Source organism: Urocitellus parryii, chromosome Y, assembly GCF_045843805.1.
Source record: "Urocitellus parryii isolate mUroPar1 chromosome Y, mUroPar1.hap1, whole genome shotgun sequence".
In the NCBI taxonomy this organism is placed as follows: domain Eukaryota; kingdom Metazoa; phylum Chordata; class Mammalia; order Rodentia; family Sciuridae; genus Urocitellus; species Urocitellus parryii.
In genome coordinates this window covers 61,666,277-61,738,365 of record NC_135548.1, presented here as the reverse complement: position 1 = coordinate 61,738,365, position 72,089 = coordinate 61,666,277, and positions in this window count along the sequence as shown.

The following is a 72,089-nucleotide window of genomic DNA, read 5'->3' as shown; positions in this document are numbered from 1 at the left end:
ACTGTGTGTGTGTGTGTGTGTGTGTGTGTGTGTGTGTGTGTGTTTGTACTGATGGGAACTGTCCCATTGTGCTTTGACTCTAGTGTATTGGCACAAGTCATTTTTCTGTTTGTCACCATTTCCATTTTGAACCCACCATTCTTGGTCCCAACCCAGGGTGAAAATGATCAGAACACGGAGGAGCCCTTCAGGGTTCAGAGCCTTGAACCTTACAGGCAGGACCAGCTTAGGAATGAGCTCCTGCCTGTCATTTGTGGGAGGAACCTACATTTCAGCAGCAACATGGGGTTAATCTCCTGGGATTTCATCCCCACCCAGCAGGTGCTGGATCTCTTGTTCCCAAAACAGCCACCTTCTTCAGTCTTTACTCCTGGTGCCACTCCACATCCTCCAAGGGGACAAGAACCTCAGGTTCTGGATGGATGTTGTAGAATGCCCACAGAGCCAACTGCCGGGCTGGGTGGGGTGCAGTTGCTGGGCTTTGCTGATGTTGTCATCCCCCACAGTTCTTGGAACCTTCTGTGGCAGTGGCATCCAGGACCCCAGCAGCTGTGAGTAGCAGCTCCTCACTGCTTCACTCCAGCGAGCAGGTGGAAGACAGCCGCGTTGTTCACGTCCTCCTAGAGGGACAGAGCCTGAGGGAGACAAAGCGCATCCCGGTAAGCCCGACAGCAGGGCTGCCTCCTGGGTGTCCACACAGTGGAAGGCAGGAGACACAGCCAACCCCAGGGCTATGGTGGGAAATAAAGAAGAGAGAGGTCCGTCTTAAGGGCTTGACCTGAGGAGGGAGAGCATCAGCATGCCCAGCTTCAGTGGTGAGTGGGCCTGTGTATTGTGGGTTTTGCAGGCCAGAAGTGCAGACGGAAGTGCTGTGGACAGATGAAGGCAGAGATATGTCCAGGGTGCAGGCTGCAGTGCCTAGAACTTGGTATTCTCAATGAGTGAAGTTGGAGCAGAGGAGGTGGCAGTGACTTGTCACATGTGTAGGAGGGGATGTGTTCCTGGTGGCAGGGAAGAGAACCTCCTTAGCATGACTAGGTGTAGGAATTTGGGGTCGGGATCACCTGGGGGGTCATGCCAAAGCTTCGGAATGTTAGGCTTTGCATGTATGTAAATACGGAGCTAAAGGGGTTCTTGGCAGAATTTCTATGGATGTGCAGTAGACACGCTAATGCTGCAGGTGTCCAGCTGCAGAGGAGACATGTTCAGTGACTGCCAGTGCTGAGTCAAGTACATCATGACAACCAGACCCGCACCGAGCTTCCAGAGGCCAGGGCCTCTCAACGCTATCATGAAGCACTCAAGTGCACACTCTTGTATCTGAGTCTGTTTTGTGTCGTGGCAGTCAGGACCCAAATTTTCAGTGCATCTGCCTCTTCCACCCACAAAGGCAGCCTGCATCCCAGATCACACTTGGTGCGCAGATCCCTGGCCCATTGCTCTCATCTCAGTGAGATGAGAGTGTGTCTGTGCATAGGCAGTTTGGTCCTTTGACATGAGTGGAATGTGGCTCCCCAGGGGGAGGGGAGATGGCAGGTACAGGCAGATATTTGTACCAGGATTGTTCTAGTAGCACATTGCAAGAACCCAGGTGGTATATGGAGGACACACTCAGGTAGCAGGATAACAAGATTGTGCCCTTGTATATGTAGCTGAGATTTCTCCTGAATGTTTGACCACAGTCTTCTGGGTAGCTCTTCTAAAAGCCATTCTCTGATGACATTTGTCCCACCCTGATCCAGGTGACCTTTCAGGAGACGGTGACAAGCCTCATCCGCAGGGCCTTGGCCCAAAATTTGTTGCAGCATGAGGATGTGGACAACTTTGAGCTGCTGTATATGATGTCTGAGGATGAGAGTAAGTAGGACAATCAGACAGTGGGGAGACATGATCCACAGTGGGCTCAGGATAACTGACAGCCAAGAGAAAGTGGGCCTTGGCCCCAAAATACCAAAGTGTGATGGGCCTGGCGGAGACTCTCAGGGGTTGTGGGTGTTTTGTGGTATAATCCTTGAGTGCCACCTAACAATTCTCTCCACTTCGCTCTGCAGAAATCAAGGTCTCTGACCACTCACTCGTGTGTCTGTCCATGAATCTGGGAATACAATCTTTCATGGTGAGGAAACGCCCCCAGGTCAAGGGAAAGGAGGTAAACACCTACCTTATTCAAGCTGTGCATGTGCTGCCATTCCACTCCGACCTGAGGAAATAAGAAGCCTCAGCACCTGGACATATTTGCTGGAAGCCCATAGAGCCAACTGACAGTCTGGGGTGGCTTTCTGTTTCTGGGTTTGCTGATGTTCCATCCCCCACAGTTCTCAGAATCAACCTGCAAGTCCTCCAGGCCGCTTTCCCACAAGCAGGTGGGAGACACCTGCTTAATTCGTGTCCACTTAGAAACACAAAGTCCAGAGATGGCCAAGAGTGTTCTGGTAAGCCTGGGAGCAGGGGTGTCCCGTGGTGCTTACACCTGGGTGGGGAGCAGACACTGGTCCAATACCATGGACTACTCATGCCCTCTTGAATTTGGAGCTTCTGGATGATCAGGAGGATAGATGGGAATCAAGAAGGGAGAGGTCAGTGTGAAGGGCTGGAGCTGAGATGAGCGAGTGCAGCAGCTTGTCCACTGCCATGTCTGAGGGAGTCTGTGTGTCAGGTGGCAGCATGCAGTCCAGAAGGGCAGGGACAGGTATGGGTGACAGATGAGAATAGGACAGGAACTAGGTTGCAGGTTCCCTTGTATGGGATGCTGACGTCTATGGAGGAGGACAGCAGTGTGAGGTTCTCCATGTTCCTTGAACAAGGAGCTGAGAGAGTCTCTCTGCAGAGTCGATATGGATGTGGAGCAAGCACACTAAATGTCCAGGTAACCCAATGACCACCCTTGCCGGATGAGGTGCCCTCCTACATCCCAGCCAGCACTGAGCCTCTGGAGGCCAGGAGCTCTCGTGGCTATCTTTCAGCTCTCCTGTGTGTGGTCATGTTCCTGGGTCTGTTTTTGGCCCTGGCAATCCAGACCAAAGCCTCTAGGTTTTGTGCCTAGGCCATTCCCAATGCCGCCTGCATCCTCGGGCAGACCTGGGATCTTGGAGGCTATTGTCCCATTCCTCCCAACTTGTGGGATGAGATTGCATCTGTATGCAGGTAGTGGGGTCCTTTCACTCCGAGAGGAGTGCAGCTCCACAAAGAGCAATGGCAGGCCCAGGAAGTCCTATGTACAAGGATTGGGCTAGTAGCCTGTGGGAAGAGCCCACACGATGAGCAGGAGGTCAGCCTCGGGTAGTAGGGTCATGGATGTTGCCCTTGTATTTAGAGTGGAGGTGCCTCCAGAATGCCCCTGCCCACTGTCCTTGAGTAGTCACTTCAAGGCCCATTTCCTGAAGGCCTGTCTCCCATGCTGCTCCAGGTGACCTGCCACGATAGGGCTCCTGTCGTCATCCGCAGCGCCCTCGACCTACACTTCCTTACTGAGGAGAATCCAGAGGATTATGAGCTGGGCCAAATCATCTCTCGCCGTCAGAGTAAGTGAGACAATCAGATAGCAGAGAGCAAGGGTCAGGATGTGGACTCAGGTCAACTCTTAGCAACAAAGAGTAGTCTCTGACCCCCAAGAACACTCCAACAGGTGTGTTGGGTTCGTGCACAAAGCCAACTGCACTTCTGCTGGTGGAAGGTCTTGAGGTCCAATGGTATACCCCGGTGGATATTGTGGCTCCCCACCAGGTGCCCTCCCCTGGACATGAACAGGCATCCAAAGCTGACATCTTTGAGGAGTGAGGAGGAAAGCCTCTCTCCAGGAGCAGTATGTTTTCATGGTCTGGGATAGGAGTGGTTTCAAAGGAACATGGGAATGCATGGGCTAAAGAGGGAACTGGCATTTTGTGGACTGAAGCAGTACTATTGAAAGCCTTCTGTGTGACCAAAAAACCACTGCCTGGGCAGAGCATTGCCAGGATTCTAGCAAGCAGTAACAGGATGAAATTGGGAAGAAAACACAGCCTGGGAGACAGCCTGAATCATCTGTTTTTGCATAAATTCCATGGTCTTACGCACCTGAGTCCACTAGGCAAGGAGTGATCACAATAGCCAGGTTGTGATCCCTAACTAAAGTCAGATGAGGGCTTCCTGAGCACGTAGCCACAGAGCTCATCTGATAATAATGCCAGCGCTTTTTCGTTGGTTGGTTGGTTGGTTTTTGTGAGCCAAACACCACAGCAGCCATTATCCCAGCCTATGTACCCTGAAGACCACCATCCCTATGAGTTCTAGGATCACTTGTCTCCTATCTTAACCTACTGTTAGGTTAGTAGAGTCTATGGAAGAGGAAGTCTGTCTGGGGCCTTGGTAGCCTAAGAAATTCATAGCAGAGATCTCCACATCCAACCCAGAAGGGATGGAGAACAGGCTCTAGGTTAGAGGAGGGCGACAGGAAACACATGTTCAGAGGAAGGAGAAGCGGCTGTTGTATTCCCCCACTCGGGGTCATGGCACCACTGGGCCATACACCATGTTGGAGGGAAGCAGTCCCTTTGCTGGTCTTTGGAACCATTGTTCTCAGTAGGGCAGTATTTGGAATGTGGCCTCCATTCTCAGAAGCCTGGTTCACATGGAGGCGGGCTCCACCAACGCAGAAGCATGGCTCTAACGTGGTATCCGTGCTGGTCAGCCTGTCCTCACTGTGGCCATACTTGAGGAAAATAACTCAGAGGAGGAATCCTAGGCCTTTTTTCTCTGGGTTTCATAGCTTTCTCTTTGGTTGTGCACTGAGGCTGTCCATAAAGCTCTAGTGTGTGGCAGTGGAGAGCTCCTCAGCCCTTGCCACAAAGGCATAGACTGGGAGAGAGAGAACGAGGCTGGCAGAGAGGGAGAGAGAGAAAGATGGAGAGGGAGGACCTCTCCTTGGAGAATGAGGATTCAGTGGAGCCAACAGGAACAAGGTACGGTTGCCCAGGGCACAACCCTATTTAGGTCTTACTCCAACCATGCTCAACCTTTCTTCCAGTCCCTCCCACCCCCCAGTAGTGTATTCATCTTGAATGAGAATTTCATATTGACATCTGAGCACTCACCATCCAGTGCTTCCCTCCAAACCCACCTATGAAGATGGCTCATGTGGGGACTGAATCTTCGGCACAGGAGCCTTTTGTGGGAGATTTCAGATGCAAACCCTAGTGGTGTGCTTTGGCAGATGCAAGAGGACCTGAGATATTCTGGAGTCCAAAGCCTTCGGTAGGAACAGACATTAGGTCTGTTGAAGTGCTCTGCCTAGTTCTTCCTCAGGGAGGACTGTGGAGGCTGTCTTTGTAGGTATTGGTGCTGAATTGGAGAGCTCTCAGGTGTGTAGCTCTGGCCTTTTCTGGCACAGGCTCTCAGATGTTGGCATGTCCTAGGGAGCACCTCCTGAGTGCCACCTTCTTTTTGTACACCCCTCTCTCCCCAGAGCTGAGGATTCCAGCAGAGGCCAACGTATTTTATGCCAAGAATCCTCACAAAAAATCCAACTTTGTGCTGAGGAAAAGGAGCCTCTCCCAAAAGAATGATGGGTGGATCGAGCCTCAACCTCCCTCTCGTCCTGCAAAGAAGGCTCCTGCCCTCCTGAGGATGCTTGCAAAACCATTCTGTTTCTGTGTGCCTGGGCGGGGCTGAGGCAGCCCAGGAATATTTACATTGATTACTATTTTCTTCAAAGTTTGAATCTATAGTTTGCCATTGTCCTTGACCTTGTTTAGTAACACAGTTGTTACTCTATCCTGTATTTGTTGTTTCCATTAATATATTATTATTATTTTAAAATATATATGTTTTTGTTACCTGATCTACTGTGATGATTTGAGTATACTAAATGTAGCAGTGATTCCTAAAGGACACATCCAAACCAACAGGAAGGAATGTTTCATTCTATCAGCAAGAACTTTGGTTTTTAGGAGTTTGGCAGATGGCATTATCTGAGTCAGTTTTCCAATGGGGGCAATGAAGTATCAGCTATGATGGTACAAACACAAACAAAGACACACAAACACACACAAGAGCACACACACTCACTGAGAGATAGATAGACAGATGGAGTTGGTCTCTGCTGAAATACTTTGGAGACATGGTTCTGATTTCTCCCCTTTTGGAGTATTTTCAATTGCACAAGGTGTCTTGCAAATGAACCCATGTCTGAGGAAGACATGCATGTGTACTTCACATGCCACTTTTCACATAGCAGGAAGGTCATGTAATATTTTTCATGCAGCTGTCTTTTGACTGTGAACCATCCCATGAGGTCAGCTGTGGAATTTTCAACTTGTAGCATCACAATGGGGATCCACTCTTTGGATTTGGGGATATTTCCGATTTTCTTGATTCAGATTGGAATGATATATATATTAGTTTTTGATGAAAATTCTGCATTTGATGGTAATGAATGTCGTGCATCTAGGAATCTGTAGAGTGCAGACAATGAATGGATGCCTACTGTTGTCTGGACTGGTCTGAAAAGTCCTGTAGCATCTGAGCATGTGTGAGGGCTGTACAGGTCTTGCCAAAAGTCCAGGTCAGATGATCCTGCACAAAGCTGAACTCCTAGTGGTCTCCACAACAGTGTAAGGGCCAAGGAGAAACACACTTCCACACAGAAGTTGGGAAGCTACCTTATGAAGGTGATCATAGATACGGGATTATTAATATATCCAGGTTGGCATCTATTATTTTTTTAGCTTTTGACTTTCGCAGCTGTGGGCATCTTGACAACCATCAACTCCCTGTAAGCACAGACAACTCTATAAGAACCTGAGGATAAATTTCCCTGTGCATGTCCCCTTGTGAAACTGCTTAAGCACCGCCTGGTTTACACACAGGTGGAATTTCTAGGTCAAAGTGTGCATGTTTACTTCTTTGACTAAGCACTGCCAGGTGGCTCTTCTGCATAGCTCTACCTGTGGCCAGGATTGTATTATCTAGCTTTCTAACTTTTGCAGGTTGAGTAGATACATAGTGGGAGCACACTGTTTTTGTTGGTATTTTTCTTGGTATCTATTCTGATGCTTTTCACTGGGGGATTTTTTCCTGTGAAAATGGGCTTCCTCTACTTGACCTTATTTTCTTCTTTTTAAAATTTTTTCAATGTGACTTTTTAATTTTAGTTTTATTAAAGACATTGCCCCTTGCTTGCATAGTCTATATCTAAAGCACTAGTCCTTGCTCCAAGGCCCAGCTTGCTCTCAGCTGCCCCAGGAGGGGAACAGTCTTTGGCGGTAGACAAGAGACACCCCTGCAGGGGGCACAAGTGCTTTGGCCCTCTGGTGTCTTGCCAGCAGTGCTTCCCATGCTCACAGAGGGTTTCAGACACTGAGTCAATGGTCCAGGTGGTCTTTTGTTCAGTCTGATCTCAAATTGAGCTCCTCTGAGAGGTCATATTGAAGTCCTTGTGTGTACCTGATCCATCATTTTAAACAATATTCCAAGTTCACTTTTTGTGTGTACGTGGGTTCTGGGGATTGAACCCAGGGCCTTGAGCCTGTGAGGCAAGTGACCTACCTGAGCTACACCCTCAGAGACCCCTGTAAAAGTATTTCCCCTTTGCCTCGGGGTCTAAGTTGCCAAGGCTGACCTCAAACGTTCCTCTTGCCTCAGCCTCCCTGGTGGCTGGCATGACAGGCATGCACCTGGGACTGTCACACTCGAGCCTGTGATGGGAACTCATGTGCATCTGTCCAGGGCTGAGCATGGTTAGGCAGAGCTGTGCTCCAGGCTCCCTGCAGGGCTGTGGAGGCTTCTGCTGCCCAGCAGCCCTGGTGCCATGGCCAGGGCTCCTCCCAGCCGAGGGCAGGCAGCTGCCCATTGCTGTAGGCTGACCTTATTTTCTTCTTATGGCACTCGTCCGTTCTCTGGAGTATGTTGTATGGTTTGTCCATTAGGAGTCTAACAGGTCCTCTAGAACCTTCAAACAATTAGTAAAATTCCTGAACAGTAAGTGAGCGCGCGCAGAAATTGGGCTAATATTTTGGGAAGAACAATGTTGGATGATACATTCATGGCTTGAATATATCATCCAACATGAAGTTATATTTTATTACTTACAAAATAATAAAATAATGAAGCAATACCATGGGCTGAGCTAAAGTAGATCCTTAGGATCTTAGGCATTCTGTAATAAATCTGTGTCACTTGAAGTATAGAGTTGATCGACTCTGAGTAATGAAACAGAAGTAAAGGTATCAAAGCCAATGATCATCTGTTTCCAATTTTCTGTGATTTGGTTCAAGTGGTAAAGTGGTGATATTTATTAATAATGGATCGAATAGGTTCATAATTGTTTTAGAGTACAATTAGATGCCTTCAAACTTTAGGCTACATGGGCACATTTGAGAACGGTTCCAGCCATTCTCTCATCTTTTGGGTCATTCCCCTCCTATGTCCTGTGAGACATTTTCTATGTGAGGCTTTAAGAAGAAGAAGAGAATATTCTGTAAAGAAAACCTTGTGATCTGTGCAGTATGAAGTTGAATGGATTCATTCAGAAATCAGAAATTCTATTGAAAGATATTTATTTGCATGAGCCAAATAAAACCTATTTTTAGGCATCCTGGTGAAGACAAGGTTTTATCTTTATGTCTCATTTTCTATGTTTTGTTGTTGTTGTTGTTGTTAGAATGAAATTCATATGTTGCCAGACCATTCTATCAGATGTGTAACTAGATGCCATTTAAATTACCCACTTTTACATGGTAGACAGTTTTTAATGAACACTGCCTGTCTGCACCTTTTTTAAAAACAGGACTGGGATCAGAAGCCCAAATACCAATGGTTAGCTGGAGCATATTTTTCATTTGGCCTATCTGTCAGTATTCCCTGAGGTCATCTGTGCAATCAGCTTCGTTACTCCTGCTCCCTCACTGGATTTCATAGAAACCATATGCTATGTATGAATCAGGGACACCAATCCCACAACATAGCATTCTTGGAATATCCAAAGTCCCACTTTTCACTTCGCCATGCCTGAGATCAGCAGTAATATTTATCAGCAAATGTGAGATTTTCAAAGATCCAATTCTATGTGCTCCTTTCTCATAGAGCCTTAGGCAGGGATATAGCATACATAAATATTAAGTAAAGTCCATAGTTTTTAAAATGTCATCCATTGAATAGTTGACACATGTCTGAAATACTTTTTATTTTGGAGGAGGTATTATTTAATAGGGAATTCCAACAGCTACCTAATAGTGAAATGAGAAGTCTTGCATCCATTTTATTTTGTTTCTGATGATTTTTATGAGTAAGGGTAAGATACTTCCTTGTTCTGATGCAGATGTTGCCCACTTTTGTGAATGGATGCGGGGTGTCACCTACTACTTGCATATCTGCATATTGGGCTTGACACTGCTATCGTACTTGGTAGTTGGCAAAAAGTCAATACTGAAGTTAAGCTCTTGTGTTCTAGCAGCAGAGCTGAAGATCCTTGATGTGCCACCTTCTGCAATCCATGCTGCTCTCTTCATGTTCCTTATTGACTTCCTGGTGAGGAGCATCATGGTCTCCTGGTCTTGAGAATGGCCAAGCATTGCTCTGTGAATGTGGAAGATGGGCATGTGGAAGGCTCCAGGGAGGAGGGATCATTGAACATGTACTCGAATCCATGTGCCTGTTGAATGACCTGTTTTTTTTATTTTTGGGTTTTAAGGGAGACACTGCCCTAAAACACTTCTGTGCAGCTGGGGATGCAGGCTTCTGCTTCACCTTGCAGGAAGCATTAACGAATCCTTTCCAGAAGACACGAGAAGAGAGAAGTGAGCCTCTGGTATCATGCAGGTTCCTTGCATTGCCCATGGGCTAGAAGAGAGAAGAGTTGCTTCATGAGATTTGATCCCCTTTTTCCTGAAAAGTTCCACACAGAGGTGAGTCCCCAGCATGTTTAGAAATCATTTCAGACACCTTTCTGGACGGAATTGAATCAGAGCCCCTGATGATGTGGAAGAGCTAAAGATGGGTTTGCTATGAATTTTCTATTTCATTCATCAGGGCCTGAGTCAAGTCAGTCATTGTGCTGTCAACACATGAGCTGCTGGTCAAATGTGAGGAAGTGGTCTTGCTTTATGAAAACACCACCCTGATTCAGTGAGCCAGAGGCAGCCTGCAGTCCCTGTTTTCCTGTAAAGGCAGATTGCTGTGGATGGCCTCTGGCCTCGTCATGCAGCCCTGCTCAGAGTAGGGGATTGAGGGACCAGGCAGATCCCTAGTTCCTTTTGACCTTTATTGCCATTGGGCCACCCCAGGGTCCTTGGACTCTACCTGGTCTTCTGGCCTGGGTCAGGGGATGTGAGGTTTGGAATCCCCCTCTGTGGCAGGATCCCAGCCCCCCAGCCACTTGAGGTCAGCACATCCTTCCCTAATTGTGTTAGAGTTGGAGACTTCTCCCACCCATCCTCATCCATGCTCATCCCACATTTTGTAGCTTGGCACCTGAGGACCTTTAGTCATTGACTTAGTTGTTAGTGATGATGGTTACTAAGACTAAGTGACTCTTTCAAGTCACATCACTTGCATGGTAGGGCTAGAGCATGGATCTTCCTAATTGATTTCATGGGACTCTCTCATGGAAACTGTGACTGCTTCCTAAACACACACTCTACATTTGGAGTGTCAAAATTCTTGCCACTGCCTCCTTGGCAAGTGTATCTTGTCTTCTACGTGGGAATTTCACAAATATTTTCCTTTGGTTTGTGGAGGTCATGCAGAAGGGATTTCATTTGAAATAGCCCAAACAAGAAATACCAGTTGTCTTTTTCGCACATGGATGTGTGTAGTGAACACCCCTTTCTGTGTGCTTGCATGAGTTACTCCTTTGAATTTGTTGAAGAATGGTTGGCTGGGGAGCAAGTTAACGAGAGATGGATATCAATGGTTGTCAAGTATTCTGACGTGAAGAATGTATTGAGGATGTGAAGGCTTTTCTAGCCAGTTCCTATGGCTCAGTCAGGGATCAGTCAGAGGATTCTGTCTGGTAGACTCTTTGGCACAGATGTCAAAGTGGCCTGGTCTTACCCTGTCCAGGACTGAATGCTGAGCTTGAGTGGGAGCTTCTTGTCATTTCAAGCATTTCCATGAGTCTGTCCTCTGTTCTCTTGTATCCAAGTGGTTTCTAATAGGAAAGCAGAACAAAAATTGAAAGTATGGTGATTGATTATTTTTACCAATGTTATTTCAATCCACTTTGTTTAATACGAAATTACCTTTATGCTAGTAAGATTTCATATGTGAGGAAATAATGAAAATATTGGGGTTAGGGGATGAGAATATGCAAATCAAACATTTTTGAGCACCAAGACCCGTTTTTTTTTTTTTTTTTTTTTTTTTTTTTTTTTTTTTTTTTTTTTTTAACTTAAATAATATTAAGTGCCAGAGGACCACCGCTGCCATTCAGCCTCAACAACCTCCAGGTCCAGCCTCCAGGTGGCCCATTTCACCAGGGTGTGTGGGACCACACTGTCCTGGGATGAGAGAACAGTACCCACGGATGTTGACATCTCACAGAGTAGATATTGCCAGTGACAGTAGGGAGCTATTGGCACATGAGGAAGGGAAGAGCTCTCAGGATGGGAAGAGGGGGCCGCTTCGAGACTCATTGGGTATGGCACGAGGCTGCTGGGTGTGGTGTTGGCCTGGGCCCACTGAGTGGGGCAGATCCGTGGTCTGTGTTTCTGTACCCTCCTCTGTAGCCTGTGTTGGCAGCAGATCAGGGAATTGCGATCAGAAGTGCTCCCAGTAACACAGGCACCAGCCCCCAGAGTGTGTGCCTATCCGTTTCCCCACCTGGCATGACTTAGTGCCTGTCTTGCCTCAGGGCTGAGACCCTACAATCTCTGATGAGGGTGTCTGTGGTCCAGATCCAACCTGCATGGCCAACATGCTCAGACCTTCAGCTGGGTCCTAGGCTGCTGCAACCAAACTCTGTTAACTGGGTGGCCGACAACAGAGGAAGTGTCTTCCGTTGAGCTCCAGAGGCTCAACACAGTAGGTGTTGGGCTGTCCCAGTGCCATAACCCCTCCCAGGTTTCAAGGGGACTGTCTCCCCAACTCTCCCAGCCCTTGCCCACTCTCCTATTGCTGCCCACGATCTGTGGTTCCCATATGGGCATCCCGCCCTGGCTCCAACCTCACATATCCGGTATCCCCCAGTCTCCCTGGTATCTGGGTCCAGACTCTCCTCTTCCTACAAGAATATCAGATATTGGATTTGGTCCCAGTTGATGCTGTGTTCCATCATGTGAGCTCTTAGCTTCATCACTGTGCAAAGACTCTTTTCCCACACAAGTTCGCACGACTTTTGGCTGGCTAAGAATTTTCAGGCAACACTTTTCTAATGAGTACACTTTCCTTCCTTCCGATCTCCCACCAGTGAGCATTCCTCGCACCCTTGTCCTAGTTCCTTTATGGCAGTTTCCCTCCTTATGGCTGAGAGGACCTAGTGACCCCTGAATTCACACGTTCTCCTTAATCACCAACACACTGCAGAATTCTCCAGGGGGCCATATATGCTCCTGGAAGTTGGTGTTGGAAATAGTTCTCCATCCATTAATCACTCCCTCACTCACTAATGTCCTTGTGTCCTTGAGAAAGGCTCTCCCTTTCCTGGTTTTCCTGAATAGAAATCCTCTTGCCTCTTGGGTGAATAGGGTTATGGGTTGTGCAGAGGGTGTTGGTCCACTGAGCATCTTAGAGACTGTCCTTTATGGAGCCTAATGATCCTCACTGGGGAATGAGGCCAGGGTCCTAACTGTGGTTAGTTAGAGAGGGAAAGAAGGACGAGGGAAACTCAGATGTCCCTTCATGGCCCCTGGAGTTAGGGACTTACCCCTTTGCACCTGGGATCAGGAGACCTCATTTCCTCGAGGACACGCACACTCAGACGTTAATCTTGAGTGTGGGTTCCTTTCTGGGGTCCAGGGCTGTTGTTAGCCACCAGGAATGACAGTGCTCTCCATGCTGAGTGGAGCCATTTTTGCCAGGAAAGAGAGCCCATGGTCACGCCTTGTGCAAAGCATCCCACGCCAGGGGATCCCATGCCTACATTCCTGTCCTGAAAGGAAGCCACTCAGAGGCAAGGTGGGTCCAACCACCTCCCATGTGTTCACTCATCACTGTGTTCCAGCAGTCACCCCAGTGAACAGTCCTGATGGGATTGGATGTGGCTCAGAATGTCACCCTCATGAGCTCTACCCTGCCACAGCTGCAGTTCTGCAGTGGGAGAAACTCAAAACCTCAAAACACATGCACATGAAAGAAAAGAGCAAGAGCCAGAGCCCAAACAGGCCAGGTGTGGCAAAGACAGCTGGAGTGCCTAGGTTGGGACTCAGAATTATGTCAGTGGGGTGGCATTGCTGCTGGCACCAGCATGATAACCGAGAGCCAGCCCTGCTCATTTTGGGGAGCAGTGTGTTGGGGAAGGCAGCAGAAATTGAGAGGCAGGATTGAGTTTGGCCCTAGGAGGAGGTTGGGTAAGAGGCCAGTGTGGGTTGGAGAGCCTGGGCAGATAGACAGAGGCCAGGGCACACCCCAAAGCCTGGAGACTGCACTTGATGTCCAGGGTTGTGAAACACCACTTCCCCTCTTACTCACAACTGAGAGCAAGGGGCATTGATGAGTTCAGTTTGTGTGCGGCTGCATCCAAGGTGGCTCGGCTAGGAACCTCTGTTTCCTTGACTCAGGAGGCTGGGAGTCCAGGCTCCACTGAGGCTCGGCTGGGAGGATCGGAGTCTGAGTTTATGCCTGTGTTCCCTGTAGGATCCATGTTGGCTGAGCCTCAGTGTTTTTGTAATGAGAGGATGGGTGACCGTCATGTCTTTATCACAGGACACACTTGCTAAATGGATTTGTTTGCTCTGAGGAGGAAAGAGAGAGGGGGGAGTGGTGCTGGAGACAGGGATGCAGACAGGGGTCATGGACTTGGCATAACTCAGTCTTGGAGGTGATATCCCATCACCTGTACCCACTTCAATTCCCATGAATCCAGAGGCTGAGCCCCCTTGAGGTGAGGGGTGAACCGGTTCTGGGCAGCAGGATGCTGTGGTACCTCGGAGTCTCTGTGAGACCCCAACACTAGACACACTTGGCCCTTTTGAAATCTTAGGAGAAGCCTTGGGAAGTTGTATGGCAGAGGGGAGCAGCCTCTGCATCTCAGTCCCCTCCAACTTGCCATGGTGTAGAGAGGGAACTGCAGCCACGATGGGACGGACATTGGCCATGTCCCTGTGTGGGACACAGGCCTGATTGAGTTAGGGTGCATTCTTTGTCTCTCCCTTTCTTGTGATTATCCCATCTCTACATTTGTGCTTTAGCCACCTGTGAGTCCCATCTCTGGTTTCAGAGAGAACAGAGGGTGTTATGGGCCAATAGACACAATAAACCCTAGAGATTAGATGCTACCCTACTTTCCAGAAAAGACTGGGCACACCATGAGTTGCACAATGATGGGACCAGGGTCCAAAAGCTGCTGAGAGGGAAGGACTGGTTGTGAATGCATTTTTGAAGGCTCCAAGCTGGAACTCTAGTGGCACCAAGCAGGGCAGATGCTGGTGGGGATGTTTGAGTAGTTGTTGGTGAACACCTGCGCACCTGAGATGGGTAGGCATGGAGGAGAAATCGGCAGCCCATAGGGCTGTTGAAAGTGGTCTTATGTGAAAAGAGGCTCAGGTATGGGCACAGGAAATGACATCATTGCCTTGACAATGGATCAAACAGAACATGGAACCCTGGTATCCAGGCACCCACTTCACTGACCAAGCCATCCGAGCTCACTTGGTTGGAGCCACTGGAGGGAGAAGGATGTTCTCCTGTGGTTGCAGACAATGCCGAGCCTCAGGCTCCCAGGAATCTCAGGGGGGCCAACTAGCCCTTTTGTGGATACACTGGGTGAGGCTTCATCTTAGACGCCAGAGCCTCTGGCGATTGTCGCAGAGGAGCTCAAGAGTAACAGTGAGTAGCACAGGGCAGGTGAGCCCAGCAGGCCCTCTAGTCTGATCCCTGATGAATGGCCCAGGACTCCTATTCTGACTCTGTGTGTGTGTGTGTGTGTGTGTGTGTGTGTGTGTGTGTGTGTGTGTGTTTGTACTGATGGGAACTGTCCCATTGTGCTTTGACTCTAGTGTATTGGCACAAGTCATTTTTCTGTTTGTCACCATTTCCATTTTGAACCCACCATTCTTGGTCCCAACCCAGGGTGAAAATGATCAGAACACGGAGGAGCCCTTCAGGGTTCAGAGCCTTGAACCTTACAGGCAGGACCAGCTTAGGAATGAGCTCCTGCCTGTCATTTGTGGGAGGAACCTACATTTCAGCAGCAACATGGGGTTAATCTCCTGGGATTTCATCCCCACCCAGCAGGTGCTGGATCTCTTGTTCCCAAAACAGCCACCTTCTTCAGTCTTTACTCCTGGTGCCACTCCACATCCTCCAAGGGGACAAGAACCTCAGGTTCTGGATGGATGTTGTAGAATGCCCACAGAGCCAACTGCCAGGCTGGGTGGGGTGCAGTTGCTGGGCTTTGCTGATGTTGTCATCCCCCACAGTTCTTGGAACCTTCTGTGGCAGTGGCATCCAGGACCCCAGCAGCTGTGAGTAGCAGCTCCTCACTGCTTCACTCCAGCGAGCAGGTGGAAGACAGCCGCGTTGTTCACGTCCTCCTAGAGGGACAGAGCCTGAGGGAGACAAAGCGCATCCCGGTAAGCCCGACAGCAGGGCTGCCTCCTGGGTGTCCACACAGTGGAAGGCAGGAGACACAGCCAACCCCAGGGCTATGGTGGGAAATAAAGAAGAGAGAGGTCCGTCTTAAGGGCTTGACCTGAGGAGGGAGAGCATCAGCATGCCCAGCTTCAGTGGTGAGTGGGCCTGTGTATTGTGGGTTTTGCAGGCCAGAAGTGCAGACGGAAGTGCTGTGGACAGATGAAGGCAGAGATATGTCCAGGGTGCAGGCTGCAGTGCCTAGAACTTGGTATTCTCAATGAGTGAAGTTGGAGCAGAGGAGGTGGCAGTGACTTGTCACATGTGTAGGAGGGGATGTGTTCCTGGTGGCAGGGAAGAGAACCTCCTTAGCATGACTAGGTGTAGGAATTTGGGGTCGGGATCACCTGGGGGGTCATGCCAAAGCTTCGGAATGTTAGGCTTTGCATGTATGTAAATACGGAGCTAAAGGGGTTCTTGGCAGAATTTCTATGGATGTGCAGTAGACACGCTAATGCTGCAGGTGTCCAGCTGCAGAGGAGACATGTTCAGTGACTGCCAGTGCTGAGTCAAGTACATCATTACAACCAGACCCGCACCGAGCTTCCAGAGGCCAGGGCCTCTCAAAGCTATCATGAAGCACTCAAGTGCACACTCTTGTATCTGAGTCTGTTTTGTGTCGTGGCAGTCAGGACCCAAGATTTCAGTGCATCTGCCTCTTGCACCCACAAAGGCAGCCTGCATCCCAGATCACACTTGGTGCGCAGATCCCTGGCCCATTGCTCTCATCTCAGTGAGATGAGAGTGTGTCTGTGCATAGGCAGTTTGGTCCTTTGACATGAGTGGAATGTGGCTCCCCAGGGGGAGGGGAGATGGCAGGTACAGGCAGATATTTGTACCAGGATTGTTCTAGTAGCACATTGCAAGAACCCAGGTGGTATATGGAGGACACACTCAGGTAGCAGGATAACAAGATTGTGCCCTTGTATATGTAGCTGAGATTTCTCCTGAATGTTTGACCACAGTCTTCTGGGTAGCTCTTCTAAAAGCCATTCTCTGATGACATTTGTCCCACCCTGATCCAGGTGACCTTTCAGGAGACGGTGACAAGCCTCATCCGCAGGGCCTTGGACCAAAATTTGTTGCAGCATGAGGATGTGGACAACTTTGAGCTGCTGTATATGATGTCTGAGGATGAGAGTAAGTAGGACAATCAGACAGTGGGGAGACATGATCCACAGTGGGCTCAGGATAACTGACAGCCAAGAGAAAGTGGGCCTTGGCCCCAAAATACCAAAGTGTGATGGGCCTGGCGGAGACTCTCAGGGGTTGTGGGTGTTTTGTGGTATAATCCTTGAGTGCCACCTAACAATTCTCTCCACTTCGCTCTGCAGAAATCAAGGTCTCTGACCACTCACTCGTGTGTCTGTCCATGAATCTGGGAATACAATATTTCATGGTGAGGAAACGCCCCCAGGTCAAGGGAAAGGAGGTAAACACCTACCTTATTCAAGCTGTGCATGTGCTGCCATTCCACTCCGACCTGAGGAAATAAGAAGCCTCAGCACCTGGACATATTTGCTGGAAGCCCATAGAGCCAACTGACAGTCTGGGGTGGCTTTCTGTTTCTGGGTTTGCTGATGTTCCATCCCCCACAGTTCTCAGAATCAACCTGCAAGTCCTCCAGGCCGCTTTCCCACAAGCAGGTGGGAGACACCTGCTTAATTCGTGTCCACTTAGAAACACAAAGTCCAGAGATGGCCAAGAGTGTTCTGGTAAGCCTGGGAGCAGGGGTGTCCCGTGGTGCTTACACCTGGGTGGGGAGCAGACACTGGTCCAATACCATGGACTACTCATGCCCTCTTGAATTTGGAGCTTCTGGATGATCAGGAGGATAGATGGGAATCAAGAAGGGAGAGGTCAGTGTGAAGGGCTGGAGCTGAGATGAGTGAGTGCAGCAGCTTGTCCACTGCCATGTCTGAGGGAGTCTGTGTGTCAGGTGGCAGCATGCAGTCCAGAAGGGCAGGGACAGGTATGGGTGACAGATGAGAATAGGACAGGAACTAGGTTGCAGGTTCCCTTGTATGGGATGCTGACGTCTATGGAGGAGGACAGCAGTGTGAGGTTCTCCATGTTCCTTGAACAAGGAGCTGAGAGAGTCTCTCTGCAGAGTCGATATGGATGTGGAGCAAGCACACTAAATGTCCAGGTAACCCAATGACCACCCTTGCCGGATGAGGTGCCCTCCTACATCCCAGCCAGCACTGAGCCTCTGGAGGCCAGGAGCTCTCGTGGCTATCTTTCAGCTCTCCTGTGTGTGGTCATGTTCCTGGGTCTGTTTTTGGCCCTGGCAATCCAGACCAAAGCCTCTAGGTTTTGTGCCTAGGCCATTCCCAATGCCGCCTGCATCCTCGGGCAGACCTGGGATCTTGGAGGCTATTGTCCCATTCCTCCCAACTTGTGGGATGAGATTGCATCTGTATGCAGGTAGTGGGGTCCTTTCACTCCGAGAGGAGTGCAGCTCCACAAAGAGCAATGGCAGGCCCAGGAAGTCCTATGTACAAGGATTGGGCTAGTAGCCTGTGGGAAGAGCCCACACGATGAGCAGGAGGTCAGCCTCGGGTAGTAGGGTCATGGATGTTGCCCTTGTATTTAGAGTGGAGGTGCCTCCAGAATGCCCCTGCCCACTGTCCTTGAGTAGTCACTTCAAGGCCCATTTCCTGAAGGCCTGTCTCCCATGCTGCTCCAGGTGACCTGCCACGATAGGGCTCCTGTCGTCATCCGCAGCGCCCTCGACCTACACTTCCTTACTGAGGAGAATCCAGAGGATTATGAGCTGGGCCAAATCATCTCTCGCCGTCAGAGTAAGTGAGACAATCAGATAGCAGAGAGCAAGGGTCAGGATGTGGACTCAGGTCAACTCTTAGCAACAAAGAGTAGTCTCTGACCCCCAAGAACACTCCAACAGGTGTGTTGGGTTCGTGCACAAAGCCAACTGCACTTCTGCTGGTGGAAGGTCTTGAGGTCCAATGGTATACCCCGGTGGATATTGCGGCTCCCCACCAGGTGCCCTCCCCTGGACATGAACAGGCATCCAAAGCTGACATCTTTGAGGAGTGAGGAGGAAAGCCTCTCTCCAGGAGCAGTATGTTTTCATGGTCTGGGATAGGAGTGGTTTCAAAGGAACATGGGAATGCATGGGCTAAATAGGGAACTGGCATTTTGTGGACTGAAGCAGTACTATTGAAAGCCTTCTGTGTGACCAAAAAACCACTGCCTGGGCAGAGCATTGCCAGGATTCTAGCAAGCAGTAACAGGATGAAATTGGGAAGAAAACACAGCCTGGGAGACAGCCTGAATCATCTGTTTTTGCATAAATTCCATGGTCTTACGCACCTGAGTCCACTAGGCAAGGAGTGATCACAATAGCCAGGTTGTGATCCCTAACTAAAGTCAGATGAGGGCTTCCTGAGCACGTAGCCACAGAGCTCATCTGATAATAATGCCAGCGCTTTTTCGTTGGTTGGTTGGTTGGTTTTTGTGAGCCAAACACCACAGCAGCCATTATCCCAGCCTATGTACCCTGAAGACCACCATCCCTATGAGTTCTAGGATCACTTGTCTCCTATCTTAACCTACTGTTAGGTTAGTAGAGTCTATGGAAGAGGAAGTCTGTCTGGGGCCTTGGTAGCCTAAGAAATTCATAGCAGAGATCTCCACATCCAACCCAGAAGGGATGGAGAACAGGCTCTAGGTTAGAGGAGGGCGACAGGAAACACATGTTCAGAGGAAGGAGAAGCGGCTGTTGTATTCCCCCACTCGGGGTCATGGCACCACTGGGCCATACACCATGTTGGAGGGAAGCAGTCCCTTTGCTGGTCTTTGGAACCATTGTTCTCAGTAGGGCAGTATTTGGAATGTGGCCTCCATTCTCAGAAGCCTGGTTCACATGGAGGCGGGCTCCACCAACGCAGAAGCATGGCTCTAATGTGGTATCCGTGCTGGTCAGCCTGTCCTCACTGTGGCCATACTTGAGGAAAATAACTCAGAGGAGGAATCCTAGGCCTTTTTTCTCTGGGTTTCATAGCTTTCTCTTTGGTTGTGCACTGAGGCTGTCCATAAAGCTCTAGTATGTGGCAGTGGAGAGCTCCTCAGCCCTTGCCACAAAGGCATAGACTGGGAGAGAGAGAACGAGGCTGGCAGAGAGGGAGAGAGAGAAAGATGGAGAGGGAGGACCTCTCCTTGGAGAATGAGGATTCAGTGGAGCCAACAGGAACAAGGTACTGTTGCCCAGGGCACAACCCTGTTTAGGTCTTACTCCAACCATGCTCAACCTTTCTTCCAGTCCCTCCCACCCCCCAGTAGTGTATTCATCTTGAATGAGAATTTCATGTTGACATCAGAGCACTCACCATCCAATGCTTCCCTCCAAACCCACCTATGAAGATGGCTCATGTGGAGACTGAATCTTCGGCACAGGAGCCTTTTGTGGGAGATTTCAGATGCAAACCCTAGTGGTGTGCGTTGGCAGATGCAAGAGGACCTGAGATATTCTGGAGTCCAAAGCCTTCGGTAGGAACAGACATTAGGTCTGTTGAAGTGCTCTGCCTAGTTCTTCCTCAGGGAGGACTGTGGAGGCTGTCTTTGTTGGTATTGGTGCTGAATTGGAGAGCTCTCAGGTGTGTGGCTCTGGCCTTTTCTGGCACAGGCTCTCAGATGTTGGCGTGTCCTAGGGAGCACCTCCTGAGTGCCACCTTCTTTTTGTACACCCCTCTCTCCCCAGAGCTGAGGATTCCAGCAGAGGCCAACGTATTTTATGCCAAGAATCCTCACAAAAAATCCAACTTTGTGCTGAGGAAAAGGAGCCTCTCCCAAAAGAATGATGGGTGGATCGAGCCTCAACCTCCCTCTCGTCCTGCAAAGAAGGCTCCTGCCCTCCTGAGGATGCTTGCAAAACCATTCTGTTGCTGTGTGCCTGGGCGGGGCTGAGGCAGCCCAGGAATATTTACATTGATTACTATTTTCTTCAAAGTTTGAATCTATAGTTTGCCATTGTCCTTGACCTTGTTTAGTAACACAGTTGTTACTCTATCCTGTATTTGTTGTTTCCATTAATATATTATTATTATTTTAAAATATATATGTTTTTGTTACCTGATCTACTGTGATGATTTGAGTATACTAAATGTAGCAGTGATTCCTAAAGGACACATCCAAACCAACAGGAAGGAATGTTTCATTCTATCAGCAAGAACTTTGGTTTTTAGGAGTTTGGCAGATGGCATTATCTGAGTCAGTTTTCCAATGGGGGCAATGAAGTATCAGCTGTGATGGTACAAACACAAACAAAGACACACAAACACACACAAGAGCACACACACTCACTGAGAGATAGATAGACAGATGGAGTTGGTCTGTGCTGAAATACTTTGGAGACATGGTTCTGATTTCTTCCCTTTTGGAGTATTTTCAATTGCACAAGGTGTCTTGCAAATGAACCCATGTCTGAGGAAGACATGCATGTGTACTTCACATGCCACTTTTCACATAGCAGGAAGGTCATGTAATATTTTTCATGCAGCTGTCTTTTGACTGTGAACCATCCCATGAGGTCAGCTGTGGAATTTTCAACTTGTAGCATCACAATGGGGATCCACTCTTTGGATTTGGGGATATTTCCGATTTTCTTGATTCAGATTGGAATGATATATATATTAGTTTTTGATGAAAATTCTGCATTTGATGGTAATGAATGTCGTGCATCTAGGAATCTGTAGAGTGCAGACAATGAATGGATGCCTACTGTTGTCTGGACTGGTCTGAAAAGTCCTGTAGCATCTGAGCATGTGTGAGGGCTGTACAGGTCTTGCCAAAAGTCCAGGTCAGATGATCCTGCACAAAGCTGAACTCCTAGTGGTCTCCACAACAGTGTAAGGGCCAAGGAGAAACACACTTCCACACAGAAGTTGGGAAGCTACCTTATGAAGGTGATCATAGATACGGGAATATTAATATATCCAGGTTGGCGTCTATTATTTTTTTAGCTTTTGACTTTCGCAGCTGTGGGCATCTTGACAACCATCAACTCCCTGTAAGCACAGACAACTCTATAAGAACCTGAGGATAAATTTCCCTGTGCATGTCCCCTTGTGAAACTGCTTAAGCACCGCCTGGTTTACACACAGGTGGAATTTCTAGGTCAAAGTGTGCATGTTTACTTCTTTGACTAAGCACTGCCAGGTGGCTCTTCTGCATAGCTCTACCTGTGGCCAGGATTGTATTATCTAGCTTTCTAACTTTTGCAGGTTGAGTAGATACATAGTGGGAGCACACTGTTTTTGTTGGTATTTTTCTTGGTATCTATTCTGATGCTTTTCACTGGGGGATTTTTTCCTGTGAAAATGGGCTTCCTCTACTTGACCTTATTTTCTTCTTTTTAAATTTTTTTCAATGTGACTTTTTAATTTTAGTTTTATTAAAGACATTGCCCCTTGCTTGCATAGTCTATATCTAAAGCACTAGTCCTTGCTCCAAGGCCCAGCTTGCTCTCAGCTGCCCCAGGAGGGGAACAGTCTTTGGCGGTAGACAAGAGACACCCCTGCAGGGGGCACAAGTGCTTTGGCCCTCTGGTGTCTTGCCAGCAGTGCTTCCCATGCTCACAGAGGGTTGCAGACACTGAGTCAATGGTCCAGGTGGTCTTTTGTTCAGTCTGATCTCAAATTGAGCTCCTCTGAGAGGTCATATTGAAGTCCTTGTGTGTACCTGACCCATCATTTTAAACAATATTCCAAGTTCACTTTTTGTGTGTACGTGGGTTCTGGGGATTGAACCCAGGGCCTTGAGCCTGTGAGGCAAGTGACCTACCTGAGCTACACCCTCAGAGACCCCTGTAAAAGTATTTCCCGTTTGCCTCGGGGTCTAAGTTGCCAAGGCTGACCTCAAACGTTCCTCTTGCCTCAGCCTCCCTGGTGGCTGGCATGACAGGCATGAACCTGGGACTGTCACACTCGAGCCTGTGATGGGAACTCATGTGCATCTGTGCAGGGCTGAGCATGGTTAGGCAGAGCTGTGCTCCAGGCTCCCTGCAGGGCTGTGGAGGCTTCTGCTGCCCAGCAGCCCTGGTGCCATGGCCAGGGCTCCTCCCAGCCGAGGGCAGGCAGCTGCCCATTGCTGTAGGCTGACCTTATTTTCTTCTTATGGCACTCGTCCGTTCTCTGGAGTATGTTGTATGGTTTGTCCATTAGGAGTCTAACAGGTCCTCTAGAACCTTCAAACAATTAGTAAAATTCCTGAACAGTAAGTGAGCACGCGCAGAAATTGGGCTAATATTTTGGGAAGAACAATGTTGGATGATATATTCATGGCTTGAATATATCATCCAACATGAAGTTATATTTTATTACTTACAAAATAATAAAATAATGAAGCAATACCATGGGCTGAGCTAAAATAGATCCTTAGGATCTTAGGCATTCTGTAATAAATCTGTGTCACCTGAAGTATAGAGTTGATCGACTCTGAGTAATGAAACAGAAGTAAAGGTATCAAAGCCAATGATCATCTGTTTCCAATTTTCTGTGATTTGGTTCAAGTGGTAAAGTGGTGATATTTATTAATAATGGATCGAATAGGTTCATAATTGTTTTAGAGTACAATTAGATGCCTTCAAACTTTAGGCTACATGGGCACATTTGAGAATGGTTCCAACCATTCTCACATCCTTTGGGTCATTCCCCTCCTATGTCCTATGAGACATTTTCTATTAGAGGCTTTAAGAAGAAGAAGAGAATATTCTGTAAAGAAAACCTTGTGATCTGTGCAGTATGAAGTTGAATGGATTCATTCAGAAATCAGAAATTCTATTGAAAGATATTTATTTGCATGAGCCAAATAAAACCTATTTTTAGGCATCCTGGTGAAGACAAGGTTTTATCTTTATGTCTCATTTTCTATGTTTTGTTGTTGTTGTTGTTGTTAGAATGAAATTCATATGTTGCCCGACCATTCTATCAGATGTGTAACTAGATGCCATTTAAATTACCCACTTTTACATGGTAGACAGTTTTTAATGAACACTGCCTGTCTGCACCTTTTTTAAAAACAGGACTGGGATCAGAAGCCCAAATACCAATGGTTAGCTGGAGCATATTTTTCATTTGGCCTATCTGTCAGTATTCCCTGAGGTCATCTGTGCAATCAGCTTCGTTACTCCTGCTCCCTCACTGGATTTCATAGAAACCATATGCTATGTATGAATCAGGGACACCAATCCCACAACATAGCATTCTTGGAATATCCAAAGTCCCACTTTTCACTTCGCCATGCCTGAGATCAGCAGTAATATTTATCAGCAAATGTGAGATTTTCAAAGATCCAATTCTATGTGCTCCTTTCTCATAGAGCCTTAGGCAGGGATATAGCATACATAAATATTAAGTAAAGTCCATAGTTTTTAAAATGTCATCCATTGAATAGTTGACACATGTCTGAGATACTTTTTATTTTGGAGGAGGTATTATTTAATAGGGAATTCCAACAGCTACCTAATAGTGAAATGAGAAGTCTTGCATCCATTTTATTTTGTTTCTGATGATTTTTATGAGTAAGGGTAAGATACTTCCTTGTTCTGATGCAGATGTTGCCCACTTTTGTGAATGGATGCGGGGTGTCACCTACTACTTGCATATCTGCATATTGGGCTTGACACTGCTATCGTACTTGGTAGTTGGCAAAAAGTCAATACTGAAGTTAAGCTCTTGTGTTCTAGCAGCAGAGCTGAAGATCCTTGATGTGCCACCTTCTGCAATCCATGCTGCTCTCTTCATGTTCCTTATTGACTTCCTGGTGAGGAGCATCATGGTCTCCTGGTCTTGAGAATGGCCAAGCATTGCTCTGTGAATGTGGAAGATGGGCATGTGGAAGGCTCCAGGGAGGAGGGATCATTGAACATGTACTCGAATCCATGTGCCTGTTGAATGACCTGTTTTTTTATTTTTGGGTTTTAAGGGAGACACTGCCCTAAAACACTTCTGTGCAGCTGGGGATGCAGGCTTCTGCTTCACCTTGCAGGAAGCATTAACGAATCCTTTCCAGAAGACATGAGAAGAGAGAAGTGAGCCTCTGGTATCATGCAGGTTCCTTGCATTGCCCATGGGCTAGAAGAGAGAAGAGTTGCTTCATGAGATTTGATCCCCTTTTTCCTGAAAAGTTCCACACAGAGGTGAGTCCCCAGCATGTTTAGAAATCATTTCAGACACCTTTCTGGACGGAATTGAATCAGAGCCCCTGATGATGTGGAAGAGCTAAAGATGGGTTTGCTATGAATTTTCTATTTCATTCATCAGGGCCTGAGTCAAGTCAGTCATTGTGCTGTCAACACATGAGCTGCTGGTCAAATGTGAGGAAGTGGTCTTGCTTTATGAAAACACCACCCTGATTCAGTGAGCCAGAGGCAGCCTGCAGTCCCTGTTTTCCTGTAAAGGCAGATTGCTGTGGATGGCCTCTGGCCTCGTCATGCAGCCCTGCTCAGAGTAGGGGATTGAGGGACCAGGCAGATCCCTAGTTCCTTTTGACCTTTATTGCCATTGGGCCACCCCAGGGTCCTTGGACTCTACCTGGTCTTCTGGCCTGGGTCAGGGGATGTGAGGTTTGGAATCCCCCTCTGTGGCAGGATCCCAGCCCCCCAGCCACTTGAGGTCAGCACATCCTTCCCTAATTGTGTTAGAGTTGGAGACTTCTCCCACCCATCCTCATCCATGCTCATCCCACATTTTGTAGCTTGGCACCTGAGGACCTTTATTCATTGACTTAGTTGTTAGTGATGATGGTTACTAAGACTAAGTGACTCTTTCAAGTCACATCACTTGCATGGTAGGGCTAGAGCATGGATCTTCCTAATTGATTTCATGGGACTCTCTCATGGAAACTGTGACTGCTTCCTAAACACACACTCTACATTTGGAGTGTCAAAATTCTTGCCACTGCCTCCTTGGCAAGTGTATCTTGTCTTCTACGTGGGAATTTCACAAATATTTTCCTTTGGTTTGTGGAGGTCATGCAGAAGGGATTTCATTTGAAATAGCCCAAACAAGAAATACCAGTTGTCTTTTTCGCACATGGATGTGTGTAGTGAACACCCCTTTCTGTGTGCTTGCATGAGTTACTCCTTTGAATTTGTTGAAGAATGGTTGGCTGGGGAGCAAGTTAACGAGAGATGGATATCAATGGTTGTCAAGTATTCTGACGTGAAGAATGTATTGAGGATGTGAAGGCTTTTCTAGCCAGTTCCTATGGCTCAGTCAGGGATCAGTCAGAGGATTCTGTCTGGTAGACTCTTTGGCACAGATGTCAAAGTGGCCTGGTCTTACCCTGTCCAGGACTGAATGCTGAGCTTGAGTGGGAGCTTCTTGTCATTTCAAGCATTCCCATGAGTCTGTCCTCTGTTCTCTTGTATTAAAGTGGTTTCTAATGGGAAAGCAGAACAAAAATTGAAAGTATGGTGATTGATTATTTTTACCAATGTTATTTCAATCCACTTTGTTTAATACGAAATTACCTTTATGCTAGTAAGATTTCATATGTGAGGAAATAATGAAAATATTGGGGTTAGGGGATGAGAATATGCAAATCAAACATTTTTGAGCACCAAGACCCGTTTTTTGTTTTTGTTTTTGTTTTTTTTTTTAACTTAAATAATATTAAGTGCCAGAGGACCACCGCTGCCATTCAGCCTCAACAACCTCCAGGTCCAGCCTCCAGGTGGCCCATTTCACCAGGGTGTGTGGGACCACACTGTCCTGGGATGAGAGAACAGTACCCACGGATGTTGACATCTCACAGAGTAGATATTGCCAGTGACAGTAGGGAGCTATTGGCACATGAGGAAGGGAAGAGCTCTCAGGATGGGAAGAGGGGGCCGCTTCGAGACTCATTGGGTATGGCACGAGGCTGCTGGGTGTGGTGTTGGCCTGGGCCCACTGAGTGGGGCAGATCCGTGGTCTGTGTTTCTGTACCCTCCTCTGTAGCCTGTGTTGGCAGCAGATCAGGGAATTGCGATCAGAAGTGCTCCCAGTAACACAGGCACCAGCCCCCAGAGTGTGTGCCTATCCGTTTCCCCACCTGGCCTGACTTAGTGCCTGTCTTGCCTCAGGGCTGAGACCCTACAATCTCTGATGAGGGTGTCTGTGGTCCAGATCCAACCTGCATGGCCAACATGCTCAGACCTTCAGCTGGGTCCTAGGCTGCTGCAACCAAACTCTGTTAACTGGGTGGCCGACAACAGAGGAAGTGTCTTCCGTTGAGCTCCAGAGGCTCAACACAGTAGGTGTTGGGCTGTCCCAGTGCCATAACCCCTCCCAGGTTTCAAGGGGACTGTCTCCCCAACTCTCCCAGCCCTTGCCCACTCTCCTATTGCTGCCCACGATCTGTGGTTCCCATATGGGCATCCCGCCCTGGCTCCAACCTCACATATCCGGTATCCCCCAGTCTCCCTGGTATCTGGGTCCAGACTCTCCTCTTCCTACAAGAATATCAGATATTGGATTTGGTCCCAGTTGATGCTGTGTTCCATCATGTGAGCTCTTAGCTTCATCACTGTGCAAAGACTCTTTTCCCACACAAGTTCGCACGGCTTTTGGCTGGCTAAGAATTTTCAGGCGACACTTTTCTAATGAGTACACTTTCCTTCCTTCTGATCTCCCACCAGTGTGCATTCCTCGCACCCTTGTAATAGTTCCTTTATGGCAGTTTCCCTCCTTATGGCTGAGAGGACCTAGTGACCCCTGAATTCACACGTTCTCCTTAATCACCAACACACTGCAGAATTCTCCAGGGGGCCATATATGCTCCTGGAAGTTGGTGTTGGAAATAGTTCTCCATCCATTAATCACTCCCTCACTCACTAATGTCCTTGTGTCCTTGAGAAAGGCTCTCCCTTTCCTGGTTTTCCTGAATAGAAATCCTCTTGCCTCTTGGGTGAATAGGGTTATGGGTTGTGCAGAGGGTGTTGGTCCACTGAGCATCTTAGAGACTGTCCTTTATGGAGCCTAATGATCCTCACTGGGGAATGAGGCCAGGGTCCTAACTGTGGTTAGTTAGAGAGGGAAAGAAGGACAAGGGAAACTCAGATGTCCCTTCATGGCCCCTGGAGTTAGAGGACTTACCCCTTTGCACCTGGGATCAGGAGACCTCATTTCCTCGAGGACACGCACACTCAGACGTTAATCTTGAGTGTGGGTTCCTTTCTGGGGTCCAGGGCTGTTGTTAGCCACCAGGAATGACAGTGCTCTCCATGCTGAGTGGAGCCATTTTTGCCAGGAAAGAGCCCATGGTCACGCCTTGTGCAAAGCATCCCACGCCAGGGGCTCCCATGCCTACATTCCTGTCCTGAAAGGAAGCCACTCAGAGGCAAGGTGGGTCCAACCACCTCCCATGTGTTCACTCATCACTGTGTTCCAGCAGTCACCCCAGTGAACAGTCCTGATGGGATTGGATGTGGCTCAGAATGTCACCCTCATGAGCTCTACCCTGCCACAGCTGCAGTTCTGCAGTGGGAGAAACTCAAAACCTCAAAACACATGCACATGAAAGAAAAGAGCAAGAGCCAGAGCCCAAACAGGCCAGGTGTGGCAAAGACAGCTGGAGTGCCTAGGTTGGGACTCAGAATTATGTCAGTCTGGTGGCATTGCTGCTGGCACCAGCATGATAACCGAGAGCCAGCCCTGCTCATTTTGGGGAGCAGTGTGTTGGGGAAGGCAGCAGAAATTGAGAGGCAGGATTGAGTTTGGCCCTAGGAGGAGGTTGGGTAAGAGGCCAGTGTGGGTAGGAGAGCCTGGGCAGATAGACAGAGGCCAGGGCACACCCCAAAGCCTGGAGACTGCACTTGATGTCCAGGGTTGTGAAACACCACTTCCCCTCTTACTCACAACTGAGAGCAAGGGGCATTGATGAGTTCAGTTTGTGTGCGGCTGCATCCAAGGTGGCTCGGCTAGGAACCTCTGTTTCCTTGACTCAGGAGGCTGGGAGTCCAGGCTCCACTGAGGCTCGGCTGGGAGGATCGGAGTCTGAGTTTATGCCTGTGTTCCCTGTAGGATCCATGTTGGCTGAGCCTCAGTGTTTTTGTAATGAGAGGATGGGTGACCGTCATGTCTTTATCACAGGACACACTTGCTAAATGGATTTGTTTGCTCTGAGGAGGAAAGAGAGAGGGGGGAGTGGTGCTGGAGACAGGGATGCAGACAGGGGTCATGGACTTGGCATAACTCAGTCTTGGAGGTGATATCCCATCACCTGTACCCACTTCAATTCCCATGAATCCAGAGGCTGAGCCCCCTTGAGGTGAGGGGTGAACCGGTTCTGGGCAGCAGGATGCTGTGGTACCTCGGAGTCTCTGTGAGACCCCAACACTAGACACACTTGGCCCTTTTGAAATCTTAGGAGAAGCCTTGGGAAGTTGTATGGCAGAGGGGAGCAGCCTCTGCATCTCAGTCCCCTCAACTTGCCATGGTGTAGAGAGGGAACTGCAGCCACGATGGGACGGACATTGGCCATGTCCCTGTGTGGGACACAGGCCTGATTGAGTTAGGGTGCATTCTTTGTCTCTCCCTTTCTTGTGATTATCCCATCTCTACATTTGTGCTTTAGCCACCTGTGAGTCCCATCTCTGGTTTCAGAGAGAACAGAGGGTGTTATGGGCCAATAGACACAATAAACCCTAGAGATTACATGCTACCCTACTTTCCAGAAAAGACTGGGCACACCATGAGTTGCACAATGATGGGACCAGGGTCCAAAAGCTGCTGAGAGGGAAGGACTGGTTGTGAATGCATTTTTGAAGGCTCCAAGCTGGAACTCTAGTGGCACCAAGCAGGGCAGATGCTGGTGGGGATGTTTGGGTAGTTGTTGGTGAACACCTGCGCACCTGAGATGGGTAGGCATGGAGGAGAAATCGGCAGCCCATAGGGCTGTTGAAAGTGGTCTTATGTGAAAAGAGGCTCAGGTATGGGCACAGGAAATGACATCATTGCCTTGACAATGGATCAAACAGAACATGGAACCCTGGTATCCAGGCACCCACTTCACTGACCAAGCCATCCGAGCTCACTTGGTTGGAGCCACTGGAGGGAGAAGGATGTTCTCCTGTGGTTGCAGACAATGCCGAGCCTCAGGCTCCCAGGAATCTCAGGGGGGCCAACTAGCCCTTTTGTGGATACACTGGGTGAGGCTTCATCTTAGACGCCAGAGCCTCTGGCGATTGTCGCAGAGGAGCTCAAGAGTAACAGTGAGTAGCACAGGGCAGGTGAGCCCAGCAGGCCCTCTAGTCTGATCCCTGATGAATGGCCCAGGACTCCTATTCTGACTCTGTCTGTGTGTGTGTGTGTGTGTGTGTGTGTGTGTGTGTGTTTGTACTGATGGGAACTGTCCCATTGTGCTTTGACTCTAGTGTATTGGCACAAGTCATTTTTCTGTTTGTCACCATTTCCATTTTGAACCCACCATTCTTGGTCCCAACCCAGGGTGAAAATGATCAGAACACGGAGGAGCCCTTCAGGGTTCAGAGCCTTGAACCTTACAGGCAGGACCAGCTTAGGAATGAGCTCCTGCCTGTCATTTGTGGGAGGAACCTACATTTCAGCAGCAACATGGGGTTAATCTCCTGGGATTTCATCCCCACCCAGCAGGTGCTGGATCTCTTGTTCCCAAAACAGCCACCTTCTTCAGTCTTTACTCCTGGTGCCACTCCACATCCTCCAAGGGGACAAGAACCTCAGGTTCTGGATGGATGTTGTAGAATGCCCACAGAGCCAACTGCCAGGCTGGGTGGGGTGCAGTTGCTGGGCTTTGCTGATGTTGTCATCCCCCACAGTTCTTGGAACCTTCTGTGGCAGTGGCATCCAGGACCCCAGCAGCTGTGAGTAGCAGCTCCTCACTGCTTCACTCCAGCGAGCAGGTGGAAGACAGCCGCGTTGTTCACGTCCTCCTAGAGGGACAGAGCCTGAGGGAGACAAAGCGCATCCCGGTAAGCCCGACAGCAGGGCTGCCTCCTGGGTGTCCACACAGTGGAAGGCAGGAGACACAGCCAACCCCAGGGCTATGGTGGGAAATAAAGACGAGAGAGGTCCGTCTTAAGGGCTTGACCTGAGGAGGGAGAGCATCAGCATGCCCAGCTTCAGTGGTGAGTGGGCCTGTGTATTGTGGGTTTTGCAGGCCAGAAGTGCAGACGGAAGTGCTGTGGACAGATGAAGGCAGAGATATGTCCAGGGTGCAGGCTGCAGTGCCTAGAACTTGGTATTCTCAATGAGTGAAGTTGGAGCAGAGGAGGTGGCAGTGACTTGTCACATGTGTAGGAGGGGATGTGTTCCTGGTGGCAGGGAAGAGATCCTCCTTAGCATGACTAGGTGTAGGAATTTGGGGTCGGGATCACCTGGGGGGGTCATTCCAAAGCTTCGGAATGTTAGGCTTTGCATGTATGTAAATACGGAGCTAAAGGGGTTCTTGGCAGAATTTCTATGGATGTGCAGTAGACATGCTAATGCTGCAGGTGTCCAGCTGCAGAGGAGACATGTTCAGTGACTGCCAGTGCTGAGTCAAGTACATCATTACAACCAGACCCGCACCGAGCTTCCAGAGGTCAGGGCCTCTCAAAGCTATCATGAAGCACTCAAGTGCACACTCTTGTATCTGAGTCTGTTTTGTGTCGTTTCAGTCAGGACCCAAATTTTCAGTGCATCTGCCTCTTGCACCCACAAAGGCAGCCTGCATCCCAGATCACACTTGGTGCGCAGATCCCTGGCCCATTGCTCTCATCTCAGTGAGATGAGAGTGTGTCTGTGCATAGGCAGTTTGGTCCTTTGACATGAGTGGAATGTGGCTCCCCAGGGGGAGGGGAGATGGCAGGTACAGGCAGATATTTGTACCAGGATTGTTCTTGTAGCACATTGCAAGAACCCAGGTGGTATATGGAGGACACACTCAGGTAGCAGGATAACAAGATTGTGCCCTTGTATATGTAGCTGAGATTTCTCCTGAATGTTTGACCACAGTCTTCTGGGTAGCTCTTCTAAAAGCCATTCTCTGATGACATTTGTCCCACCCTGATCCAGGTGACCTTTCAGGAGACGGTGACAAGCCTCATCCGCAGGGCCTTGGACCAAAATTTGTTGCAGCATGAGGATGTGGACAACTTTGAGCTGCTGTATATGATGTCTGAGGATGAGAGTAAGTAGGACAATCAGACAGTGGGGAGACATGATCCACAGTGGGCTCAGGATAACTGACAGCCAAGAGAAAGTGGGCCTTGGCCCCAAAATACCAAAGTGTGATGGGCCTGGCGGAGACTCTCAGGGGTTGTGGGTGTTTTGTGGTATAATCCTTGAGTGCCACCTAACAATTCTCTCCACTTCGCTCTGCAGAAATCAAGGTCTCTGACCACTCACTCGTGTGTCTGTCCATGAATCTGGGAATACAATATTTCATGGTGAGGAAACGCCCCCAGGTCAAGGGAAAGGAGGTAAACACCTACCTTATTCAAGCTGTGCATGTGCTGCCATTCCACTCCGACCTGAGGAAATAAGAAGCCTCAGCACCTGGACATATTTGCTGGAAGCCCATAGAGCCAACTGACAGTCTGGGGTGGCTTTCTGTTTCTGGGTTTGCTGATGTTCCATCCCCCACAGTTCTCAGAATCAACCTGCAAGTCCTCCAGGCCGCTTTCCCACAAGCAGGTGGGAGACACCTGCTTAATTCGTGTCCACTTAGAAACACAAAGTCCAGAGATGGCCAAGAGTGTTCTGGTAAGCCTGGGAGCAGGGGTGTCCCGTGGTGCTTACACCTGGGTGGGGAGCAGACACTGGTCCAATACCATGGACTACTCATGCCCTCTTGAATTTGGAGCTTCTGGATGATCAGGAGGATAGATGGGAATCAAGAAGGGAGAGGTCAGTGTGAAGGGCTGGAGCTGAGATGAGCGAGTGCAGCAGCTTGTCCACTGCCATGTCTGAGGGAGTCTGTGTGTCAGGTGGCAGCATGCAGTCCAGAAGGGCAGGGACAGGTATGGGTGACAGATGAGAATAGGACAGGAACTAGGTTGCAGGTTCCCTTGTATGGGATGCTGACGTCTATGGAGGAGGACAGCAGTGTGAGGTTCTCCATGTTCCTTGAACAAGGAGCTGAGAGAGTCTCTCTGCAGAGTCGATATGGATGTGGAGCAAGCACACTAAATGTCCAGGTAACCCAATGACCACCCTTGCCGGATGAGGTGCCCTCCTACATCCCAGCCAGCACTGAGCCTCTGGAGGCCAGGAGCTCTCGTGGCTATCTTTCAGCTCTCCTGTGTGTGGTCATGTTCCTGGGTCTGTTTTTGGCCCTGGCAATCCAGACCAAAGCCTCTAGGTTTTGTGCCTAGGCCATTCCCAATGCCGCCTGCATCCTCGGGCAGACCTGGGATCTTGGAGGCTATTGTCCCATTCCTCCCAACTTGTGGGATGAGATTGCATCTGTATGCAGGTAGTGGGGTCCTTTCACTCCGAGAGGAGTGCAGCTCCACAAAGAGCAATGGCAGGCCCAGGAAGTCCTATGTACAAGGATTGGGCTAGTAGCCTGTGGGAAGAGCCCACACGATGAGCAGGAGGTCAGCCTCGGGTAGTAGGGTCATGGATGTTGCCCTTGTATTTAGAGTGGAGGTGCCTCCAGAATGCCCCTGCCCACTGTCCTTGAGTAGTCACTTCAAGGCCCATTTCCTGAAGGCCTGTCTCCCATGCTGCTCCAGGTGACCTGCCACGATAGGGCTCCTGTCGTCATCCGCAGCGCCCTCGACCTACACTTCCTTACTGAGGAGAATCCAGAGGATTATGAGCTGGGCCAAATCATCTCTCGCCGTCAGAGTAAGTGAGACAATCAGATAGCAGAGAGCAAGGGTCAGGATGTGGACTCAGGTCAACTCTTAGCAACAAAGAGTAGTCTCTGACCCCCAAGAACACTCCAACAGGTGTGTTGGGTTCGTGCACAAAGCCAACTGCACTTCTGCTGGTGGAAGGTCTTGAGGTCCAATGGTATACCCCGGTGGATATTGCGGCTCCCCACCAGGTGCCCTCCCCTGGACATGAACAGGCATCCAAAGCTGACATCTTTGAGGAGTGAGGAGGAAAGCCTCTCTCCAGGAGCAGTATGTTTTCATGGTCTGGGATAGGAGTGGTTTCAAAGGAACATGGGAATGCATGGGCTAAAGAGGGAACTGGCATTTTGTGGACTGAAGCAGTACTATTGAAAGCCTTCTGTGTGACCAAAAAACCACTGCCTGGGCAGAGCATTGCCAGGATTCTAGCAAGCAGTAACAGGATGAAATTGGGAAGAAAACACAGCCTGGGAGACAGCCTGAATCATCTGTTTTTGCATAAATTCCATGGTCTTACGCACCTGAGTCCACTAGGCAAGGAGTGATCACAATAGCCAGGTTGTGATCCCTAACTAAAGTCAGATGAGGGCTTCCTGAGCACGTAGCCACAGAGCTCATCTGATAATAATGCCAGCGCTTTTTCGTTGGTTGGTTGGTTGGTTTTTGTGAGCCAAACACCACAGCAGCCATTATCCCAGCCTATGTACCCTGAAGACCACCATCCCTATGAGTTCTAGGATCACTTGTCTCCTATCTTAACCTACTGTTAGGTTAGTAGAGTCTATGGAAGAGGAAGTCTGTCTGGGGCCTTGGTAGCCTAAGAAATTCATAGCAGAGATCTCCACATCCAACCCAGAAGGGATGGAGAACAGGCTCTAGGTTAGAGGAGGGCGACAGGAAACACATGTTCAGAGGAAGGAGAAGCGGCTGTTGTATTCCCCCACTCGGGGTCATGGCACCACTGGGCCATACACCATGTTGGAGGGAAGCAGTCCCTTTGCTGGTCTTTGGAACCATTGTTCTCAGTAGGGCAGTATTTGGAATGTGGCCTCCATTCTCAGAAGCCTGGTTCACATGGAGGCGGGCTCCACCAACGCAGAAGCATGGCTCTAACGTGGTATCCGCGCTGGTCAGCCTGTCCTCACTGTGGCCATACTTGAGGAAAATAACTCAGAGGAGGAATCCTAGGCCTTTTTTCTCTGGGTTTCATAGCTTTCTCTTTGGTTGTGCACTGAGGCTGTCCATAAAGCTCTAGTGTGTGGCAGTGGAGAGCTCCTCAGCCCTTGCCACAAAGGCATAGACTGGGAGAGAGAGAACGAGGCTGGCAGAGAGGGAGAGAGAGAAAGATGGAGAGGGAGGACCTCTCCTTGGAGAATGAGGATTCAGTGGAGCCAACAGGAACAAGGTACTGTTGCCCAGGGCACAACCCTGTTTAGGTCTTACTCCAACCATGCTCAACCTTTCTTCCAGTCCCTCCCACCCCCCAGTAGTGTATTCATCTTGAATGAGAATTTCATGTTGACATCAGAGCACTCACCATCCAATGCTTCCCTCCAAACCCACCTATGAAGATGGCTCATGTGGGGACTGAATCTTCGGCACAGGAGCCTTTTGTGGGAGATTTCAGATGCAAACCCTAGTGGTGTGCTTTGGCAGATGCAAGAGGACCTGAGATATTCTGGAGTCCAAAGCCTTCGGTAGGAACAGACATTAGGTCTGTTGAAGTGCTCTGCCTAGTTCTTCCTCAGGGAGGACTGTGGAGGCTGTCTTTGTTGGTATTGGTGCTGAATTGGAGAGCTCTCAGGTGTGTGGCTCTGGCCTTTTCTGGCACAGGCTCTCAGATGTTGGCGTGTCCTAGGGAGCACCTCCTGAGTGCCACCTTCTTTTTGTACACCCCTCTCTCCCCAGAGATGAGGATTCCAGCAGAGGCCAACGTATTTTATGCCAAGAATCCTCACAAAAAATCCAACTTTGTGCTGAAGAAAAGGAGCCTCTCCCAAAAGAATGATGGGTGGATCGAGCCTCAACCTCCCTCTCGTCCTGCAAAAAGGCTCCTGCCCTCCTGAGGATGCTTGCAAAACCATTCTGTTGCTGTGTGCCTGGGCGGGGCTGAGGCAGCCCAGGAATATTTACATTGATTACTATTTTCTTCAAAGTTTGAATCTATAGTTTGCCATTGTCCTTGACCTTGTTTAGTAACACAGTTGTTACTCTATCCTGTATTTGTTGTTTCCATTAATATATTATTATTATTTGAAAATATATATGTTTTTGTTACCTGATCTACTGTGATGATTTGAGTATACTAAATGTAGCAGTGAGTCCTAAAGGACACATCCAAACCAACAGGAAGGAATGTTTCATTCTATCAGCAAGAACTTTGGTTTTTAGGAGTTTGGCAGATGGCATTATCTGAGTCAGTTTTCCAATGGGGGCAATGAAGTATCAGCTGTGATGGTACAAACACAAACAAAGACACACAAACACACACAAGAGCACACACACTCACTGAGAGATAGATAGACAGATGGAGTTGGTCTCTGCTGAAATACTTTGGAGACATGGTTCTGATTTCTCCCCTTTTGGAGTATTTTCAATTGCACAAGGTGTCTTGCAAATGAACCCATGTCTGAGGAAGACATGCATGTGTACTTCACATGCCACTTTTCACATAGCAGGAAGGTCATGTAATATTTTTCATGCAGCTGTCTTTTGACTGTGAACCATCCCATGAGGTCAGCTGTGGAATTTTCAACTTGTAGCATCACAATGGGGATCCACTCTTTGGATTTGGGGATATTTCCGATTTTCTTGATTCAGATTGGAATGATATATATATTAGGTTTTGATGAAAATTCTGCATTTGATGGTAATGAATGTCGTGCATCTAGGAATCTGTAGAGTGCAGACAATGAATGGATGCCTACTGTTGTCTGGACTGGTCTGAAAAGTCCTGTATCATCTGAGCATGTGTGAGGGCTGTACAGGTCTTGCCAAAAGTCCAGGTCAGATGATCCTGCACAAAGCTGAACTCCTAGTGGTCTCCACAACAGTGTAAGGGCCAAGGAGGAACTCACTTCCACACAGAAGTTGGGAAGCTACCTTATGAAGGTGATCATAGATACGGGATTATTAATATATCCAGGTTGGCATCTATTATTTTTTTAGCTTTTGACTTTCGCAGCTGTGGGCATCTTGACAACCATCAACTCCCTGTAAGCACAGACAACTCTATAAGAACCTGAGGATAAATTTCCCTGTGCATGTCCCCTTGTGAAACTGCTTAAGCACCGCCTGGTTTACACACAGGTGGAATTTCTAGGTCAAAGTGTGCATGTTTACTTCTTTGACTAAGCACTGCCAGGTGGCTCTTCTGCATAGCTCTACCTGTGGCCAGGATTGTATTATCTAGCTTTCTAACTTTTGCAGGTTGAGTAGATACATAGTGGGAGCACACTGTTTTTGTTGGTATTTTTCTTGGTATCTATTCTGATGCTTTTCACTGGGGGATTTTTTCCTGTGAAAATGGGCTTCCTCTACTTGACCTTATTTTCTTCTTTTTAAAATTTTTTCAATGTGACTTTTTAATTTTAGTTTTATTAAAGACATTGCCCCTTGCTTGCATAGTCTATATCTAAAGCACTAGTCCTTGCTCCAAGGCCCAGCTTGCTCTCAGCTGCCCCAGGAGGGGAACAGTCTTTGGCGGTAGACAAGAGACACCCCTGCAGGGGGCACAAGTGCTTTGGCCCTCTGGTGTCTTGCCAGCAGTGCTTCCCATGCTCACAGAGGGTTTCAGACACTGAGTCAATGGTCCAGGTGGTCTTTTGTTCAGTCTGATCTCAAATTGAGCTCCTCTGAGAGGTCATATTGAGGTCCTTGTGTGTACCTGACCCATCATTTTAAACAATATTCCAAGTTCACTTTTTGTGTGTACGTGGGTTCTGGGGATTGAACCCAGGGCCTTGAGCCTGTGAGGCAAGTGACCTACCTGAGCTACACCCTCAGAGACCCCTGTAAAAGTATTTCCCCTTTGCCTTGGGGTCTAAGTTGCCAAGGCTGACCTCAAACGTTCCTCTTGCCTCAGCCTCCCTGGTGGCTGGCATGACAGGCATGCACCTGGGACTGTCACACTCGAGCCTGTGATGGGAACTCATGTGCATCTGTCCAGGGCTGAGCATGGTTAGGCAGAGCTGTGCTCCAGGCTCCCTGCAGGGCTGTGGAGGCTTCTGCTGCCCAGCAGCCCTGGTGCCATGGCCAGGGCTCCTCCCAGCCGAGGGCAGGCAGCTGCCCATTGCTGTAGGCTGACCTTATTTTCTTCTTATGGCACTCGTCCGTTCTCTGGAGTATGTTGTATGGTTTGTCCATTAGGAGTCTAACAGGTCCTCTAGAACCTTCAAACAATTAGTAAAATTCCTGAACAGTAAGTGAGCGCGCGCAGAAATTGGGCTAATATTTTGGGAAGAACAATGTTGGATGATATATTCATGGCTTGAATATATCATCCAACATGAAGTTATATTTTATTACTTACAAAATAATAAAATAATGAAGCAATACCATGGGCTGAGCTAAAATAGATCCTTAGGATCTTAGGCATTCTGTAATAAATCTGTGTCACTTGAAGTATAGAGTTGATGGACTCTGAGTAATGAAACAGAAGTAAAGGTATCAAAGCCAATGATCATCTGTTTCCAATTTTCTGTGATTTGGTTCAAGAGGTAAAGTGGTGATATTTATTAATAATGGATCGAATAGGTTCATAATTGTTTTAGAGTACAATTAGATGCCTTCAAACTTTAGCCCTCCTATGTCCTGTGAGACATTTTCTATGTGAGGCTTTAAGAAGAAGAAGAGAATATTCTGTAAAGAAAACCTTGTGATCTGTGCAGTATGAAGTTGAATGGATTCATTCAGAAATCAGAAATTCTATTGAAAGATATTTATTTGCATGAGCCAAATAAAACCTATTTTTAGGCATCCTGGTGAAGACAAGGTTTTATCTTTATGTCTCATTTTCTATGTTTTGTTGTTGTTGTTGTTGTTAGAATGAAATTCATATGTTGCCAGACCATTCTATCAGATGTGTAACTAGATGCCATTTAAATTACCCACTTTTACATGGTAGACATTTTTTAATGAACACTGCCTGTCTGCACCTTTTTTAAAAACAGGACTGGGATCAGAAGCCCAAATACCAATGGTTAGCTGGAACATATTTTTCATTTGGCCTATCTGTCAGTATTCCCTGAGGTCATCTGTGCAATCAGCTTCGTTACTCCTGCTCCCTCACTGGATTTCATAGAAACCATATGCTATGTATGAATCAGGGACACCAATCCCACAACATAGCATTCTTGGAATATCCAAAGTCCCACTTTTCACTTCGCCATGCCTGAGATCAGCAGTAATATTTATCAGCAAATGTGAGATTTTCAAAGATCCAATTCTATGTGCTCCTTTCTCATAGAGCCTTAGGCAGGGATATAGCATACATAAATATTAAGTAAAGTCCATAGTTTTTAAAATGTCATCCATTGAATAGTTGACACATGTCTGAGATACTTTTTATTTTGGAGGAGGTATTATTTAATAGGGAATTCCAACAGCTACCTAATAGTGAAATGAGAAGTCTTGCATCCATTTTATTTTGTTTCTGATGATTTTTATGAGTAAGGGTAAGATACTTCCTTGTTCTGATGCAGATGTTGCCCACTTTTGTGAATGGATGCGGGGTGTCACCTACTACTTGCATATCTGCATATTGGGCTTGACACTGCTATCGTACTTGGTAGCTGGCAAAAAGTCAATACTGAAGTTAAGCTCTTGTGTTCTAGCAGCAGAGCTGAAGATCCTTGATGTGCCACCTTCTGCAATCCATGCTGCTCTCTTCATGTTCCTTATTGACTTCCTGGTGATGAGCATCATGGTCTCCTGGTCTTGAGAATGGCCAAGCATTGCTCTGTGAATGTGGAAGATGGGCATGTGGAAGGCTCCAGGGAGGAGGGATCATTGAACATGTACTCGAATCCATGTGCCTGTTGAATGACCTGTTTTTTTTATTTTTGGGTTTTAAGGGAGACACTGCCCTAAAACACTTCTGTGCAGCTGGGGATGCAGGCTTCTGCTTCACCTTGCAGGAAGCATTAACGAATCCTTTCCAGAAGACATGAGAAGAGAGAAGTGAGCCTCTGGTATCATGCAGGTTCCTTGCATTGCCCATGGGCTAGAAGAGAGAAGAGTTGCTTCATGAGATTTGATCCCCTTTTTCCTGAAAAGTTCCACACAGAGGTGAGTCCCCAGCATGTTTAGAAATCATTTCAGACACCTTTCTGGACGGAATTGAATCAGAGCCCCTGATGATGTGGAAGAGCTAAAGATGGGTTTGCTATGAATTTTCTATTTCATTCATCAGGGCCTGAGTCAAGTCAGTCATTGTGCTGTCAACACATGAGCTGCTGGTCAAATGTGAGGAAGTGGTCTTGCTTTATGAAAACACCACCCTGATTCAGTGAGCCAGAGGCAGCCTGCAGTCCCTGTTTTCCTGTAAAGGCAGATTGCTGTGGATGGCCTCTGGCCTCGTCATGCAGCCCTGCTCAGAGTAGGGGATTGAGGGACCAGGCAGATCCCTAGTTCCTTTTGACCTTTATTGCCACTGGGCCACCCCAGGGTCCTTGGACTCTACCTGGTCTTCTGGCCTGGGTCAGGGGATGTGAGGTTTGGAATCCCCCTCTGTGGCAGGATCCCAGCCCCCCAGCCACTTGAGGTCAGCACATCCTTCCCTAATTGTGTTAGAGTTGGAGACTTCTCCCACCCATCCTCATCCATGCTCATCCCACATTTTGTAGCTTGGCACCTGAGGACCTTTATTCATTGACTTAGTTGTTAGTGATGATGGTTACTAAGACTAAGTGACTCTTTCAAGTCACATCACTTGCATGGTAGGGCTAGAGCATGGATCTTCCTAATTGATTTCATGGGACTCTCTCATGGAAACTGTGACTGCTTCCTAAACACACACTCTACATTTGGAGTGTCAAAATTCTTGCCACTGCCTCCTTGGCAAGTGTATCTTGTCTTCTACGTGGGAATTTCACAAATATTTTCCTTTGGTTTGTGGAGGTCATGCAGAAGGGATTTCATTTGAAATAGCCCAAACAAGAAATACCAGTTGTCTTTTTCGCACATGGATGTGTGTAGTGAACACCCCTTTCTGTGTGCTTGCATGAGTTACTCCTTTGAATTTGTTGAAGAATGGTTGGCTGGGGAGCAAGTTAACGAGAGATGGATATCAATGGTTGTCAAGTATTCTGACGTGAAGAATGTATTGAGGATGTGAAGGCTTTTCTAGCCAGTTCCTATGGCTCAGTCAGGGATCAGTCAGAGGATTCTGTCTGGTAGACTCTTTGGCACAGATGTCAAAGTGGCCTGGTCTTACCCTGTCCAGGACTGAATGCTGAGCTTGAGTGGGAGCTTCTTGTCATTTCAAGCATTCCCATGAGTCTGTCCTCTGTTCTCTTGTATCCAAGTGGTTTCTAATAGGAAAGCAGAACAAAAATTGAAAGTATGGTGATTGATTATTTTTACCAATGTTATTTCAATCCACTTTGTTTAATACGAAATTACCTTTATGCTAGTAAGATTTCATATGTGAGGAAATAATGAAAATATTGGGGTTAGGGGATGAGAATATGCAAATCAAACATTTTTGAGCACCAAGACCCGTTTTTTGTTTTTGTTTTTGTTTTTTTTTTAACTTAAATAATATTAAGTGCCAGAGTACCACCGCTGCCATTCAGCCTCAACAACCTCCAGGTCCAGCCTCCAGGTGGCCCATTTCACCAGGGTGTGTGGGACCACACTGTCCTGGGATGAGAGAACAGTACCCACGGATGTTAACATCTCACAGAGTAGATATTGCCAGTGACAGTAGGGAGCTATTGGCACATGAGGAAGGGAAGAGCTCTCAGGATGGGAAGAGGGGGCCGCTTCGAGACTCATTGGGTATGGCACGAGGCTGCTGGGTGTGGTGTTGGCCTGGGCCCACTGAGTGGGTCAGATCCGTGGTCTGTGTTTCTGTACCCTCCTCTGTAGCCTGTGTTGGCAGCAGATCAGGGAATTGCGATCAGAAGTGCTCCCAGTAACACAGGCACCAGCCCCCAGAGTGTGTGCCTATCCGTTTCCCCACCTGGCCTGACTTAGTGCCTGTCTTGCCTCAGGGCTGAGACCCTACAATCTCTGATGAGGGTGTCTGTGGTCCAGATCCAACCTGCATGGCCAACATGCTCAGACCTTCAGCTGGGTCCTAGGCTGCTGCAACCAAACTCTGTTAACTGGGTGGCCGACAACAGAGGAAGTGTCTTCCGTTGAGCTCCAGAGGCTCAACACAGTAGGTGTTGGGCTGTCCCAGTGCCATAACCCCTCCCAGGTTTCAAGGGGACTGTCTCCCCAACTCTCCCAGCCCTTGCCCACTCTCCTATTGCTGCCCACGATCTGTGGTTCCCATATGGGCATCCCGCCCTCGCTCCAACCTCACATATCCGGTATCCCCCAGTCTCCCTGGTATCTGGGTCCAGACTCTCCTCTTCCTACAAGAATATCAGATATTGGATTTGGTCCCAGTTGATGCTGTGTTCCATCATGTGAGCTCTTAGCTTCATCACTGTGCAAAGACTCTTTTCCCACACAAGTTCGCACGGCTTTTGGCTGGCTAAGAATTTTCAGGCGACACTTTTCTAATGAGTACACTTTCCTTCCTTCCGATCTCCCACCAGTGAGCATTCCTCGCACCCTTGTCCTAGTTCCTTTATGGCAGTTTCCCTCCTTATGGCTGAGAGGACCTAGTGACCCCTGAATTCACACGTTCTCCTTAATCACCAACACACTGCAGAATTCTCCAGGGGGCCATATATGCTCCTGGAAGTTGGTGTTGGAAATAGTTCTCCATCCATTAATCACTCCCTCACTCACTAATGTCCTTGTGTCCTTGAGAAAGGCTCTCCCTTTCCTGGTTTTCCTGAATAGAAATCCTCTTGCCTCTTGGGTGAATAGGGTTATGGGTTGTGCAGAGGGTGTTGGTCCACTGAGCATCTTAGAGACTGTCCTTTATGGAGCCTAATGATCCTCACTGGGGAATGAGGCCAGGGTCCTAACTGTGGTTAGTTAGAGAGGGAAAGAAGGACAAGGGAAACTCAGATGTCCCTTCATGGCCCCTGGAGTTAGAGGACTTACCCCTTTGCACCTGGGATCAGGAGACCTCATTTCCTCGAGGACACGCACACTCAGACGTTAATCTTGAGTGTGGGTTCCTTTCTGGGGTCCAGGGCTGTTGTTAGCCACCAGGAATGACAGTGCTCTCCATGCTGAGTGGAGCCATTTTTGCCAGGAAAGAGAGCCCATGGTCACGCCTTGTGCAAAGCATCCCACGCCAGGGGCTCCCATGCCTACATTCCTGTCCTGAAAGGAAGCCACTCAGAGGCAAGGTGGGTCCAACCACCTCCCATGTGTTCACTCATCACTGTGTTCCAGCAGTCACCCCAGTGAACAGTCCTGATGGGATTGGATGTGGCTCAGAATGTCACCCTCATGAGCTCTACCCTGCCACAGCTGCAGTTCTGCAGTGGGAGAAACTCAAAACCTCAAAACACATGCACATGAAAGAAAAGAGCAAGAGCCAGAGCCCAAACAGGCCAGGTGTGGCAAAGACAGCTGGAGTGCCTAGGTTGGGACTCAGAATTATGTCAGTGGGGTGGCATTGCTGCTGGCACCAGCATGATAACCGAGAGCCAGCCCTGCTCATTTTGGGGAGCAGTGTGTTGGGGAAGGCAGCAGAAATTGAGAGGCAGGATTGAGTTTGGCCCTAGGAGGAGGTTGGGTAAGAGGCCAGTGTGGGTTGGAGAGCCTGGGCAGATAGACAGAGGCCAGGGCACACCCCAAAGCCTGGAGACTGCACTTGATGTCCAGGGTTGTGAAACACCACTTCCCCTCTTACTCACAACTGAGAGCAAGGGGCATTGATGAGTTCAGTTTGTGTGCGGCTGCATCCAAGGTGGCTCGGCTAGGAACCTCTGTTTCCTTGACTCAGGAGGCTGGGAGTCCAGGCTCCACTGAGGCTCGGCTGGGAGGATCGGAGTCTGAGTTTATGCCTGTGTTCCCTGTAGGATCCATGTTGGCTGAGCCTCAGTGTTTTTGTAATGAGAGGATGGGTGACCGTCATGTCTTTATCACAGGACACACTTGCTAAATGGATTTGTTTGCTCTGAGGAGGAAAGAGAGAGGGGGGAGTGGTGCTGGAGACAGGGATGCAGACAGGGGTCATGGACTTGGCATAACTCAGTCTTGGAGGTGATATCCCATCACCTGTACCCACTTCAATTCCCATGAATCCAGAGGCTGAGCCCCCTTGAGGTGAGGGGTGAACCGGTTCTGGGCAGCAGGATGCTGTGGTACCTCGGAGTCTCTGTGAGACCCCAACACTAGACACACTTGGCCCTTTTGAAATCTTAGGAGAAGCCTTGGGAAGTTGTATGGCAGAGGGGAGCAGCCTCTGCATCTCAGTCCCCTCCAACTTGCCATGGTGTAGAGAGGGAACTGCAGCCACGATGGGACGGACATTGGCCATGTCCCTGTGTGGGACACAGGCCTGATTGAGTTAGGGTGCATTCTTTGTCTCTCCCTTTCTTGTGATTATCCCATCTCTACATTTGTGCTTTAGCCACCTGTGAGTCCCATCTCTGGTTTCAGAGAGAACAGAGGGTGTTATGGGCCAATAGACACAATAAACCCTAGAGATTAGATGCTACCCTACTTTCCAGAAAAGACTGGGCACACCATGAGTTGCACAATGATGGGACCAGGGTCCAAAAGCTGCTGAGAGGGAAGGACTGGTTGTGAATGCATTTTTGAAGACTCCAAGCTGGAACTCTAGTGGCACCAAGCAGGGCAGATGCTGGTGGGGATGTTTGGGTAGTTGTTGGTGAACACCTGCGCACCTGAGATGGGTAGGCATGGAGGAGAAATCGGCAGCCCATAGGGCTGTTGAAAGTGGTCTTATGTGAAAAGAGGCTCAGGTATGGGCACAGGAAATGACATCATTGCCTTGACAATGGATCAAACAGAACATGGAACCCTGGTATCCAGGCACCCACTTCACTGACCAAGCCATCCGAGCTCACTTGGTTGGAGCCACTGGAGGGAGAAGGATGTTCTCCTGTGGTTGCAGACAATGCCGAGCCTCAGGCTCCCAGGAATCTCAGGGGGGCCAACTAGCCCTTTTGTGGATACACTGGGTGAGGCTTCATCTTAGACGCCAGAGCCTCTGGCGATTGTCGCAGAGGAGCTCAAGAGTAACAGTGAGTAGCACACGGCAGGTGAGCCCAGCAGGCCCTCTAGTCTGATCCCTGATGAATGGCCCAGGACTCCTATTCTGACTCTGTGTGTGTGTGTGTGTGTGTGTGTGTGTGTGTGTGTGTGTGTGTTGTACTGATGGGAACTGTCCCATTGTGCTTTGACTCTAGTGTATTGGCACAAGTCATTTTTCTGTTTGTCACCATTTCCATTTTGAACCCACCATTCTTGGTCCCAACCCAGGGTGAAAATGATCAGAACACGGAGGAGCCCTTCAGGGTTCAGAGCCTTGAACCTTACAGGCAGGACCAGCTTAGGAATGAGCTCCTGCCTGTCATTTGTGGGAGGAACCTACATTTCAGCAGCAACATGGGGTTAATCTCCTGGGATTTCATCCCCACCCAGCAGGTGCTGGATCTCTTGTTCCCAAAACAGCCACCTTCTTCAGTCTTTACTCCTGGTGCCACTCCACATCCTCCAAGGGGACAAGAACCTCAGGTTCTGGATGGATGTTGTAGAATACCCACAGAGCCAACTGCCAGGCTGGGTGGGGTGCAGTTGCTGGGCTTTGCTGATGTTGTCATCCCCCACAGTTCTTGGAACCTTCTGTGGCAGTGGCATCCAGGACCCCAGCAGCTGTGAGTAGCAGCTCCTCACTGCTTCACTCCAGCGAGCAGGTGGAAGACAGCCGCGTTGTTCACGTCCTCCTAGAGGGACAGAGCCTGAGGGAGACAAAGCGCATCCCGGTAAGCCCGACAGCAGGGCTGCCTCCTGGGTGTCCACACAGTGGAAGGCAGGAGACACAGCCAACCCCAGGGCTATGGTGGGAAATAAAGAAGAGAGAGGTCCGTCTTAAGGGCTTGACCTGAGGAGGGAGAGCATCAGCATGCCCAGCTTCAGTGGTGAGTGGGCCTGTGTATTGTGGGTTTTGCAGGCCAGAAGTGCAGACGGAAGTGCTGTGGACAGATGAAGGCAGAGATATGTCCAGGGTGCAGGCTGCAGTGCCTAGAACTTGGTATTCTCAATGAGTGAAGTTGGAGCAGAGGAGGTGGCAGTGACTTGTCACATGTGTAGGAGGGGATGTGTTCCTGGTGGCAGGGAAGAGAACCTCCTTAGCATGACTAGGTGTAGGAATTTGGGGTCGGGATCACCTGGGGGGTCATGCCAAAGCTTCGGAATGTTAGGCTTTGCATGTAGGTAAATACGGAGCTAAAGGGGTTCTTGGCAGAATTTCTATGGATGTGCAGTAGACACGCTAATGCTGCAGGTGTCCAGCTGCAGAGGAGACATGTTCAGTGACTGCCAGTGCTGAGTCAAGTACATCATTACAACCAGACCCGCACCGAGCTTCCAGAGGCCAGGGCCTCTCAAAGCTATCATGAAGCACTCAAGTGCACACTCTTGTATCTGAGTCTGTTTTGTGTCGTGGCAGTCAGGACCCAAATTTTCAGTGCATCTGCCTCTTCCACCCACAAAGGCAGCCTGCATCCCAGATCACACTTGGTGCGCAGATCCCTGGCCCATTGCTCTCATCTCAGTGAGATGAGAGTGTGTCTGTGCATAGGCAGTTTGGTCCTTTGACATGAGTGGAATGTGGCTCCCCAGGGGGAGGGGAGATGGCAGGTACAGGCAGATATTTGTACCAGGATTGTTCTAGTAGCACATTGCAAGAACCCAGGTGGTATATGGAGGACACACTCAGGTAGCAGGATAACAAGATTGTGCCCTTGTATATGTAGCTGAGATTTCTCCTGAATGTTTGACCACAGTCTTCTGGGTAGCTCTTCTAAAAGCCATTCTCTGATGACATTTGTCCCACCCTGATCCAGGTGACCTTTCAGGAGACGGTGACAAGCCTCATCCGCAGGGCCTTGGACCAAAATTTGTTGCAGCATGAGGATGTGGACAACTTTGAGCTGCTGTATATGATGTCTGAGGATGAGAGTAAGTAGGACAATCAGACAGTGGGAAGACATGATCCACAGTGGGCTCAGGATAACTGACATCCAAGAGAAAGTGGGCCTTGGACCCAAAATACCAAAGTGTGATGGGCCTGGCGGAGACTCTCAGGGGTTGTGGGTGTTTTGTGGTATAATCCTTGAGTGCCACCTAACAATTCTCTCCACTTCGCTCTGCAGAAATCAAGGTCTCTGACCACTCACTCGTGTGTCTGTCCATGAATCTGGGAATACAATATTTCATGGTGAGGAAACGCCCCCAGGTCAAGGGAAAGGAGGTAAACACCTACCTTATTCAAGCTGTGCATGTGCTGCCATTCCACTCCGACCTGAGGAAATAAGAAGCCTCAGCACCTGGACATATTTGCTGGAAGCCCGTAGAGCCAACTGACAGTCTGGGGTGGCTTTCTGTTTCTGGGTTTGCTGATGTTCCATCCCCCACAGTTCTCAGAATCAACCTGCAAGTCCTCCAGGCCGCTTTCCCACAAGCAGGTGGGAGACACCTGCTTAATTCGTGTCCACTTAGAAACACAAAGTCCAGAGATGGCCAAGAGTGTTCTGGTAAGCCTGGGAGCAGGGGTGTCCCGTGGTGCTTACACCTGGGTGGGGAGCAGACACTGGTCCAATACCATGGACTACTCATGCCCTCTTGAATTTGGAGCTTCTGGATGATCAGGAGGATAGATGGGAATCAAGAAGGGAGAGGTCAGTGTGAAGGGCTGGAGCTGAGATGAGCGAGTGCAGCAGCTTGTCCACTGCCATGTCTGAGGGAGTCTGTGTGTCAGGTGGCAGCATGCAGTCCAGAAGGGCAGGGACAGGTATGGGTGACAGATGAGAATAGGACAGGAACTAGGTTGCAGGTTCCCTTGTATGGGATGCTGACGTCTATGGAGGAGGACAGCAGTGTGAGGTTCTCCATGTTCCTTGAACAAGGAGCTGAGAGAGTCTCTCTGCAGAGTCGATATGGATGTGGAGCAAGCACACTAAATGTCCAGGTAACCCAATGACCACCCTTGCCGGATGAGGTGCCCTCCTACATCCCAGCCAGCACTGAGCCTCTGGAGGCCAGGAGCTCTCGTGGCTATCTTTCAGCTCTCCTGTGTGTGGTCATGTTCCTGGGTCTGTTTTTGGCCCTGGCAATCCAGACCAAAGCCTCTAGGTTTTGTGCCTAGGCCATTCCCAATGCCGCCTGCATCCTCGGGCAGACCTGGGATCTTGGAGGCTATTGTCCCATTCCTCCCAACTTGTGGGATGAGATTGCATCTGTATGCAGGTAGTGGGGTCCTTTCACTCCGAGAGGAGTGCAGCTCCACAAAGAGCAATGGCAGGCCCAGGAAGTCCTATGTACAAGGATTGGGCTAGTAGCCTGTGGGAAGAGCCCACACGATGAGCAGGAGGTCAGCCTCGGGTAGTAGGGTCATGGATGTTGCCCTTGTATTTAGAGTGGAGGTGCCTCCAGAATGCCCCTGCCCACTGTCCTTGAGTAGTCACTTCAAGGCCCATTTCCTGAAGGCCTGTCTCCCATGCTGCTCCAGGTGACCTGCCACGATAGGGCTCCTGTCGTCATCCGCAGCGCCCTCGACCTACACTTCCTTACTGAGGAGAATCCAGAGGATTATGAGCTGGGCCAAATCATCTCTCGCCGTCAGAGTAAGTGAGACAATCAGATAGCAGAGAGCAAGGGTCAGGATGTGGACTCAGGTCAACTCTTAGCAACAAAGAGTAGTCTCTGACCCCCAAGAACACTCCAACAGGTGTGTTGGGTTCGTGCACAAAGCCAACTGCACTTCTGCTGGTGGAAGGTCTTGAGGTCCAATGGTATACCCCGGTGGATATTGCGGCTCCCCACCAGGTGCCCTCCCCTGGACATGAACAGGCATCCAAAGCTGACATCTTTGAGGAGTGAGGAGGAAAGCCTCTCTCCAGGAGCAGTATGTTTTCATGGTCTGGGATAGGAGTGGTTTCAAAGGAACATGGGAATGCATGGGCTAAAGAGGGAACTGGCATTTTGTGGACTGAAGCAGTACTATTGAAAGCCTTCTGTGTGACCAAAAAACCACTGCCTGGGCAGAGCATTGCCAGGATTCTAGCAAGCAGTAACAGGATGAAATTGGGAAGAAAACACAGCCTGGGAGACAGCCTGAATCATCTGTTTTTGCATAAATTCCATGGTCTTACGCACCTGAGTCCACTAGGCAAGGAGTGATCACAATAGCCAGGTTGTGATCCCTAACTAAAGTCAGATGAGGGCTTCCTGAGCACGTAGCCACAGAGCTCATCTGATAATAATGCCAGCACTTTTTCGTTGGTTGGTTGGTTGGTTTTTGTGAGCCAAACACCACAGCAGTCATTATCCCAGCCTATGTACCCTGAAGACCACCATCCCTATGAGTTCTAGGATCACTTGTCTCCTATCTTAACCTACTGTTAGGTTAGTAGAGTCTATGGAAGAGGAAGTCTGTCTGGGGCCTTGGTAGCCTAAGAAATTCATAGCAGAGATCTCCACATCCAACCCAGAAGGGATGGAGAACAGGCTCTAGGTTAGAGGAGGGCGACAGGAAACACATGTTCAGAGGAAGGAGAAGCGGCTGTTGTATTCCCCCACTCGGGGTCATGGCACCACTGGGCCATACACCATGTTGGAGGGAAGCAGTCCCTTTGCTGGTCTTTGGAACCATTGTTCTCAGTAGGGCAGTATTTGGAATGTGGCCTCCATTCTCAGAAGCCTGGTTCACATGGAGGCGGGCTCCACCAACGCAGAAGCATGGCTCTAACGTGGTATCCGCGCTGGTCAGCCTGTCCTCACTGTGGCCATACTTGAGGAAAATAACTCAGAGGAGGAATCCTAGGCCTTTTTTCTCTGGGTTTCATAGCTTTCTCTTTGGTTGTGCACTGAGGCTGTCCATAAAGCTCTAGTGTGTGGCAGTGGAGAGCTCCTCAGCCCTTGCCACAAAGGCATAGACTGGGAGAGAGAGAACGAGGCTGGCAGAGAGGGAGAGAGAGAAAGATGGAGAGGGAGGACCTCTCCTTGGAGAATGAGGATTCAGTGGAGCCAACAGGAACAAGGTACTGTTGCCCAGGGCACAACCCTGTTTAGGTCTTACTCCAACCATGCTCAACCTTTCTTCCAGTCCCTCCCACCCCCCAGTAGTGTATTCATCTTGAATGAGAATTTCATGTTGACATCAGAGCACTCACCATCCAATGCTTCCCTCCAAACCCACCTATGAAGATGGCTCATGTGGGGACTGAATCTTCGGCACAGGAGCCTTTTGTGGGAGATTTCAGATGCAAACCCTAGTGGTGTGCTTTGGCAGATGCAAGAGGACCTGAGATATTCTGGAGTCCAAAGCCTTCGGTAGGAACAGACATTAGGTCTGTTGAAGTGCTCTGCCTAGTTCTTCCTCAGGGAGGACTGTGGAGGCTGTCTTTGTTGGTATTGGTGCTGAATTGGAGAGCTCTCAGGTGTGTGGCTCTGGCCTTTTCTGGCACAGGCTCTCAGATGTTGGCGTGTCCTAGGGAGCACCTCCTGAGTGCCACCTTCTTTTTGTACACCCCTCTCTCCCCAGAGATGAGGATTCCAGCAGAGGCCAACGTATTTTATGCCAAGAATCCTCACAAAAAATCCAACTTTGTGCTGAGGAAAAGGAGCCTCTCCCAAAAGAATGATGGGTGGATCGAGCCTCAACCTCCCTCTCGTCCTGCAAAGAAGGCTCCTGCCCTCCTGAGGATGCTTGCAAAACCATTCTGTTGCTGTGTGCCTGGGCGGGGCTGAGGCAGCCCAGGAATATTTACATTGATTACTATTTTCTTCAAAGTTTGAATCTATAGTTTGCCATTGTCCTTGACCTTGTTTAGTAACACAGTTGTTACTCTATCCTGTATTTGTTGTTTCCATTAATATATTATTATTATTTGAAAATATATATGTTTTTGTTACCTGATCTACTGTGATGATTTGAGTATACTAAATGTAGCAGTGAGTCCTAAAGGACACATCCAAACCAACAGGAAGGAATGTTTCATTCTATCAGCAAGAACTTTGGTTTTTAGGAGTTTGGCAGATGGCATTATCTGAGTCAGTTTTCCAATGGGGGCAATGAAGTATCAGCTGTGATGGTACAAACACAAACAAAGACACACAAACACACACAAGAGCACACACACTCACTGAGAGATAGATAGACAGATGGAGTTGGTCTCTGCTGAAATACTTTGGAGACATGGTTCTGATTTCTCCCCTTTTGGAGTATTTTCAATTGCACAAGGTGTCTTGCAAATGAACCCATGTCTGAGGAAGACATGCATGTGTACTTCACATGCCACTTTTCACATAGCAGGAAGGTCATGTAATATTTTTCATGCAGCTGTCTTTTGACTGTGAACCATCCCATGAGGTCAGCTGTGGAATTTTCAACTTGTAGCATCACAATGGGGATCCACTCTTTGGATTTGGGGATATTTCCGATTTTCTTGATTCAGATTGGAATGATATATATATATATATTAGTTTTTGATGAAAATTCTGCATTTGATGGTAATGAATGTCGTGCATCTAGGAATCTGTAGAGTGCAGACAATGAATGGATGCCTACTGTTGTCTGGACTGGTCTGAAAAGTCCTGTAGCATCTGAGCATGTGTGAGGGCTGTACAGGTCTTGCCAAAAGTCCAGGTCAGATGATCCTGCACAAAGCTGAACTCCTAGTGGTCTCCACAACAGTGTAAGGGCCAAGGAGGAACTCACTTCCACACAGAAGTTGGGAAGCTACCTTATGAAGGTGATCATAGATACGGGATTATTAATATATCCAGGTTGGCATCTATTATTTTTTTAGCTTTTGACTTTCGCAGCTGTGGGCATCTTGACAACCATCAACTCCCTGTAAGCACAGACAACTCTATAAGAACCTGAGGATAAATTTCCCTGTGCATGTCCCCTTGTGAAACTGCTTAAGCACCGCCTGGTTTACACACAGGTGGAATTTCTAGGTCAAAGTGTGCATGTTGACTTCTTTGACTAAGCACTGCCAGGTGGCTCTTCTGCATAGCTCTACCTGTGGCCAGGATTGTATTATCTAGCTTTCTAACTTTTGCAGGTTGAGTAGATACATAGTGGGAGCACACTGTTTGTGTTGGTATTTTTCTTGGTATCTATTCTGATGCTTTTCACTGGGGGATTTTTTCCTGTGAAAATGGGCTTCCTCTACTTGACCTTATTTTCTTCTTTTTAAAATTTTTTCAATGTGACTTTTTAATTTTAGTTTTATTAAAGACATTGCCCCTTGATTGCATAGTCTATATCTAAAGCACTAGTCCTTGCTCCAAGGCCCAGCTTGCTCTCAGCTGCCCCAGGAGGGGAACAGTCTTTGGCGGTAGACAAGAGACGCCCCTGCATGGGGCACAAGTGCTTTGGCCCTCTGGTGTCTTGCCAGCAGTGCTTCCCATGCTCACAGAGGGTTTCAGACACTGAGTCAATGGTCCAGGTGGTCTTTTGTTCAGTCTGATCTCAAATTGAGCTCCTCTGAGAGGTCATATTGAAGTCCTTGTGTGTACCTGATCCATCATTTTAAACAATATTCCAAGTTCACTATTTGTGTGTACGTGGGTTCTGGGGATTGAACCCAGGGCCTTGAGCCTGTGAGGCAAGTGACCTACCTGAGCTACACCCTCAGAGACCCCTGTAAAAGTATTTCCCCTTTGCCTCGGGGTCTAAGTTGCCAAGGCTGACCTCAAACGTTCCTCTTGCCTCAGCCTCCCTGGTGGCTGGCATGACAGGCATGCACCTGGGACTGTCACACTCGAGCCTGTGATGGGAACTCATGTGCATCTGTCCAGGGCTGAGCATGGTTAGGCAGAGCTGTGCTCCAGGCTCCCTGCAGGGCTGTGGAGGCTTCTGCTGCCCAGCAGCCCTGGTGCCATGGCCAGGGCTCCTCCCAGCCGAGGGCAGGCAGCTGCCCATTGCTGTAGGCTGACCTTATTTTCTTCTTATGGCACTCGTCCGTTCTCTGGAGTATGTTGTATGGTTTGTCCATTAGGAGTCTAACAGGTCCTCTAGAACCTTCAAACATTTAGTAAAATTCCTGAACAGTAAGTGAGCGCGCGCAGAAATTGAGCTAATATTTTGGGAAGAACAATGTTGGATGATATATTCATGGCTTGAATATATCATCCAACATGAAGTTATATTTTATTACTTACAAAATAATAAAATAATGAAGCAATACCATGGGCTGAGCTAAAATAGATCCTTAGGATCTTAGGCATTCTGTAATAAATCTGTGTCACTTGAAGTATAGAGTTGATCGACTCTGAGTAATGAAACAGAAGTAAAGGTATCAAAGCCAATGATCATCTGTTTCCAATTTTCTGTGATTTGGTTCAAGTGGTAAAGTGGTGATATTTATTAATAATGGATCGAATAGGTTCATAATTGTTTTAGAGTACAATTAGATGCCTTCAAACTTTAGCCCTCCTATGTCCTCTGAGACATTTTCTATGTGAGGCTTTAAGAAGAAGAAGAGAATATTCTGTAAAGAAAACCTTGTGATCTGTGCAGTATGAAGTTGAATGGATTCATTCAGAAATCAGAAATTCTATTGAAAGATATTTATTGGCATGAGCCAAATAAAACCTATTTTTAGGCATCCTGGTGAAGACAAGGTTTTATCTTTATGTCTCATTTTCTATGTTTTGTTGTTGTTGTTGTTGTTAGAATGAAATTCATATGTTGCCCGACCATTCTATCAGATGTGTAACTAGATGCCATTTAAATTACCCACTTTTACATGGTAGACAGTTTTTAATGAACACTGCCTGTCTGCACCTTTTTTAAAAACAGGACTGGGATCAGAAGCCCAAATACCAATGGTTAGCTGGAGCATATTTTTCATTTGGCCTATCTGTCAGTATTCCCTGAGGTCATCTGTGCAATCAGCTTCGTTACTCCTGCTCCCTCACTGGATTTCATAGAAACCATATGCTATGTATGAATCAGGGACACCAATCCCACAACATAGCATTCTTGCAATATCCAAAGTCCCACTTTTCACTTCGCCATGCCTGAGATCAGCAGTAATATTTATCAGCAAATGTGAGATTTTCAAAGATCCAATTCTATGTGCTCCTTTCTCATAGAGCCTTAGGCAGGGATATAGCATACATAAATATTAAGTAAAGTCCATAGTTTTTAAAATGTCATCCATTGAATAGTTGACACATGTCTGAGATACTTTTTATTTTGGAGGAGGTATTATTTAATAGGGAATTCCAACAGCTACCTAATAGTGAAATGAGAAGTCTTGCATCCATTTTATTTTGTTTCTGATGATTTTTATGAGTAAGGGTAAGATACTTCCTTGTTCTGATGCAGATGTTGCCCACTTTTGTGAATGGATGCGGGGTGTCACCTACTACTTGCATATCTGCATATTGGGCTTGACACTGCTATCGTACTTGGTAGTTGGCAAAAAGTCAATACTGAAGTTAAGCTCTTGTGTTCTAGCAGCAGAGCTGAAGATCCTTGATGTGCCACCTTCTGCAATCCATGCTGCTCTCTTCATGTTCCTTATTGACTTCCTGGTGATGAGCATCATGGTCTCCTGGTCTTGAGAATGGCCAAGCATTGCTCTGTGAATGTGGAAGATGGGCATGTGGAAGGCTCCAGGGAGGAGGGATCATTGAACATGTACTCGAATCCATGTGCCTGTTGAATGACCTGTTTTTTTATTTTTGGGTTTTAAGGGAGACACTGCCCTAAAACACTTCTGTGCAGCTGGGGATGCAGGCTTCTGCTTCACCTTGCAGGAAGCATTAACGAATCCTTTCCAGAAGACATGAGAAGAGAGAAGTGAGCCTCTGGTATCATGCAGGTTCCTTGCATTGCCCATGGGCTAGAAGAGAGAAGAGTTGCTTCATGAGATTTGATCCCCTTTTTCCTGAAAAGTTCCACACAGAGGTGAGTCCCCAGCATGTTTAGAAATCATTTCAGACACCTTTCTGGACGGAATTGAATCAGAGCCCCTGATGATGTGGAAGAGCTAAAGATGGGTTTGCTATGAATTTTCTATTTCATTCATCAGGGCCTGAGTCAAGTCAGTCATTGTGCTGTCAACACATGAGCTGCTGGTCAAATGTGAGGAAGTGGTCTTGCTTTATGAAAACACCACCCTGATTCAGTGAGCCAGAGGCAGCCTGCAGTCCCTGTTTTCCTGTAAAGGCAGATTGCTGTGGATGGCCTCTGGCCTCGTCATGCAGCCCTGCTCAGAGTAGGGGATTGAGGGACCAGGCAGATCCCTAGTTCCTTTTGACCTTTATTGCCATTGGGCCACCCCAGGGTCCTTGGACTCTACCTGGTCTTCTGGCCTGGGTCAGGGGATGTGAGGTTTGGAATCCCCCTCTGTGGCAGGATCCCAGCCCCCCAGCCACTTGAGGTCAGCACATCCTTCCCTAATTGTGTTAGAGTTGGAGACTTCTCCCACCCATCCTCATCCATGCTCATCCCACATTTTGTAGCTTGGCACCTGAGGACCTTTATTCATTGACTTAGTTGTTAGTGATGATGGTTACTAAGACTAAGTGACTCTTTCGAGTCACATCACTTGCATGGTAGGGCTAGAGCATGGATCTTCCTAATTGATTTCATGGGACTCTCTCATGGAAACTGTGACTGCTTCCTAAACACACACTCTACATTTGGAGTGTCAAAATTCTTGCCACTGCCTCCTTGGCAAGTGTATCTTGTCTTCTACGTGGGAATTTCACAAATATTTTCCTTTGGTTTGTGGAGGTCATGCAGAAGGGATTTCATTTGAAATAGCCCAAACAAGAAATACCAGTTGTCTTTTTCGCACATGGATGTGTGTAGTGAACACCCCTTTCTGTGTGCTTGCATGAGTTACTCCTTTGAATTTGTTGAAGAATGGTTGGCTGGGGAGCAAGTTAACGAGAGATGGATATCAATGGTTGTCAAGTATTCTGACGTGAAGAATGTATTGAGGATGTGAAGGCTTTTCTAGCCAGTTCCTATGGCTCAGTCAGGGATCAGTCAGAGGATTCTGTCTGGTAGACTCTTTGGCACAGATGTCAAAGTGGCCTGGTCTTACCCTGTCCAGGACTGAATGCTGAGCTTGAGTGGGAGCTTCTTGTCATTTCAAGCATTTCCATGAGTCTGTCCTCTGTTCTCTTGTATCCAAGTGGTTTCTAATAGGAAAGCAGAACAAAAATTGAAAGTATGGTGATTGATTATTTTTACCAATGTTATTTCAATCCACTTTGTTTAATACGAAATTACCTTTATGCTAGTAAGATTTCATATGTGAGGAAATAATGAAAATATTGGGGTTAGGGGATGAGAATATGCAAATCAAACATTTTTGAGCACCAAGACCCGTTTTTTGTTTTTGTTTTTGTTTTTTTTTTTTTAACTTAAATAATATTAAGTGCCAGAGGACCACCGCTGCCATTCAGCCTCAACAACCTCCAGGTCCAGCCTCCAGGTGGCCCATTTCACCAGGGTGTGTGGGACCACACTGTCCTGGGATGAGAGAACAGTACCCACGGATGTTGACATCTCACAGAGTAGATATTGCCAGTGACAGTAGGGAGCTATTGGCACATGAGGAAGGGAAGAGCTCTCAGGATGGGAAGAGGGGGCCGCTTCGAGACTCATTGGGTATGGCACGAGGCTGCTGGGTGTGGTGTTGGCCTGGGCCCACTGAGTGGGGCAGATCCGTGGTCTGTGTTTCTGTACCCTCCTCTGTAGCCTGTGTTGGCAGCAGATCAGGGAATTGCGATCAGAAGTGCTCCCAGTAACACAGGCACCAGCCCCCAGAGTGTGTGCCTATCCGTTTCCCCACCTGGCCTGACTTAGTGCCTGTCTTGCCTCAGGGCTGAGACCCTACAATCTCTGATGAGGGTGTCTGTGGTCCAGATCCAACCTGCATGGCCAACATGCTCAGACCTTCAGCTGGGTCCTAGGCTGCTGCAACCAAACTCTGTTAACTGGGTGGCCGACAACAGAGGAAGTGTCTTCCGTTGAGCTCCAGAGGCTCAACACAGTAGGTGTTGGGCTGTCCCAGTGCCATAACCCCTCCCAGGTTTCAAGGGGACTGTCTCCCCAACTCTCCCAGCCCTTGCCCACTCTCCTATTGCTGCCCACGATCTGTGGTTCCCATATGGGCATCCCGCCCTGGCTCCAACCTCACATATCCGGTATCCCCCAGTCTCCCTGGTATCTGGGTCCAGACTCTCCTCTTCCTACAAGAATATCAGATATTGGATTTGGTCCCAGTTGATGCTGTGTTCCATCATGTGAGCTCTTAGCTTCATCACTGTGCAAAGACTCTTTTCCCACACAAGTTCGCACGGCTTTTGGCTGGCTAAGAATTTTCAGGCGACACTTTTCTAATGAGTACACTTTCCTTCCTTCCGATCTCCCACCAGTGAGCATTCCTCGCACCCTTGTCCTAGTTCCTTTATGGCAGTTTCCCTCCTTATGGCTGAGAGGACCTAGTGACCCCTGAATTCACACGTTCTCCTTAATCACCAACACACTGCAGAATTCTCCAGGGGGCCATATATGCTCCTGGAAGTTGGTGTTGGAAATAGTTCTCCATCCATTAATCACTCCCTCACTCACTAATGTCCTTGTGTCCTTGAGAAAGGCTCTCCCTTTCCTGGTTTTCCTGAATAGAAATCCTCTTGCCTCTTGGGTGAATAGGGTTATGGGTTGTGCAGAGGGTGTTGGTCCACTGAGCATCTTAGAGACTGTCCTTTATGGAGCCTAATGATCCTCACTGGGGAATGAGGCCAGGGTCCTAACTGTGGTTAGTTAGAGAGGGAAAGAAGGACAAGGGAAACTCAGATGTCCCTTCATGGCCCCTGGAGTTAGAGGACTTACCCCTTTGCACCTGGGATCAGGAGACCTCATTTCCTCGAGGACACGCACACTCAGACGTTAATCTTGAGTGTGGGTTCCTTTCTGGGGTCCAGGGCTGTTGTTAGCCACCAGGAATGACAGTGCTCTCCATGCTGAGTGGAGCCATTTTTGCCAGGAAAGAGAGCCCATGGTCACGCCTTGTGCAAAGCATCCCACGCCAGGGGCTCCCATGCCTACATTCCTGTCCTGAAAGGAAGCCACTCAGAGGCAAGGTGGGTCCAACCACCTCCCATGTGTTCACTCATCACTGTGTTCCAGCAGTCACCCCAGTGAACAGTCCTGATGGGATTGGATGTGGCTCAGAATGTCACCCTCATGAGCTCTACCCTGCCACAGCTGCAGTTCTGCAGTGGGAGAAACTCAAAACCTCAAAACACATGCACATGAAAGAAAAGAGCAAGAGCCAGAGCCCAAACAGGCCAGGTGTGGCAAAGACAGCTGGAGTGCCTAGGTTGGGACTCAGAATTATGTCAGTGGGGTGGCATTGCTGCTGGCACCAGCATGATAACCGAGAGCCAGCCCTGCTCATTTTGGGGAGCAGTGTGTTGGGGAAGGCAGCAGAAATTGAGAGGCAGGATTGAGTTTGGCCCTAGGAGGAGGTTGGGTAAGAGGCCAGTGTGGGTTGGAGAGCCTGGGCAGATAGACAGAGGCCAGGGCACACCCCAAAGCCTGGAGACTGCACTTGATGTCCAGGGTTGTGAAACACCACTTCCCCTCTTACTCACAACTGAGAGCAAGGGGCATTGATGAGTTCAGTTTGTGTGCGGCTGCATCCAAGGTGGCTCGGCTAGGAACCTCTGTTTCCTTGACTCAGGAGGCTGGGAGTCCAGGCTCCACTGAGGCTCGGCTGGGAGGATCGGAGTCTGAGTTTATGCCTGTGTTCCCTGTAGGATCCATGTTGGCTGAGCCTCAGTGTTTTTGTAATGAGAGGATGGGTGACCGTCATGTCTTTATCACAGGACACACTTGCTAAATGGATTTGTTTGCTCTGAGGAGGAAAGAGAGAGGGGGGAGTGGTGCTGGAGACAGGGATGCAGACAGGGGTCATGGACTTGGCATAACTCAGTCTTGGAGGTGATATCCCATCACCTGTACCCACTCCAATTCCCATGAATCCAGAGGCTGAGCCCCCTTGAGGTGAGGGGTGAACCGGTTCTGGGCAGCAGGATGCTGTGGTACCTCGGAGTCTCTGTGAGACCCCAACACTAGACACACTTGGCCCTTTTGAAATCTTAGGAGAAGCCTTGGGAAGTTGTATGGCAGAGGGGAGCAGCCTCTGCATCTCAGTCCCCTCCAACTTGCCATGGTGTAGAGAGGGAACTGCAGCCACGATGGGACGGACATTGGCCATGTCCCTGTGTGGGACACAGGCCTGATTGAGTTAGGGTGCATTCTTTGTCTCTCCCTTTCTTGTGATTATCCCATCTCTACATTTGTGCTTTAGCCACCTGTGAGTCCCATCTCTGGTTTCAGAGAGAACAGAGGGTGTTATGGGCCAATAGACACAATAAACCCTAGAGATTAGATGCTACCCTACTTTCCAGAAAAGACTGGGCACACCATGAGTTGCACAATGATGGGACCAGGGTCCAAAAGCTGCTGAGAGGGAAGGACTGGTTGTGAATGCATTTTTGAAGGCTCCAAGCTGGAACTCTAGTGGCACCAAGCAGGGCAGATGCTGGTGGGGATGTTTGGGTAGTTGTTGGTGAACACCTGCGCACCTGAGATGGGTAGGCATGGAGGAGAAATCGGCAGCCCATAGGGCTGTTGAAAGTGGTCTTATGTGAAAAGAGGCTCAGGTATGGGCACAGGAAATGACATCATTGCCTTGACAATGGATCAAACAGAACATGGAACCCTGGTATCCAGGCACCCACTTCACTGACCAAGCCATCCGAGCTCACTTGGTTGGAGCCACTGGAGGGAGAAGGATGTTCTCCTGTGGTTGCAGACAATGCCGAGCCTCAGGCTCCCAGGAATCTCAGGGGGGCCAACTAGCCCTTTTGTGGATACACTGGGTGAGGCTTCATCTTAGACGCCAGAGCCTCTGGCGATTGTCGCAGAGGAGCTCAAGAGTAACAGTGAGTAGCACAGGGCAGGTGAGCCCAGCAGGCCCTCTAGTCTGATCCCTGATGAATGGCCCAGGACTCCTATTCTGACTCTGTGTGTGTGTGTGTGTGTGTGTGTGTGTGTGTGTGTGTGTGTGTGTGTGTTTGTACTGATGGGAACTGTCCCATTGTGCTTTGACTCTAGTGTATTGGCACAAGTCATTTTTCTGTTTGTCACCATTTCCATTTTGAACCCACCATTCTTGGTCCCAACCCAGGGTGAAAATGATCAGAACACGGAGGAGCCCTTCAGGGTTCAGAGCCTTGAACCTTACAGGCAGGACCAGCTTAGGAATGAGCTCCTGCCTGTCATTTGTGGGAGGAACCTACATTTCAGCAGCAACATGGGGTTAATCTCCTGGGATTTCATCCCCACCCAGCAGGTGCTGGATCTCTTGTTCCCAAAACAGCCACCTTCTTCAGTCTTTACTCCTGGTGCCACTCCACATCCTCCAAGGGGACAAGAACCTCAGGTTCTGGATGGATGTTGTAGAATGCCCACAGAGCCAACTGCCAGGCTGGGTGGGGTGCAGTTGCTGGGCTTTGCTGATGTTGTCATCCCCCACAGTTCTTGGAACCTTCTGTGGCAGTGGCATCCAGGACCCCAGCAGCTGTGAGTAGCAGCTCCTCACTGCTTCACTCCAGCGAGCAGGTGGAAGACAGCCGCGTTGTTCACGTCCTCCTAGAGGGACAGAGCCTGAGGGAGACAAAGCGCATCCCGGTAAGCCCGACAGCAGGGCTGCCTCCTGGGTGTCCACACAGTGGAAGGCAGGAGACACAGCCAACCCCAGGGCTATGGTGGGAAATAAAGAAGAGAGAGGTCCGTCTTAAGGGCTTGACCTGAGGAGGGAGAGCATCAGCATGCCCAGCTTCAGTGGTGAGTGGGCCTGTGTATTGTGGGTTTTGCAGGCCAGAAGTGCAGACGGAAGTGCTGTGGACAGATGAAGGCAGAGATATGTCCAGGGTGCAGGCTGCAGTGCCTAGAACTTGGTATTCTCAATGAGTGAAGTTGGAGCAGAGGAGGTGGCAGTGACTTGTCACATGTGTAGGAGGGGATGTGTTCCTGGTGGCAGGGAAGAGAACCTCCTTAGCATGACTAGGTGTAGGAATTTGGGGTCGGGATCACCTGGGGGGTCATGCCAAAGCTTCGGAATGTTAGGCTTTGCATGTAGGTAAATACGGAGCTAAAGGGGTTCTTGGCAGAATTTCTATGGATGTGCAGTAGACACGCTAATGCTGCAGGTGTCCAGCTGCAGAGGAGACATGTTCAGTGACTGCGAGTGCTGAGTCAAGTACATCATTACAACAGACCCGCACCGAGCTTCCAGAGGCCAGGGCCTCTCAAAGCTATCATGAAGCACTCAAGTGCACACTCTTGTATCTGAGTCTGTTTTGTGTCGTGGCAGTCAGGACCCAAATTTTCAGTGCATCTGCCTCTTCCACCCACAAAGGCAGCCTGCATCCCAGATCACACTTGGTGCGCAGATCCCTGGCCCATTGCTCTCATCTCAGTGAGATGAGAGTGTGTCTGTGCATAGGCAGTTTGGTCCTTTGACATGAGTGGAATGTGGCTCCCCAGGGGGAGGGGAGATGGCAGGTACAGGCAGATATTTGTACCAGGATTGTTCTAGTAGCACATTGCAAGAACCCAGGTGGTATATGGAGGACACACTCAGGTAGCAGGATAACAAGATTGTGCCCTTGTATATGTAGCTGAGATTTCTCCTGAATGTTTGACCACAGTCTTCTGGGTAGCTCTTCTAAAAGCCATTCTCTGATGACATTTGTCCCACCCTGATCCAGGTGACCTTTCAGGAGACGGTGACAAGCCTCATCCGCAGGGCCTTGGACCAAAATTTGTTGCAGCATGAGGATGTGGACAACTTTGAGCTGCTGTATATGATGTCTGAGGATGAGAGTAAGTAGGACAATCAGACAGTGGGGAGACATGATCCACAGTGGGCTCAGGATAACTGACAGCCAAGAGAAAGTGGGCCTTGGCCCCAAAATACCAAAGTGTGATGGGCCTGGCGGAGACTCTCAGGGGTTGTGGGTGTTTTGTGGTATAATCCTTGAGTGCCACCTAACAATTCTCTCCACTTCGCTCTGCAGAAATCAAGGTCTCTGACCACTCACTCGTGTGTCTGTCCATGAATCTGGGAATACAATATTTCATCGTGAGGAAACGCCCCCAGGTCAAGGGAAAGGAGGTAAACAACTACCTTATTCAAGCTGTGCATGTGCTGCCATTCCACTCCGACCTGAGGAAATAAGAAGCCTCAGCACCTGGACATATTTGCTGGAAGCCCATAGAGCCAACTGACAGTCTGGGGTGGCTTTCTGTTTCTGGGTTTGCTGATGTTCCATCCCCCACAGTTCTCAGAATCAACCTGCAAGTCCTCCAGGCCGCTTTCCCACAAGCAGGTGGGAGACACCTGCTTAATTCGTGTCCACTTAGAAACACAAAGTCCAGAGATGGCCAAGAGTGTTCTGGTAAGCCTGGGAGCAGGGGTGTCCCGTGGTGCTTACACCTGGGTGGGGAGCAGACACTGGTCCAATACCATGGACTACTCATGCCCTCTTGAATTTGGAGCTTCTGGATGATCAGGAGGATAGATGGGAATCAAGAAGGGAGAGGTCAGTGTGAAGGGCTGGAGCTGAGATGAGCGAGTGCAGCAGCTTGTCCACTGCCATGTCTGAGGGAGTCTGTGTGTCAGGTGGCAGCATGCAGTCCAGAAGGGCAGGGACAGGTATGGGTGACAGATGAGAATAGGACAGGAACTAGGTTGCAGGTTCCCTTGTATGGGATGCTGACGTCTATGGAGGAGGACAGCAGTGTGAGGTTCTCCATGTTCCTTGAACAAGGAGCTGAGAGAGTCTCTCTGCAGAGTCGATATGGATGTGGAGCAAGCACACTAAATGTCCAGGTAACCCAATGACCACCCTTGCCGGATGAGGTGCCCTCCTACATCCCAGCCAGCACTGAGCCTCTGGAGGCCAGGAGCTCTCGTGGCTATCTTTCAGCTCTCCTGTGTGTGGTCATGTTCCTGGGTCTGTTTTTGGCCCTGGCAATCCAGACCAAAGCCTCTAGGTTTTGTGCCTAGGCCATTCCCAATGCCGCCTGCATCCTCGGGCAGACCTGGGATCTTGGAGGCTATTGTCCCATTCCTCCCAACTTGTGGGATGAGATTGCATCTGTATGCAGGTAGTGGGGTCCTTTCACTCCGAGAGGAGTGCAGCTCCACAAAGAGCAATGGCAGGCCCAGGAAGTCCTATGTACAAGGATTGGGCTAGTAGCCTGTGGGAAGAGCCCACACGATGAGCAGGAGGTCAGCCTCGGGTAGTAGGGTCATGGATGTTGCCCTTGTATTTAGAGTGGAGGTGCCTCCAGAATGCCCCTGCCCACTGTCCTTGAGTAGTCACTTCAAGGCCCATTTCCTGAAGGCCTGTCTCCCATGCTGCTCCAGGTGACCTGCCACGATAGGGCTCCTGTCGTCATCCGCAGCGCCCTCGACCTACACTTCCTTACTGAGGAGAATCCAGAGGATTATGAGCTGGGCCAAATCATCTCTCGCCGTCAGAGTAAGTGAGACAATCAGATAGCAGAGAGCAAGGGTCAGGATGTGGACTCAGGTCAACTCTTAGCAACAAAGAGTAGTCTCTGACCCCCAAGAACACTCCAACAGGTGTGTTGGGTTCGTGCACAAAGCCAACTGCACTTCTGCTGGTGGAAGGTCTTGAGGTCCAATGGTATACCCCGGTGGATATTGCGGCTCCCCACCAGGTGCCCTCCCCTGGACATGAACAGGCATCCAAAGCTGACATCTTTGAGGAGTGAGGAGGAAAGCCTCTCTCCAGGAGCAGTATGTTTTCATGGTCTGGGATAGGAGTGGTTTCAAAGGAACATGGGAATGCATGGGCTAAAGAGGGAACTGGCATTTTGTGGACTGAAGCAGTACTATTGAAAGCCTTCTGTGTGACCAAAAAACCACTGCCTGGGCAGAGCATTGCCAGGATTCTAGCAAGCAGTAACAGGATGAAATTGGGAAGAAAACACAGCCTGGGAGACAGCCTGAATCATCTGTTTTTGCATAAATTCCATGGTCTTACGCACCTGAGTCCACTAGGCAAGGAGTGATCACAATAGCCAGGTTGTGATCCCTAACTAAAGTCAGATGAGGGCTTCCTGAGCACGTAGCCACAGAGCTCATCTGATAATAATGCCAGCACTTTTTCGTTGGTTGGTTGGTTGGTTTTTGTGAGCCAAACACCACAGCAGCCATTATCCCAGCCTATGTACCCTGAAGACCACCATCCCTATGAGTTCTAGGATCACTTGTCTCCTATCTTAACCTACTGTTAGGTTAGTAGAGTCTATGGAAGAGGAAGTCTGTCTGGGGCCTTGGTAGCCTAAGAAATTCATAGCAGAGATCTCCACATCCAACCCAGAAGGGATGGAGAACAGGCTCTAGGTTAGAGGAGGGCGACAGGAAACACATGTTCAGAGGAAGGAGAAGCGGCTGTTGTATTCCCCCACTCGGGGTCATGGCACCACTGGGCCATACACCATGTTGGAGGGAAGCAGTCCCTTTGCTGGTCTTTGGAACCATTGTTCTCAGTAGGGCAGTATTTGGAATGTGGCCTCCATTCTCAGAAGCCTGGTTCACATGGAGGCGGGCTCCACCAACGCAGAAGCATGGCTCTAACGTGGTATCCGCGCTGGTCAGCCTGTCCTCACTGTGGCCATACTTGAGGAAAATAACTCAGAGGAGGAATCCTAGGCCTTTTTTCTCTGGGTTTCATAGCTTTCTCTTTGGTTGTGCACTGAGGCTGTCCATAAAGCTCTAGTGTGTGGCAGTGGAGAGCTCCTCAGCCCTTGCCACAAAGGCATAGACTGGGAGAGAGAGAACGAGGCTGGCAGAGAGGGAGAGAGAGAAAGATGGAGAGGGAGGACCTCTCCTTGGAGAATGAGGATTCAGTGGAGCCAACAGGAACAAGGTACTGTTGCCCAGGGCACAACCCTGTTTAGGTCTTACTCCAACCATGCTCAACCTTTCTTCCAGTCCCTCCCACCCCCCAGTAGTGTATTCATCTTGAATGAGAATTTCATGTTGACATCAGAGCACTCACCATCCAATGCTTCCCTCCAAACCCACCTATGAAGATGGCTCATGTGGGGACTGAATCTTCGGCACAGGAGCCTTTTGTGGGAGATTTCAGATGCAAACCCTAGTGGTGTGCTTTGGCAGATGCAAGAGGACCTGAGATATTCTGGAGTCCAAAGCCTTCGGTAGGAACAGACATTAGGTCTGTTGAAGTGCTCTGCCTAGTTCTTCCTCAGGGAGGACTGTGGAGGCTGTCTTTGTTGGTATTGGTGCTGAATTGGAGAGCTCTCAGGTGTGTGGCTCTGGCCTTTTCTGGCACAGGCTCTCAGATGTTGGCGTGTCCTAGGGAGCACCTCCTGAGTGCCACCTTCTTTTTGTACACCCCTCTCTCCCCAGAGATGAGGATTCCAGCAGAGGCCAACGTATTTTATGCCAAGAATCCTCACAAAAAATCCAACTTTGTGCTGAAGAAAAGGAGCCTCTCCCAAAAGAATGATGGGTGGATCGAGCCTCAACCTCCCTCTCGTCCTGCAAAAAGGCTCCTGCCCTCCTGAGGATGCTTGCAAAACCATTCTGTTGCTGTGTGCCTGGGCGGGGCTGAGGCAGCCCAGGAATATTTACATTGATTACTATTTTCTTCAAAGTTTGAATCTATAGTTTGCCATTGTCCTTGACCTTGTTTAGTAACACAGTTGTTACTCTATCCTGTATTTGTTGTTTCCATTAATATATTATTATTATTTGAAAATATATATGTTTTTGTTACCTGATCTACTGTGATGATTTGAGTATACTAAATGTAGCAGTGAGTCCTAAAGGACACATCCAAACCAACAGGAAGGAATGTTTCATTCTATCAGCAAGAACTTTGGTTTTTAGGAGTTTGGCAGATGGCATTATCTGAGTCAGTTTTCCAATGGGGGCAATGAAGTATCAGCTGTGATGGTACAAACACAAACAAAGACACACAAACACACACAAGAGCACACACACTCACTGAGAGATAGATAGACAGATGGAGTTGGTCTCTGCTGAAATACTTTGGAGACATGGTTCTGATTTCTCCCCTTTTGGAGTATTTTCAATTGCACAAGGTGTCTTGCAAATGAACCCATGTCTGAGGAAGACATGCATGTGTACTTCACATGCCACTTTTCACATAGCAGGAAGGTCATGTAATATTTTTCATGCAGCTGTCTTTTGACTGTGAACCATCCCATGAGGTCAGCTGTGGAATTTTCAACTTGTAGCATCACAATGGGGATCCACTCTTTGGATTTGGGGATATTTCCGATTTTCTTGATTCAGATTGGAATGATATATATATATATATATATATATATATATATATATATATATATATATATATATATATATATATATTAGTTTTTGATGAAAATTCTGCATTTGATGGTAATGAATGTCGTGCATCTAGGAATCTGTAGAGTGCAGACAATGAATGGATGCCTACTGTTGTCTGGACTGGTCTGAAAAGTCCTGTAGCATCTGAGCATGTGTGAGGGCTGTACAGGTCTTGCCAAAAGTCCAGGTCAGATGATCCTGCACAAAGCTGAACTCCTAGTGGTCTCCACAACAGTGTAAGGGCCAAGGAGGAACTCACTTCCACACAGAAGTTGGGAAGCTACCTTATGAAGGTGATCATAGATACGGGATTATTAATATATCCAGGTTGGCATCTATTATTTTTTTAGCTTTTGACTTTCGCAGCTGTGGGCATCTTGACAACCATCAACTCCCTGTAAGCACAGACAACTCTATAAGAACCTGAGGATAAATTTCCCTGTGCATGTCCCCTTGTGAAACTGCTTAAGCACTGCCTGGTTTACACACAGGTGGAATTTCTAGGTCAAAGTGTGCATGTTTACTTCTTTGACTAAGCACTGCCAGGTGGCTCTTCTGCATAGCTCTACCTGTGGCCAGGATTGTATTATCTAGCTTTCTAACTTTTGCAGGTTGAGTAGATACATAGTGGGAGCACACTGTTTGTGTTGGTATTTTTCTTGGTATCTATTCTGATGCTTTTCACTGGGGGATTTTTTCCTGTGAAAATGGGCTTCCTCTACTTGACCTTATTTTCTTCTTTTTAAAATTTTTTCAATGTGACTTTTTAATTTTAGTTTTATTAAAGACATTGCCCCTTGCTTGCATAGTCTATATCTAAAGCACTAGTCCTTGCTCCAAGGCCCAGCTTGCTCTCAGCTGCCCCAGGAGGGGAACAGTCTTTGGCGGTAGACAAGAGACGCCCCTGCAGGGGGCACAAGTGCTTTGGCCCTCTGGTGTCTTGCCAGCAGTGCTTCCCATGCTCACAGAGGGTTTCAGACACTGAGTCAATGGTCCAGGTGGTCTTTTGTTCAGTCTGATCTCAAATTGAGCTCCTCTGAGAGGTCATATTGAAGTCCTTGTGTGTACCTGATCCATCATTTTAAACAATATTCCAAGTTCACTTTTTGTGTGTACGTGGGTTCTGGGGATTGAACCCAGGGCCTTGAGCCTGTGAGGCAAGTGACCTACCTGAGCTACACCCTCAGAGACCCCTGTAAAAGTATTTCCCCTTTGCCTCGGGGTCTAAGTTGCCAAGGCTGACCTCAAACGTTCCTCTTGCCTCAGCCTCCCTGGTGGCTGGCATGACAGGCATGCACATGGGACTGTCACACTCGAGCCTGTGATGGGAACTCATGTGCATCTGTCCAGGGCTGAGCATGGTTAGGCAGAGCTGTGCTCCAGGCTCCCTGCAGGGCTGTGGAGGCTTCTGCTGCCCAGCAGCCCTGGTGCCATGGCCAGGGCTCCTCCCAGCCGAGGGCAGGCAGCTGCCCATTGCTGTAGGCTGACCTTATTTTCTTCTTATGGCACTCGTCCGTTCTCTGGAGTATGTTGTATGGTTTGTCCATTAGGAGTCTAACAGGTCCTCTAGAACCTTCAAACAATTAGTAAAATTCCTGAACAGTAAGTGAGCGCGCGCAGAAATTGGGCTAATATTTTGGGAAGAACAATTTTGGATGATATATTCATGGCTTGAATATATCATCCAACATGAAGTTATATTTTATTACTTACAAAATAATAAAATAATGAAGCAATACCATGGGCTGAGCTAAAATAGATCCTTAGGATCTTAGGCATTCTGTAATAAATCTGTGTCACTTGAAGTATAGAGTTGATCGACTCTGAGTAATGAAACAGAAGTAAAGGTATCAAAGCCAATGATCATCTGTTTCCAATTTTCTGTGATTTGGTTCAAGTGGTAAAGTGGTGATATTTATTAATAATGGATCGAATAGGTTCATAATTGTTTTAGAGTACAATTAGATGCCTTCAAACTTTAGCCCTCCTATGTCCTCTGAGACATTTTCTATGTGAGGCTTTAAGAAGAAGAAGAGAATATTGTGTAAAGAAAACCTTGTGATCTGTGCAGTATGAAGTTGAATGGATTCATTCAGAAATCAGAAATTCTATTGAAAGATATTTATTGGCATGAGCCAAATAAAACCTATTTTTAGGCATCCTGGTGAAGACAAGGTTTTATCTTTATGTCTCATTTTCTATGTTTTGTTGTTGTTGTTGTTGTTAGAATGAAATTCATATGTTGCCCGACCATTCTATCAGATGTGTAACTAGATGCCATTTAAATTACCCACTTTTACATGGTAGACAGTTTTTAATGAACACTGCCTGTCTGCACCTTTTTTAAAAACAGGACTGGGATCAGAAGCCCAAATACCAATGGTTAGCTGGAGCATATTTTTCATTTGGCCTATCTGTCAGTATTCCCTGAGGTCATCTGTGCAATCAGCTTCGTTACTCCTGCTCCCTCACTGGATTTCATAGAAACCATATGCTATGTATGAATCAGGGACACCAATCCCACAACATAGCATTCTTGGAATATCCAAAGTCCCACTTTTCACTTCGCCATGCCTGAGATCAGCAGTAATATTTATCAGCAAATGTGAGATTTTCAAAGATCCAATTCTATGTGCTCCTTTCTCATAGAGCCTTAGGCAGGGATATAGCATACATAAATATTAAGTAAAGTCCATAGTTTTTAAAATGTCATCCATTGAATAGTTGACACATGTCTGAGATACTTTTTATTTTGGAGGAGGTATTATTTAATAGGGAATTCCAACAGCTACCTAATAGTGAAATGAGAAGTCTTGCATCCATTTTATTTTGTTTCTGATGATTTTTATGAGTAAGGGTAAGATACTTCCTTGTTCTGATGCAGATGTTGCCCACTTTTGTGAATGGATGCGGGGTGTCACCTACTACTTGCATATCTGCATATTGGGCTTGACACTGCTATCGTACTTGGTAGTTGGCAAAAAGTCAATACTGAAGTTAAGCTCTTGTGTTCTAGCAGCAGAGCTGAAGATCCTTGATGTGCCACCTTCTGCAATCCATGCTGCTCTCTTCATGTTCCTTATTGACTTCCTGGTGAGGAGCATCATGGTCTCCTGGTCTTGAGAATGGCCAAGCATTGCTCTGTGAATGTGGAAGATGGGCATGTGGAAGGCTCCAGGGAGGAGGGATCATTGAACATGTACTCGAATCCATGTGCCTGTTGAATGACCTGTTTTTTTATTTTTGGGTTTTAAGGGAGACACTGCCCTAAAACACTTCTGTGCAGCTGGGGATGCAGGCTTCTGCTTCACCTTGCAGGAAGCATTAACGAATCCTTTCCAGAAGACATGAGAAGAGAGAAGTGAGCCTCTGGTATCATGCAGGTTCCTTGCATTGCCCATGGGCTAGAAGAGAGAAGAGTTGCTTCATGAGATTTGATCCCCTTTTTCCTGAAAAGTTCCACACAGAGGTGAGTCCCCAGCATGTTTAGAAATCATTTCAGACACCTTTCTGGACGGAATTGAATCAGAGCCCCTGATGATGTGGAAGAGCTAAAGATGGGTTTGCTATGAATTTTCTATTTCATTCATCAGGGCCTGAGTCAAGTCAGTCATTGTGCTGTCAACACATGAGCTGCTGGTCAAATGTGAGGAAGTGGTCTTGCTTTATGAAAACACCACCCTGATTCAGTGAGCCAGAGGCAGCCTGCAGTCCCTGTTTTCCTGTAAAGGCAGATTGCTGTGGATGGCCTCTGGCCTCGTCATGCAGCCCTGCTCAGAGTAGGGGATTGAGGGACCAGGCAGATCCCTAGTTCCTTTTGACCTTTATTGCCATTGGGCCACCCCAGGGTCCTTGGACTCTACCTGGTCTTCTGGCCTGGGTCAGGGGATGTGAGGTTTGGAATCCCCCTCTGTGGCAGGATCCCAGCCCCCCAGCCACTTGAGGTCAGCACATCCTTCCCTAATTGTGTTAGAGTTGGAGACTTCTCCCACCCATCCTCATCCATGCTCATCCCACATTTTGTAGCTTGGCACCTGAGGACCTTTATTCATTGACTTAGTTGTTAGTGATGATGGTTACTAAGACTAAGTGACTCTTTCGAGTCACATCACTTGCATGGTAGGGCTAGAGCATGGATCTTCCTAATTGATTTCATGGGACTCTCTCATGGAAACTGTGACTGCTTCCTAAACACACACTCTACATTTGGAGTGTCAAAATTCTTGCCACTGCCTCCTTGGCAAGTGTATCTTGTCTTCTACGTGGGAATTTCACAAATATTTTCCTTTGGTTTGTGGAGGTCATGCAGAAGGGATTTCATTTGAAATAGCCCAAACAAGAAATACCAGTTGTCTTTTTCGCACATGGATGTGTGTAGTGAACACCCCTTTCTGTGTGCTTGCATGAGTTACTCCTTTGAATTTGTTGAAGAATGGTTGGCTGGGGAGCAAGTTAACGAGAGATGGATATCAATGGTTGTCAAGTATTCTGACGTGAAGAATGTATTGAGGATGTGAAGGCTTTTCTAGCCAGTTCCTATGGCTCAGTCAGGGATCAGTCAGAGGATTCTGTCTGGTAGACTCTTTGGCACAGATGTCAAAGTGGCCTGGTCTTACCCTGTCCAGGACTGAATGCTGAGCTTGAGTGGGAGCTTCTTGTCATTTCAAGCATTTCCATGAGTCTGTCCTCTGTTCTCTTGTATCCAAGTGGTTTCTAATAGGAAAGCAGAACAAAAATTGAAAGTATGGTGATTGATTATTTTTACCAATGTTATTTCAATCCACTTTGTTTAATACGAAATTACCTTTATGCTAGTAAGATTTCATATGTGAGGATATAATGAAAATATTGGGGTTAGGGGATGAGAATATGCAAATCAAACATTTTTGAGCACCAAGACCCGTTTTTTGTTTTTGTTTTTGTTTTTTTTTTTTAACTTAAATAATATTAAGTGCCAGAGTACCACCGCTGCCATTCAGCCTCAACAACCTCCAGGTGGCCCATTTCACCAGGGTGTGTGGGACCACACTGTCCTGGGATGAGAGAACAGTACCCACGGATGTTGACATCTCACAGAGTAGATATTGCCAGTGACAGTAGGGAGCTATTGGCACATGAGGAAGGGAAGAGCTCTCAGGATGGGAAGAGGGGGCCGCTTCGAGACTCATTGGGTATGGCACGAGGCTGCTGGGTGTGGTGTTGGCCTGGGCCCACTGAGTGGGGCAGATCCGTGGTCTGTGTTTCTGTACCCTCCTCTGTAGCCTGTGTTGGCAGCAGATCAGGGAATTGCGATCAGAAGTGCTCCCAGTAACACAGGCACCAGCCCCCAGAGTGTGTGCCTATCCGTTTCCCCACCTGGCCTGACTTAGTGCCTGTCTTGCCTCAGGGCTGAGACCCTACAATCTCTGATGAGGGTGTCTGTGGTCCAGATCCAACCTGCATGGCCAACATGCTCAGACCTTCAGCTGGGTCCTAGGCTGCTGCAACCAAACTCTGTTAACTGGGTGGCCGACAACAGAGGAAGTGTCTTCCGTTGAGCTCCAGAGGCTCAACACAGTAGGTGTTGGGCTGTCCCAGTGCCATAACCCCTCCCAGGTTTCAAGGGGACTGTCTCCCCAACTCTCCCAGCCCTTGCCCACTCTCCTATTGCTGCCCACGATCTGTGGTTCCCATATGGGCATCCCGCC